This window comes from Meles meles, chromosome 20 (assembly GCF_922984935.1).
Source record: "Meles meles chromosome 20, mMelMel3.1 paternal haplotype, whole genome shotgun sequence".
Classification (NCBI taxonomy): Eukaryota; Metazoa; Chordata; class Mammalia; order Carnivora; family Mustelidae; genus Meles; species Meles meles.
In genome coordinates this window covers 9425494-9492560 of record NC_060085.1, presented here as the reverse complement: position 1 = coordinate 9492560, position 67067 = coordinate 9425494, and the positions used below count along the sequence as shown (strand labels likewise).

Genomic DNA, 67067 nt, shown 5'->3' with positions numbered 1-67067 from the left:
GAAGGGGGCAGACCCCCCGGTACTGAGATGTGCCAGCCGCTGTCTCACTATTGATTCCTGGATCCTCAAACCACTCGGGAGGGAGAGAATTCTTGCCACTTCCTTTTACGGTGGGGAAACTGAGGCTCCATGAGATTATGGAGTTTGCCCAGAGACACAGGAGATCAAACCGATTCGGGGATACCACAGCTGCTGCCCTGGAGCGTAACTGGGTAATAATGCCAGCTGCCTTGTGCACCCCTGGTTGCATCCTGCAACGTCGCCTCCATTTTACCGATGCGCAAACTGAGGCAACAAGCCCGTCAGTCACAGACCAACAGTGAGAAGCTGGGTCGGAATTCGAACTGAACCCGAGAGCTGGGGCCTTGCTCCGCCGCTTCCCCATGGGCCGCGGGCACCCACTTGGGGGCTGGGACGCCCCCGCCGCCGGGCCCCTGCAGCCGCGGGGGCCGGCAGAAGCCAGGCCGCCCGCCAGGCTGCCGGGCGCGATGCCCGGCCGCATCACGCCGCGGTGAGTCACCGCGCGCGCCGGCCCCGCCCCCCGCGCTAACAAACAGCAAGTTGCCGGGCAACCGCCGCCGGGGGCCCGCCCCGTCCGCACGCGGGAAGCGGGTTCGAGCCTCCTCCTGGAAGCCTCTTCCTGGAAGCCGGGTGGAAGACGTGTGGGGCTCAGGGACCTGTGGCCTTACCGAGATTAAGGACTCCGATCAGGCCTGCAGTCCTGGTGGGCGCACACAGGAGGGCTCAGGAGACTGCTGTGGTTCCGGGGGGGTCGGGGGACAGAGGGTGCGTCGCCCAGGGCCGGTGCGCGGTCAGGGGATGGTACCGTGCACTTGCGGTGGGGTGAGAGGAGCCCTGAAGAGCTGGGCGGGAACTGTGGCCAAGGGGTCGAAACCATTTTTGTAGAGGGACTTAGGGTGCCTGCCTGGGGTTAGGGGATCAGGAGGACTGTAGTGGGAGATTTTGGCTTCTCCTCATCCTCTCCGCACCCCCTCCCCTCTAAAGGAGTTAACACTTAATGAATACATTGTGTTCCAGGCTGGTCTGCACACGGGTGTACCTATGTATATTACCTAACTTAATGCTCACAATTGCCCTCTTACAGTTCACAGGTATTAGGTATTATTCCCACTTTACAGATGGGGAAACTAAGGCTCAGAGGCAAAATTCTTTGCCAGAGGATGCGGAGCTCCAAGTTTGAATCCAAGCAGGGAGTCGTGGGCTCCCATGCCTCTCTCAGCCAGGTGCATGCGCGAGCCATCCGGGCCGTGGTCCTACCTGGGGGAACTGGAGCAGAGGTATGAGGCCAAGTCCACCCCGAAGTTTAGGTGGGACATGCAAGGGTGTGGTGGAGCCTGTCAACAAGACAGTTGAATGTCTTGCCCTCCAGATGCTGTACCAGGCTCCCTTCCGGACTGCCAGGCTCTCTGAGGGCAGGGAGAAAGTTTCCAGAAGCCAGTTATCACTCCACTCTGGTTCCCCAGGACCGCACCAAGCTGCCCACTGGACCCTTAATGGGTGGGGAACAGAGCAGGCACCAGCACTAGAGCAGGTGGGGTGCACATGTGCTTCTCCCGACCCCCTCACCTTCACTGGGAAGTGACCATCTGTCTAGAAAGGGATCACCTCTGCGTCATTTAAGAGAGAGATATATATATATACATACATATATGTATATACATATATGTATATACATATATGTATGTATATATATATACATATATATACACACATTTTTTTATTTTTATTTTTTTTTACTCAAACGATTGAATAAATTGCTCACATGGTTAAGCGGAGTACAGAAGAGTATACAGGGTTCCTGGAGAGGCTAAAGTCAGAGGGTCATTGAGGGAGGTAAGGAAGGCTTCCAGGAGGAGGTAATGCCCTAGGATCTCCAGGAAGCTCCGGAGGGGGCAGGTGAGTGTGACTGGCTGGGGAGAAGTGGGGATCTGATAAGCAGGGCCTGTTAGTCAGAAGAGGTGGGGATCACGGAGGAACTTTCTGTTGGGGATGGTAGAGGGAAAATGTGATTCGATGAAGGGGGAAGGGGTAAGGCCAGAAGCAAGGAGACCGGGGAGGTGTCTGTTGGGAGTGTTTTCAGGCCAGAGATGTTGGTGGTTGCCAGATTCAGCAAATAAAAATACAGGAGACCCAGTTAAATTTGATTTTCAGGTGTAGAACAAGTAAACCACTTTTTAAGTATAAATAGTCCCAAGTATTGCGTGGGACTAAAAAATGATTGTTTATCTGAAAATCCAAATTTAAGAGGGTGTCTTGTGTTTTATCTGGTGGGAGTACTCCAAGGTCTCAAGACCCCTATTCTCTGCCTTCCCGGGGATGGGGAAAAGATAATAGCTAACAATATTGCGCAAACGCACTTTGAGGGGAACACTATCGTCCCATTTTACAGATGGGTAAACTGAGGCCCAGAGAGCTTTTTGGTAACCCCTCTGTATAATGAGTGACCCTGGCCTGGAAGCGAGGCTTGTTGGTTGCAGTCCACCAGCAGGTTAAAACTGGCACACCCCCTCCTCCACGGGGTGGGGGACGGGGCCCGGACACTAAGGATCCCTCGGTTTCTCGTGGCCCGAAGGCAACAGAATCCTCGGTCTTCTCCCGCAGCCTGGGATCTGTGCCACCCGCCGCCCCTTGCGCCCCTCCTCCCAGGACACCGAGGCAGTGGGAAGGACGGGAGGCGGCCTCTGGGGGGCTCCTCTCTCCGGCTGCGGCTCGGCCTCGCCCTCCTCCAGGCCGGCAGGATCCGCCGTCTGCGCCCGCCGGCAGGGGGAGGGGGAGGGTTATTTTTACCTCCCTCCAGGCAGCCGGGGCGACAGGAAGTGAGCGCGCGGCCCGCCAGATGTGGGGAGCCAGGCAGCTGGGAGCAGCCACAGCTGGACTGGCGGCCGGCCGGGGTCGGGGCGCGGGAGGGGGGGCGTGGGGAGGCGGGGTGTGCGGAGGGCGGATCCCAGGCGTCGGGTCCCCCTTTGTTCCCCGCCGTCCTGGCCTCGCGTCTGAGGGACCCCCTCACCCCCATTCCCCCCTTCTCCGGGTGGTAGCCTCGCTGTCCCCAATGTGCCCCGGTGCCCTCGGTGTTCTAGGGTCCCGGGCGGGAGAGGCGGGGGAAACTGCTCCCCGCCGCGGGGACCCCCGGGTCCCAGCGGAGTGAGGGGTGGGAGGGGGAGACGGCCCCTTGTCGGCCCCGCCTGCCACCGCCATTGTTTACCCGTCGGCTGCCTCCTAGGAAACTTAACCCGCCCGCGGTAATTTTATTTGGGAACTTCGGCCAGTTGCCATAGCAACCCCCAGTGACGTCAGAGGGGCTGGGGCCCGAAATCCCCGGGAAAGGGGGGGGGGATGGGATTACGGGGGAGACCCTCAGGAGGGCCCCTCTTTAACCCTGCGCCTGCCAGGCCCCAGTCCGAGGGAAAAGACAGCCAGATGGGACACCTCTTAGGCGCCCCATTCTGGCGCGGCGCCAAGTGAGGGTGGCAGGCCAGGCCCTGATGTCATCTGGTGCTGGGTGGGTGGTGAGTCAGTACTCCGGTGGGGGGCTGGGCCAGGCCTGGGGGCTATTCCTGTCTGACTCACCCCTCCAGTGCCCGGGAGCAACACCCAGACCCTGCCCTAGGGATTTCAGGCGCCAGGCTGGGGGGAGGGGGTCCCCACAGGTCTCTGGGGCCTCTGCTACTCTGAACTCTAGGTGGGTAGGCCAGGGCTTTCCCTGGTGCTCCCACACGGGTGGGGGGCGCGGAATGGAAGGGTGAGCGGCGGTGAATCGGGGCCGCCTCATACTGTCCTTCTCCGGAGCCCCAGTGGGGGGACAGGTGGTGGGATCCCTGCTCACTCCTGTCACCAGGGCGATGGGAGGCAGGGGCCCTGACTGGCAAGGAGGAGCGCGCGCGCAAGCCAGGGGGGCTGGGCTGGGAGGAGCCACGCTAACCACAGTGACGTGGGACTTCCTCGGCAGGGCCTGTTTGATGTCTCTGTGTGCGGCGTTGCCATGGGGCCCGGCAGGCAGCCCTGCGTGTGAGCTGGGGTGACCTACGGGGCGGCTGGGTCTATCAGGGTCCCTTGACCCAGCGCCCCCATCCCAGGCTTACAGGAGTGCCTAGACCGGTCTGGCTCCGCGCACACACTTATCCAACTTTCACCCCACCCCAGGCCCTGGGCCCAGAGGGTTCTCATCTCCTCTCGGAGCCTTTTGACAACTGCAAACTGTACATTTTCGAGATGAAGAAACTGAGGTTCAGAGAGGTGCGATCACTTGGCCAAAGATATTCAGCTACAAAGTTGGGGAGCAAGCATTTGAAAGTCAGTTCTTCTTCCACTCTGCTTGCCTCCTGTCTCCAGCACACTGGCATCCTCATTGTCTCTCAAATCCCCCAGCATGTTCCTGCCTCAGGGCCTTTGCACTGGCCTGGATGGTCCCTCCACTTTGGACTCTTCCTCCAGATGTCTGCAAGGCACCTCCTTCACCTCCTATAAGTCTTTGTTCAAATGTCACCTCCTCCTCATGCAGCCTGTCCTGACCTGGTCCCCACTGGCTCCGTCCTCATCTCCTTTGCCCCCTTCTGTCCTCCCTTTAGCACCTAGCACCCAACACACAGTATATCTTTACGCCTATCGGTTTCTGTGTGTGTGTATTTCCCCTACAGATGTCAGCGCCATGACGGCAAAGATTTTTTTCTGGCTTGTTCTCTGCTGTGTCCCCAGTGCCCAGAACAGTGCCTGGCACCCAGCAGGCACTCAATGAATGTTTGAAGAATCAACAAATGGGCGTGTGTGTGATCCCTGTCCCACTTGACCACTTAACCTGGCCTCACCCGGGCCCTGTCCCCCTACCCCTCCCTGTCATGACAAAAGATCAGCTGGCTAGTTTGGAGAGCTCCTATCCCTCTTGGCTGCTGTCCCTGGGTAAATTGGCCAGCCCAGGATCAGGGCATGTGGGGCAAACGTCGGGGGATCCAGAGGGAGGCTGGTGGCACTGGGAGGTCCCTCCAAGCTTGTGCTGAGGGATGCTTAGGGAGCTATGGTGGTCTGAGCCATGGGCAGGTAATGGCTTATACAAGGCCATGGCACAGATATCCCTGGAGGACAGCATGGAGGAGGCATTTCTCCTAAATGTATGCCCAACCGGATTACTAACGGAAGAAGGATGGCTCTGGATGGGAGGCTTTGTCTTGGGGTCTGAAGGAAGCATTCTGGAGGGGCAGCGTGGAGGGGGTGCCCTGTTGTAATTTGGTCACTTTCTATTTAGGCAATGAGAAGCCTGTGTGTGTCTCCACAGGGAGACCCTGGACCCTGGGAACTCCATTCCTCTGCAGCTGCTCAGGAGGCCATGTGGCAAGTGCCCCACCCCTCTCTGGGCCCCACCCTGAGTCGGGGAATTCTGTGCCACCCCAAATCTTCCCCCAGGGCCCCACAGGCTGCTCTGCCCCCTCCTGCCCCAACCTGCCAGATCCTGCAGCTTGGGCCAGCCTGCCCCTTGGGCCCCACAGAGAAGAAAGACCCAGGAACCCCCCAGGCTGGGTCCCATGGGATGGTAGCTGGGTGTGGCTTCTACCCGCCTCTCCCCATTCCCACTAAGATCCAAGGTGGGAGCTTGCTGAGCTGAACGGAGGAAATGGAGGACTCTGGAGGAGTTCTGGGGTGCAAGGTGACCCAGAGGCATACAACCAGCCCCTCTGATCCCCTGCCTGGGCCTGCTGCTGGGTTCCCCACTCCCTGGCACTCCTCTCACTGCCCAGGAGGAGGGTGAAGAATCTGACCCCCAGCCCCAATTACATGACTTCAGAAATGTTGGGAGTGGGTGTCAAAAAACACTCCCCCAAAGCAATGCCCACACACGTCGCCGAAGGGTCCTTTGGCTCCAGAACCCAACCCGCTGTGGTGGTGGCGGCGGCGGTGGTCCGGCGGCCGTCGGCTCCTGTCCCATCTTGTAGAGGGCAAAGTGGCAGTCAGGCATGCTCAAGGAGGCTGTCTTGGCGGCAGAGGGCACCCCGCCCCTCCTTTGCTTAGTTTTGTTCCTGGCCCCCCACCTGGGCACAAGGCCAAGCCCCAAGGCAGGGCCCCGTCCTGGGGAACAATGCAGCCGTGTTTCTCCGGGTGGAGGGGAGGTCGGTGGAGGATGTGGTGGGACAGACGCAGGCAGGGAAGGAGGGAGGGATCCAGAGAGGGACTTTATCCCAAGGATACTCCAGGAGCTGGGGAGTTTCCCAGAGCCCCTGGGTAGGTGGGGGGCGGGGATGCTGGGAGGCCAAAGTGGGTGGGGGGGGGGCCTTGATCCTGGGACCACCTGAACTCCGGGCAGAATCTTCAATGGCAGCAGAGGAGGGTTGGGTGGGATAAAAGGAGGGACTTCCTGCGGTTGAAGAAGGCACCGTGGACGAACTGGAGGAAGTGTGGGTTGGTGTTTGGCAGGAACCCAGAATACCCAGGCCCACTGGCAGGAACCCAGGATACCCAGGCCCATGCCCATCCAGGGAAGGGTACAAAGTAGCAGAATGTAATGGGTCAGGCGCCTTGCCTCCCACCCTCCATGTCCCTTGTCCCTGCCCATGGCCTCCTGGGTTTCTCTTCCTGCAGGGGCAGGACTTTGCCAAGAGGGGTTTGGGGGTGCGAGGGGGGATTAGGACCCCTGCTTCTGTCCTCCCTCCCGCAGGGAGAGCCTTGCTTAAAATATGGGGCTGCTTCCAGAGTCCAAGACCGGGAGGGGGAAGCTGGGCTGCGTTTGGGGCCCCAGGTAAGAGTTGGGACAAGGAGGGAGAAAGTTGGGGCTGAGTTGGGGGACCCGAGAGAGAAAGTGGGGGCGGACCGGCTCCGGGGGCACATGACGGCGGCGCCCGCCCCGCCCCGCGCCCGCCCCCTGTCCGGCCGGGGGGAGGAGACGGGAAGGTTTTAAAAGCGATTCGGCCCCGCGGCGGGCCGGCCAGTGAGTGGGATGGAGCGCGGCCGGCGACCGACCCCGGCCCGTCTCGGCCCGCCGCCCGCCCACGTCTCTGCAGCCGGGCCACGGGCGCGGCCGGAGCCCCGAGTGCCGGCTCCCCTCCCCCGCGGGTGAGTCGGGGAGGGAACCGGGAGGGAGGCGGCGGCGCCGCGGCGGCGGCAACTTTTCCGCGCCGGACTCGTGGGCGGAGTGGGGGTGCGCCCGGCGGGTCCCCAGCCTTTCGCGAGGGGGAGGGCGCCGCCCCGCCGCCGGTGGCTGGGGGGCAGCGGGGATCGTGCATCTGGCGGCGGCGGCGGCGGCAGAGTCCTGGGGCGCCCCCTACGGAGCGGGGGAAGGGCGGCCCAACCTTTACCCGCTCCGCGGGAGCCCAGTGGGGACCCCTAGCCACTCCCCCCCACGGGAGACCCGTGAGACCCATGAGAGCGTGGTGGGGAGGGCGGGTCCCCCAGAGACTGGGGCAGGTCAAGGTGGGCAGGGAGTCAGCGGCAGGGTGGGAAGGGGGAGGGCATATGCCCGGTTTGGGGTTAGAAGGGATGGATATATGGTGCCTGGGCTCCTGGGGGGCCTATCAGGCCTTTGGTGGGATGGGATGGAGGAGTGTGTAGGGGTCTCCCAGAGTTCCATGGATGGCGGGTCACAGTCAAGTTCTCGACATGTCAGCCAATGAGTGGAGCGGAGGCCTTCCGTTGAGGAGATGGGGTGGGGGCCCAGCATTGTAGCCCCAGCTTGGTGGAGACTGGGGGACCCCTCCCCTCCCTCCCAGCTCCTCCTGGCCCAGGGTTTGGGAGAGTCCTGGAGGGCTGACTCCCCGACCCTGTGTAGCCGCAGTCCTCATGTCCTTGGGCTGCGGGAGGGTGGAAGGGCCTGAACTAAAACCTGAACCTTGCATTCTAGCCCCTCACTGACCTCTGACCCCAGCACTGGATTTGACTGCCACCAAAGCCCCCGGCCCTACACTGACTTGCCTATCCAGCCCAGCCGGGCCGAGCCAGACCCTGTGGCCTCCTGAATGCCTTGAAGGTGCAGCTGGCCCTCTGTCACCTGCCCCCTCCCGCCTCAGCCCTAACCAGCTGCCCGCTCGTGGCGACGGGTGGTATGTGAGGGTAGGGCTGGGGTGGGTGCGGGACCCCTGGCACGAAGGGTGTCCTCTGGCAGCCGGAGCTGGAGGGCAGTACCCAACAGGTGCCCCGGCTTAGAGGCGAGGTGCTATGGGACACACCCTGTCCGCTCGCCCACGCACCCTGCCCAGGCCAGCCCGTGTGCATGTGTTCACATGCCTCCGTCCTGGGAAGGCACGGGCCCTGGGGCCTGCTGCCAGCTCTGTCCTAGCTCCCAGAAGGGCACCCATTGGCCTCTGCCCTTGCAGGATGTCCTCTGGGAGCTCCTTCAAGACCCCAACTGGCCAGCCTTGTCTGTGGGCCTCAGAGTGGGCCCAGAGCCGCCGGCCTGGCCCAGGGCTGGCACGCGGAGCACATGCGTGACAGGGCGTGTCCAGGGGGTCGGGCCTATCTATGCTAGCCCAGCCTCCAAGTCGCCGCAGACCCTTGCTCACTGGAGAGTGACAGCGGCAGCGGATGCTCCAGGGGTCCTCCTGGGGACCCACGTACGCACCCTTGCCTGCTGCTAAGAGGAGGCCAGATGTTCTGTGCAGGCTGCCACTGCTGGGCAGATCCCTGTCCCATCTGCAGTCCTAGGGTGACTGGCCCTAGGCTCAGGGTGGGGACAGGGGCTCAGGGTGCCCGGCTTGCTATGGGCCCAGGTGGTGGTGCTTGGATAGACCTTAAGGTGTTTTTCAGAGTGTGCCCTTCACCTTGGGAAGCCAAGTGGAGGGAGGTCTATTTGCGGTGAACCCTGGGAGGGTCTTAAGAAAACACCTTTCCTACCCCTCACGGCACCGGCTGGCCAGCCCCTTCCCATTTAGATACATTTTCTGCCTGGAGCCGTCCTGACTTTTCCTTAGATTTACTGCCTGACCTTGGGCCTGACTCAGAATTCCTGTGGGCCTCGGTTTCTCCATCTGTAAGTGGGGAGCGTTGGAAAGCAAGCAGAGAGAAGCGCGCTTCCCCTCCCTGTGGCAGGCCCTTGCCTTCAGATCCTTTGTGGGGTGCTCTGGCCCCCTTCCCTCCTGCCTTCGGGTGTCCTGGATGGACAAAGAGGTGTGTCTAGAGAAGGCTGGTCACCTGGGAAGGACAGACGCGGAGGGCAGTGGGCGTGGGCGTGTGGGAATCCTTGGGCAGAGAAGGACGCCGCCATGCTGGGCATGGCTGAGTCACGCTCCAGCGGCGCCTTGCCCCGGGGTGCTGGAGCTGGCGCCACCCTGGGTGTGGTCACCGAGCTGTGGCCCTGGGCAGAGAAGGACTGGGTGGTCTGGGATGGGGGGCCTGAGCGGCGAGCAGCCAGGAAGCTGACTTCTGAGCCTCTAAGACCCTTGGCCTTCCCCTGGCCTGGGTCTGGCATCACCATCCAAAACTGTGGTCACCACACCCTTAGAATGCTTTGAGGATCCTGGGGGCCCTGAGCCTTGGGCCTGGGAATTTTGGGGGTGCTGAGGAAGGAGGACGAGGCCCAGAAGCCACTGATTTGCCTTGAGGCCCGTAGTCCCCCGAAACGTAGCCTGGGGCTGGGACGTGGACCTGTGAGGACAAGGCAAGGGGTGAACATGGCAGAAGGGTGTGCCCCTCAGTTAAGGGCTCTCACTGTGGACATTAGGGGGCCCCTGGGAATTCTGTGACTGACCCTGGGGGGATTAAAGTTGAAGGCAGGGGTTGGAGTTTGGCGTGGTGGGGCTGGGCGCAGTGGGGCCTGGGATATGACTTGCATGGCTCCCCTATTTATAACAAGTGATTCAGTGCTCACTTACTCACCCCTTCCTGGGACTGCCCCCTCCCCCCAGCCCTGGGTGGGCAGCAGGGGCCCACCCACTTGCCACTGTCCTGCCCTCCTCCACCAGGTGCCAGCCTCCCAGGGCTGCCCATCGGGCCGGTCGTCATGGTCGCTGTGCTGAGACCGGGGTAATGGATGGGGGGCTGGTGGTCAGGCGGCACTTGGCTGGGCAGCCCAGGTTGGCGGCTGGCTCTGAGCCCGGCCCAGGGAGCCTCTGCGGAGAGTCTAGGCCCATTAGGCAAAGCGTTAGTGACAGGCTGGGAGGGCGGGCGGTGGCGGGCAGGGCGGGGCCTGTAGCCCTTGGTATTTTCCGATCCCAGCTGCTCCGAGAGGGTGGAAAGTATTTGGGGACCAGGCTTGGGGGCGGCGGTGGTGGCGCCCCCGGCGGAAGCTGCCCCTGATTCATTCTTGGAGCACGGGGTTGGGGGGCTGGGAGCAGGCCTGCCTGCTCTCCTCCTGCCTCCACGCCCTGTCTGCGGCCCGTCCTCTGGCACACACACGTACGTGCATACATGCGTACGTCCGTCGGTGTGGCCTGGGGCCTGCTTTGCTCCTTCGGCCCAGGGGCCCATCTTCTCCCCACGCCTCTAGCTGCCAAGAACTTGGCCTTGCTGGGACACTGTCTCCCATGAGCCCAAGAGGCACACCATGGGTAATGGGGGTCCTGGGCACCTGCGTGGCCGTGCCCCATCCATGAGAGACCCAGGCCTTTTGTGCCTTTGGGAATGGGGAGTGGCCTTGGCCCCGGCCCGGGGCTCCGTGCAGGGGAAACCCCACAGGAAACGGGCCTGGCCAAATGGCCGCCCTTCCCGTTCTCGTCCCTGGGACATGAATGTGCTGTCTCACTTCCGGAGGCGGCCCAGGGAGGCCGGCCGCCCTGCAGGGCCTTGTCTGTTCCCGGTTGGTGCCCCCAGACCCTGAGGGGACAGGGTTGGGCAGGGGCCTGCTAGGAAAGCGGGTGGCTGAGGTCTGTTTGTGCGTGTATGGGATGGGTCCGGGAACAGAGCGGGACATCTCTGTCCACCTGTCTCCCAGCGGCGAGCGCCTGGTGCCCAGCTCTGGGCACCAGGGTCCCACCCGTATCCGGAGTCCTCGTGTCCACCATCTTTTCTGTTTCTGCCTGATGATGACAGCACAGCCCCATCCTAATTACACGTGTCGCTTCTGAGATCCTGACCACGACATCATCCCTGCTTTGCGGACGGGGAAGGGCAGGCCCAGAGAGTGAATTTCTAGGAGTCATCTAGCTACAGAGCTACAGGGCTGGGCTTCAGATCTGCCCAGACTGGCTCCAGAGTTGGCGGTGTCCTAGCCACAGGGCTCTTGCCATTAAGGAGATCTCCATTTACTGAACATAAGGCGGCTTCACGGGCTTGTGACTGTGTAGCTCAGAGGGTCTCCCCTGCTCAGAATTGACCTGAGGCTTGGATTAATGCTTTCCTGTCAGCGTTTTGACATTCTTAACTTGTGAAGAAGGAGCCCCACGATTTCATTTTGCACTGATTACTGAAATTTCTGGAAGGTGGTCCTGGTGCTGGGCACTTGCTGAATACATACACACTCTTGGTGAAACCTCCCTGTGCTATGCAGTTGGGGCCTTTGGCTTTGTTTTACAGATGGGGAAACTGAGGTTTGGAAGGCATTTGGGAAACTGCTAAGTGGGTACTTGCACTTTGAGCCTGGGTCTGGTGCGCTTGGGGATGTGTGTGCCCAAGGCGAGAGCTGGACACCCACTGCCGGCATCTGCTCCGGTGGGGTGTGGGCTGAGGCCTGGCCACTGAGGAGACGGGGCCACGGGGTGGGGGGCAGGCCCTGGTGGTTTCCTCCTGCCCTTCAGGCTTCTAGGAAGTGGCGCCAGCTGGGGTGAGATCACTTCCTCACCCGCCTGCCTGCCACCCCCTCGACTTCCTCTCCTCATGGCCCCATTTAGCCCGCCCAGGGCTTGCTGGTGGTGGTGGGGGGGGGGGGGCGGGAAAAGGGGGGGGAAACCTGGCTCTGGGAGTCCCTGCAGCCTCCTTGGGATCCTCCAGGATCCCTTTGGGCCTTTCTCCCTCTGGGACTGCGGGCAGGGCTGCGGCGGGGGTACCCGGCCTCGTGGTACAGTTTTCCCTTCGGCTTCTGCTGCATGCGGGGAGAAGGGCTTCCCTCAGTGGGCAGCAGCAGATGGGGCCCTGGAGGACAGACGTCTTCAAATCTCATTACCTCCTCTGCTCTCTCTCTCTCCCCCCCAGGTGTCAGTCGCTGGCCCCACCCGGTGCCCCCCCACCCCTGTGCCACGGCCGGCTGGGGTTCCTGGGGATGGGATTTGCTGCCTGTCTCAAATCACATTGCCAGGGATTTCCAACCGACCCTGAGCCCTGCCTCTGGGGCTGCCACCACCGCCGCCACTATTGAGGACCCTGCCCAGGGACGGGACTGGGGCTGGGTGGCAGAGAGGCTCCTGCTGTCCATGTCTGGCCTGGGGAGCAGGGCTTAGCTGCTTGTGAGCAGAGTCCACAGCAAGTCGTGTTCACAGTGGCTAAGTTCCGCCCCCCGGGACCCCGCCTCCTCTGGCTCTGCCTCTGCGCCTGCCTGTCCCGCTGGCTGTCGGGGCCTCCCTGGGCTCTGCCTCCCGTGCCTACTGAGCTGAAACACAGTTGATTTGTGCAGACTGGCTCAGTTCAGCAGGAACAGGAGTCAAGCCCCCTTGGAGTCTGTGGCGCCTGCCTTCCTTGGGTGGACTGACGCCTGTGGGGGTGTCGTGGGGGAAGACCCAGACCTGTGTCTGGGGGAGGGACTTGGGGAGGGAGGTAGCCTGGAATGGGCTAGGTGGACCCAGCTGTCTGTTGGCCCCTCCCCCAACTCTCTACTTGGGGAGGGCCTCCCCCCCTGCACAATCATACTACAGCTGGGCTGCACTCCTGGGGAGGTTGGCCCTTCCAAGAATAAAGGAAAAGCTGTGTCTGCACCCGGCCCCACCCCCCCAACAACACTCCCAGCCTGGAGCCTTTCTCTCCCAAGCCTGGTGGGGCATGGGCCAGGCCTGTACCTTCCCGGCAGCCAGTTACTCAAGAGGAAGCTGCCTTGGGCCCCCAGACCGTTAAATGCCAACTCCAGCTTCCGGAACCATGCAGGCCTGACCTGAGTGTGCCTGGCCCCTTCTCACAGAACCCTGCAGCTTCCAAACTTGGAGGGAGGAGCCGTGACGCCCTCTTGGCACGAGGGGAGGGGAGCAAGGTGCCTCTGAATCCAGAAAGGACATAACCGGGACTTTTCAGTCCTTTGGTGGTGCCAGGGTGTCTGAGTGGAGGAGACTGTCCGGAATCCGATGGGATGGGGCTCTTTTTGGAGTGAGACTGGGGAACCAGAGAGAGGCCCCCTAAGGTGTCAGTCCTGGCCCGGGGTTCATGTCCCACCCAGGGTAGGGGCAGGGTCTGTGTTGTGTGTGGTTCCTGTTGTCCAACTAAATAAAAGCTGCCCCCTGCCTCATTCCTGAAGGTCTGATAGTTTGTGTTTAGGGCTTACTCCTTCCTCCCATCCCTGCAGTTTTGGCTTTTTGGGTGGGGAGGGTTGGAATTTGGGTGGGGAGGGTTGGTGGCCCCCCGCACCCTGAGCTCCTGACCTCCCAGATCTCCATTCCTTTCCCAGCTGTTCCGAGGAAGGCCACAATTTAGTCACATGGGCAAAGAAGGCTGGAAAGGTGACCTTGAGGGGTGTCCTGGGATTAGGGGGTGACCCTGAGGGAAACCCTGCAGCGGAAAGACTTTCAGAGCTGATGCGATGATAGGCAGCACTGTTCTGGGAAGGACCTAGGTGGGGTCATCATGAGGAGTGCCCCAAGCCCAGGGCTTTGACCTGAATGTGCCTGGCCCCAGTGGAGGGGGGATCGAACCCAATCTTTGGTGGCAGCCAGCGGTGACTCTGAGGGAAACACTGGGCATTCAAAGATAACTGGGACCAGAGGATCTTGAGCTAGTGATATTTGGGGGTGGCCGAGACATAAGGGACAACTCAGGAAGATCTGGGGTGCTGGTATCTGGGAATGCCGGCAGGGCACCTGGGCTTGAGACGTGCATGTGTCACGAAGAAATCCCCAGGCCCAAGAGGGACATTTTCGGATGACTTTGAGAGCTGAGGGGCACAGTAAGAGAGGGAGCCAAGTCCGAGGACGGCATCTGCCCACAGTTGAGACAAGTGTGAAGGAAATGCCGAGCACTCCGGGGCTGCCGCCTCTACCCGAGCAGGCCTCCAGGCGGCGCAGAGGAGCACGCCGGCCAGCTGGAGTCCGCGAGCACAAACCTGCGGGAACGGCGGGGAGGGGCGGGAGAGGAATCCGTCTCCAATTGGCCCTCTTGGGCGGAGGGCGTCGCCACGAGCCAATCGCTGTACCCAGCACTGTCGATACCCCGCCCACGACTGCACGCGCGGCCTTGTCGCCCTCTAGCGGTCAGCCTCGCCTAGCACCGCTCTGTGCCCCGCCCCTCCGGGAAGCTTGTCCTCGCCTGCCCCAGCCCTGACAGTGACCCAAACACACTTTGTTCATCCATCTGTCACTCTACGAAGACAGGTAGGTCGGAAAGGAGGTCCTGCTTCTCACGGAGCCAGGGAAGAAAGGCAACCAAGGGCATTCTTTGCGGTCTACCAGACCACACCGCTCCCTCTAGGTGGGAACTGGAAAGCCTCCTCCGCAGCGTAGGAATCCAGGGCCGCACCCGGGCCGCGCCCCTCACTGACCACGCCCACCCTCCTACCGCGCCAACGCTGGAGCCCGCCCACCATGCCCAGGATTCCCATCTTTGTGCGTTGGGGAGGTGGGTGGGAGAAGGGCGTGTGTGTCTTCCCCACCCAGGTGCACCCAACACCTGACGCGGCCCCCGTGCTCAGCCGCTTGAGAGACAAGTGACCCCAGGAGCAGTGTCTGGAGCCAGGGCACCCTCTAGTGGCCATTCCCAGCACTGCAAGGGCCGTGAAGCTTGAGGTGGCCAGGGTCAGTGGCAGCCGGCATAGTACCAAATCAAGCTACGCCTCTTCCTAAAATGGGTACCCTTTCCTTAACTTTGAAACCCCCATTTTCTCGTCTATAAAATGAAAGGATATTCCTCCCGACTCATAGGGCCGTTGGGACAGGCGTTGTCACAGGTGACCAGTATAAAGCACTCCTCTTGGGGGTTCGCCCTGATAGTATCTACATTCCAGCCCCTGGGTGAAACCAGCAGTCTGCCCTCCTTCCACCCCTCGCTTGAAGCTGTGCCCCGAGCAAGCAAGGCTGGAGATTTCCTGTGGAGGGATCAGGGAGCCCTGGCCTGGCCCGGGGGGTGGGGGGGGGGGGGGACCACACGCCTCCGTCTCAAAAGCAGTGTTCAGTATTTAGAAAAAAAAAAGAAAAAGGAAATACAATATGCGGTTCAATAAATAGAAAAAAGTTACAAAATGACATGATTTTGTCCTTAATTACAAGAGGAGAAGACAGAGGGGGTGACTGGGGTGGGACATTCTCCCTCCTCCTCCCTGGGCCAAGGTGGGGCAAGGGAGACCCAAGAGAGACAGCAGCAGAGATTCAGAGCCACAAACAGAAAGGCGAAATAGAGGGAAATATGGAAAGGGAGAGTAAGATGAAGGGGTGGAGCAGGGACATGGAGGAGGAGAAAGGCAGAGCCAGAGCCAGAAAATGCCAAGATGCCAACCTCTCTCCTTTCCAGATCTGGAGGGTGGCGTGGGGGGCGGGGGGTGTCCCTGGCTCTCTTGGGCTTGTCTCCAAACACCAGGTTTGGAGGACAGCATGAGCCTGGCTCAGTTCCTGAGTTGTATGTCCAGTGACTAGCAGGTAGGGGGAGGGACAGTAGTGACCCCTCGAGCCCAACCTGGGACCCTGGCATCCTCGGGAATGGGAGTCCTGGCTGGACGGGGGGTGAGGTATGTGGCTGAGGCCCGAGGCCTCTTTAAATCCTTCAGTGGGGATGAGCCATCGGTCCCAGCTGGGCAGCCTGGCGAGGGCACAGGGCTGCGGAATGGGGCCCCTGAGGCAGTGAGGGGAGGGTATAAAAGGAGATTTAGACACCCTAACACAAGTCCCCTGGGCACCCAGAGTGGAGTGTGGGGAGGGTCTGCAACGTTCACTGTTAGAGCCAGTTTCTGGAAAGTCCTGCCTTGCAGCCCCCAACCCCACCCCCAGTCCAAGCCAGACCTGCAAGTTTGGGGAGGGAGAGCTTGCCTATTGCTTTTGGGGTGCCCAAGGTGGGGTCAAACCAGCTGCCCAAGCACACACCCCCTTCCAGGCCTCTGGGTGGTGGTATGGCTTCTGATCCTTGCGTCTCGAACACTCACTTGAAGACTCCTAGGCACGCATGTGGCAGGACGTCACCTCCCCCTACCCCCCCCACCCCCGCCATGTCCTCCCTCCAGCAGGGCCTGGGGGGATGGCAGGCAAGACCACCTGGCTCCAGCCAGGCTTCTTCCCTGACTTAATACTGAAATGCCACATGGGCCTCCAGTGCTGAGGCCCCTGATGGAGAGCCGGTGCCACAGAAGCAGGGGCCGAAGGGGTCCCCACCACCGCCCGCTGCCCCTCAGCCAAAGCGCTCCCGCACCAAGAGCATGAGCTTCTTCTTGCCCTTGTAGGTCTGTTTGAGGTTCTCCAAGAATTGGGCGAACTGCAGGTGCCCGTCAGGCGCCAGCAAGAAGGTCTCACGGGCCTGGCCCAGGAACTCGATGAAGTCGCCGTAGTGCCGTGGGCTGATGTGCGTGAGGCGGGAGTGGCTGGTGGCGATGTAGGCGGCCACCGCGGCATCTAGGAGCTGGCAGAGCGGCGCCCGGTCGGCGCCCAGTGGCTTGGCGGCTCGGCGGGCCCCCAGCGGCCCCAGGCCTGGTGCCGAGAGGGTCCAGCGGCGCAGGATGTCGGAGAGCATGGGGGCGCAGTGGATGCTGCGGATGATTAGGGGGACGATGGCGGAGAGCTCGTGCCGGCCCAGAGAGTGGCTAAGGGAGCAGGCCCAGAGCACATCATTGACGGCGGGGTGGCTGTCCTGGTTGAAGGCGATGCTGAGCTGTGCCAGGGCCAGCGTGGCCAGCTTGTAGGCCCGCAGCGGCAGGCCGCGGTGCTCCATGTAGCGGGCCACGGTGAAGAGGTGGGCGTGGCCCAGGCCGCCAGCCGCGGCGTCCAGCACAATCTGGTAGGCAGCCTCGAAGGCCGCGTGGTTCTTCTCGCACAGCGTGAGCGCGGGCAGGGCGCAGTTCTGTGGGTCCTTCATGGCGCACTGCAGGGCCAGGGTGCGCGCACAGGCCCAGAGCTCCTCCCTCCGGGGTGCGTCCAGCTGCAGCCGCGACAGCGTGGCGTGCGTGGTGCCCGTCACTGCCACGATGGTGGCAGCCTCCACCGGTGTGAATAAGGAATACCAGTTCTGCATGATATTCATCAGGGCTTGCGGGCCTGGGGGATGCAAGAGGGCAAAGCTGGCCAGGAAGGACAGGGACCGCTCCCCCATGCGCACGGGTTTGCCCTCCCGCGGCCATCCCCACCAGCCAGAGCTGAAGACACGATCCCTCTGGTTCTGCCCCTGAGCTTGACAGAAACAGCCTTTCTGAAGGAAGCAGGAAACTACCTTTCCAAAGAAGCAGGGGGCAGCCAGACTGGGCAGGCAGAGCACGTGTGGGGCTATGCTCCAGGCTCCTGTCCCTTCTCCAAGCCGCTTCAGCTTGGCCGGCTCCCAGGCCTTTGTCTAGCTCCATCCCCAGTCCGCGTGCCCAGCAGTGCAGCCCTGGGCTGGGGCTGGGGCCAGGGAAAAGGCTCTGCTTCTCCCTCCACAGGGACAAAGGCGGCAGGTTTGCTTGGAAACTCACCGATCTCTGTGGCACAGCTGACCAGCCACCGCACCATCTCCCGGCGCCGCCAGGTCATGGTGTTCAAGGTCATCCGCATCACCTGCAGCACAGGAGGGGAGAGAGAAGGGGATCACCCCAAACCTCGCGCTGGCCTACGGAGGGGATCAGGGATCCTGAGGGGGCTGACTCGGCGGTGAGCCACGTGATCTGGGCAAGCGACCTCACCTCCTGGGCCTTCAGTTTCCTCTTCTGTAAAATGGGCATTCAAAACCTCTACCTTGGGCGGGGCGCTCTTCTTGGAATTCAGTGCAAATTTTCAGGTAAAGATTTTGCACAGGGGCGCCTGGGTGGCTCAGTTGGTTGAGCGGCGGCCTTCAACTCAGGTCATGGTCTCTGAGTCTTGGGATCGAGCCCCGCGTTGGGCTCCCTGCTCAGCGGGACATCTGTTTCTCCCTCTCCTTCTCCCTCTGCCCCTCCCGCTCAGGCTGGCTTTCTCTAATAAGCACATCTTTAAAAAATAAATAAATAAATAATAAAGTATATATAAAAAAAAAAAAGATCTTGCACAATGTTGTGGCTTGAAGGCGCAGCCCCTGCCAGTCGTTACAGCCCCTGCCAGTCGTTACTGTTACTGCTGTCATTGCCGGTGCTACCCTGAGGCCCCGTGGCGCCGACCCCAGACAGCAGTCCAACCTGTCCCTTCTCTCTGGAAAGTTCCCTGCTTCATGTCAGCAGACTCCCCTCTGTGGCCCCCAACAAAGCACTTGCCCTACAGGCCCCGACTTTCTTCGGTTCTACCCCCAGTAAGCGCCCTCCTTGTTTGCCTCCCTCCAGGTCCTGTCTGGTGGACTCTGCCTTCTGGAAACTCCTAAGGAGTGGGTCCCCTCCCTCGTCACCTCCCCATGCCCCCTCCAATAGTTCCACTCCCCCACAGGAGATTGTTGGGGATTAATTCTGCCTTCTGCAGGCCCGCTGCTGGCCCGTTCTCCCTGGGAAAGTATCCCACCCCCACCCCATCCTGCAAGCCTGCCCCAAACTGTTCTTCATTCTTACTTTACCTTGGCCACAGTCTGAGGCCCCGCCCCTCCAGGTCCCACGCCCTGCAAGTGACTCCTCACCTACAAGCAGCACCCATGCCGGCCTCTGACTTGCCCCAGCAGGACAGTCCTTGCCCGGCCCCTGGGGATGGCCCCAGCTCGCAGGTCCTGCCTCAAGGACTTTCAACCACAGACCTCATCCGCCTTCAGGACCCTCCCCAGGCCCCACCCCTCAGCAGCAACCTTTCCTTCTAGGCTGGTCCCCCACAGGCCCGGCCCCCACCATGGTCCCTAACAGTGGGTAGAGCAGCCCCAGGCCCCATACCAAGGCCAGCACCCTAGGTCCAGCTTCTTCTTGTGGCCCACCCACTCCCAGGCAGGGGTCCTCCTCCTCAGCCATGCCCCCAGGAGGGGCTGCTCCTCTTCCGACTCTGCCCCAGGGAGTCCCCCACTGGTGACCCCTGTCCCTCATTCCTGGGACCTGTTCAGGCCTGTCCTCGGGCAGCATACCCCCGGGGACCCTCACCTGCAGGCCCAGTTCCAGCGCAATGCCCAGCAGCGTGGTGTCGGGAGGCGCACTGGCTGGGGTGGCCGTTTTGCAGGCGTCCTGTGCCAACTTGAAGAGCAGGGCCGGCGAGTGGATGTTCTGCTGGATGGAGCCCAGTACGGCATGCAGCCACTTGGGGTCTCCTGGGTGGATGGAGGGAGGAGGGCAGGGTTGGGCCACGGGACACCACTCCTGGCTGCTGCCCAACCTGTTCGCCCACCTGTTCGCCCAGGTGCACCCATGTGAGGAGGCAGAGGCAGCTGGCAATGGCTCTGGGAAGATCCAGACCACTCTCGGCACTCCCTCTCTTCTCTCCGCTCCCCACCACCCAGCGGGAGCAAGCCAGCTAGGGACCCATAATGGTCAAGGGCAGTGATTCTGGACCCAGAACACCAGGGTTCAATCCCCGCCTTGCCATTCACTAGCTATGTGACGCCCAGCAAGTCACTTGACTTCTCTGTGCCTCGGCTGCCCCATCTGTAAAATGGGTTATATTAATGCAATGATACCTGCCTCCCAGGGCCACGGTGAGCCCGTACCTGAAAGGCTTTTACGGGACAACTGTGAGCTTTTATTGCTATTATCGATGGCCCAGAAGCTACAGTTCCATCACTTCGCTCCAGCCACGTGGGCTTCCTCTGTTCCTCAAACATACTAGGCAGGTCCAGCCTTAGGGCCTTTGAACTGGCTGTTCCCTCTGCCTGGAATGATCCCTCAGCCTGGACAGAGCACTTTCCAGATTCCTGGGGAAGCCTTCATCCCCAGCATAAAGGCATGAGTGTCCTCCTGAGAAGAGGAAGAAATCAGGAGCACTCTCTTTCTCTGCCTTGTGAAGACACAGGCAGGAGGGTGGCCCATGTGCAAGCCAGGAACACAGTCCTCCCTGGGAACCCACCATGCCGCACCCTGATCTTGGACTCCCAGCCCCCCCCCCCCCGTTGCTGAAGCCACCTGGTGTCCAGTGCACAAGGTGATGGGGACACCAGATGCAAGCAAGAGCTCCGCCCTCTCGGCTTAAGCACTGGCCTGCTTTCCCCACCCCCCAGGGCCCTGGTTCCGTTCTTGCTCATTGTGTGACGTCACTAAGTCACTAAGTCACTAAGTCTTTGACCTTGCTTAAGGTCTGTCTGCGCCCCCCACCACGGAACGCCGCAGGCCCTGGAACAGTTGTTCACGCCTCAGCACCTGGGACAGTGCCTGGTCCGTCTAGAAAGTGCTCAAGGAAAACTGAGAATTTGATGAAAGGATAAAAAGTAGAGGGAAGAGATGAGGGAAAGGAGGAAAGAGAAGGCAGAGGAGGATGGCGGGGGGTGGGGGTGGGACAGGGGGCAGCCTCCGTCCTCACCCTTGGCAGCTGTCAGCATGGCAGAGGCCAGCTCGCACTGGCGCGTTTCCAGGTGACCAAGGATGAACCAGCGGGGAAAGCGGTTGCTCATGATGGAGTCCAGCGGGCTGGGGTGCGGTTCTCCAGCAGGGAACGCTGTCTCCAGTACAGGCAGCCTGGTGGGGCAGAGGGGGAGAAGCAAGCCCACGGTGAAAGGAGGCTAGGGCCTCCTGCCTCTACTGGAGCCTCCCTGCTTGGGCCAGCAAAGCCACAGGTACGCGGGATGATGGAGGACGTGGGTGCCAGATGCTCACTGGAGTACTGTTGGTGCCCATCACTTGGGATTGATTATATAAACAATGCTCTAGTCATACAGCAAGGGCTGACAAAAATGTGAGACCATGTCCTGATGCAGCCCTCCAGTAGTCCTTCGGTCACCCCCCTTCCTTTTCTCACTCTGCTCCAGCCACTGTTCCCCTCAATGCCCCTCAAATACAACCAAGCACAGTCCTACCTCAGGACCTTTGCCTATGCTGTTCCCTCTGTCAGGACCACTCTTCCCCAGACATCCTTGCAGCTTCTCCCTCACCTCCTTCAAGTCTCTCTCTCTTTTTTTTTTAAAGATTTTATTTATTTATTTGTCAGGGCAGGCGGGGGTGTATGTGTGTGCACAAGCAGGGGGAGTGGCCAACAGAGGGAGAAGCAGACTCCCTGCCAAGCAAGGGGCCTGATGCGAGACTCCATCCCAGGACCCTGGGATCATGACCTGAGCTGAAGGCAGATGCTGAACAAACTGAGCCACCAGGGCACCCCTCACCTCCCTCAAGTCTTTACTCAAATATTTTTCAGTGGGTTCTTCCTTGAGACCCCTACATGTGAAATTCCCACTCTCAACTTCTCCCAGGCCTTCTTTGCTGTGGGTCACCACCTGGCACACAACATAGTTTACCTATTAATTAATTTAACTTTTTAAAAAAATAACGTATCATTCCATCTCCCTCACTGAAACGTCAGCTCCGTGAGGGCAGGCATTTCTGACAATTCCCTTCACTGCTGCATCTCCAGCAGCCAGAACAATGCCCAGTACGCAGCAGGCGGATGGACAGCAACTATTTTTGGAATGACTACACGCCCACTAGGGGTATACTGCTAGACAGCCCACTCTCTATGCATGTATTTTGTATTTAGAAACTTCTTCAGGGACACCTGGGTGGCTCAGTCGGTTAAGCATCTGCCTTCAGCTCAGGTCATGATCCCAGGGTCCTGGGATTGAATCCCAAGTCGGGCTCTCTACTCAGTAGGGAGTCTGCTTCTCCCTCTGCCTCTGCCCTGGTCATGCTCTCTTAAAAAAATGAAAACCATTCTGATCTCATGGGTTTAACACGTAGCAGGCCACATCTGGCCCAGGGACTGTCACGTGCTATTTCCTGGCTTAGACATCACAGCTCTTCACAGATTATTTTTTCCAAATATTCTGGAAAGATGCATGCTAAATTGCTAATAATCATCTCTAGATGATGGGCAGAGACAGGGACAGAATTCACCTTATTTGCTGGGCATAATGTACTACCCATCGGGCCTTTAAAAATTCTGCTGCTGGGCGCCTGGGTGGCTCAGTGGGTTAAGCCGCTGCCTTCGGCTCAGGTCATGATCTCAGGGTCCTGGGATCGAGTCCCGCATCGGGCTCTCTGCTCAGCAGGGAGCCTGCTTCCCTCTCTCTCTCTCTCTCTGCCTGCCTCTCTGCCTACTTGTGATCTCTCCCTGTCAAATAAATAAATAAAATATTAAAAAAAAAAAATTCTGCTGCTGCGGGCGCCTGGGTGGCTCAGTGGGTTAAGCCTCTGCCTTCGGCTCAGGTCATGATCTCAGGGTCCTGGGATGGAGCCCCACATCGGGCTCTCTGCTCGGCGGGGAGCCTGCTTCCTCCTCTCTCTCTGCCTGCCTCTCTGCCTACTTGTGATCTCTGTCAAATAAATAAATAAAATCTTAAAAAAAAAATAAAAATTCTGCTTCTGTGGTCAGTTGGTACACGTGAGAAATGATAAGGTTATTCCCAGCAACACTTTCTGGGAAATACGTCAACTGTCTATCTACTCTAAATCGATTCTTTTATGACACATCCTTACAGCAGCCCTTACCAAACCTTTAAGATGCCAAGTTCAGTGAAAATAAGGAGCAAGGAACAGACACGGGGCGCATCATGGATGTAAAAGACCAGCCTTCAATTTCCAGATTATAGGTTTGCAGAAATCTTGATTCTTGTGGGATAGATAAGAAGAAAAGTGTTGACACGGTTTGTCTCCAGAGGGATTTGGGTAAGTGGGCACAATGTTTGGAGAAGAACTCTGAATTCCCTGTGGATTGCTCTCAAATTTGAAATAAAAATACACATGTATACTTAATACCAGGAAAAAAAAAAAAAAAAAAAAAGCACAGGGCAACCGGGGACACCAGCCTAAGGGAGACGGAATTAACGAGCTTGTGAGTTTCTGGCGGGACGATGGGGGCTCTGAGGGCGACCCTCCAATCCTGCCCAGTCTCCTGGGCCGAGTCCCCAGCGGCCCGTTCTCACCTCATGGCCCTCAGAGCGAGGCGGTAGGCCAGGTCGGGGTCGTGGGGCAGCAGCGCCGTGAACAGGTAGCGGGCACAGGTGTGCATGGGCACGCTCTCCCGGAACAGCACCTCTCCGAAGCCGCTGAAGGGACCCCCTGCAGGGGCATCCTGAGCTCAGACCCCAGGCAAAGGCTCATCTCCACGCCATCCCCAGGTCTCCTCACCTCCCAGGCTCTGAGGAGGGGAGGGGCTTGCCCAGGAGAGAGCCGCTGGGGCTAGGGGTTGGCGGGGTGCGGGAGGTAGTGCTGGGCTGAGACAGAAGAGCCGGGCAAAATCTGAAGAGGAGACCCGGGAACCCCGTGGCGGGGGGGGGGGGGGGGGGGGGGGGGGGGGGGGGCAGGACGCAGAAACAAGGCAGGGCCAGAAGGTGGAGGTGGGGCTACACCTGCTCCGGGGGTGGGGCCTCACAAGGACCAGGCCCCTTGAGGCCAGTGGAGGGGGGGCAAGGGGCGGGGCCTCCTCCCAGCCCGGCACTTTCCAGGAAGCAGAGCTAAGGGCTGGTTTTCACCTTTTAGGTACCGCCAGGGTAGCAGCGAACTCTGAGGGCCAGGAGACGGGGCCTCCTAATCCAGCAGCTGCGGGGGCTACTGGAGAACAGGGGACAGAGCCCCTCCCCTCCCCTCCCCGTCTGGGGGCGGGGCCTCACCTTCCAGCAGCAGCCCCGCCTGCTTGCGCAGCACCTGCACCAGCCGCTCGTCCAGCTCCACCTCCTCCAGCAGGGCCAGCAGCTGCTCCTCGCTGCGCACCACCTTGTCTTGGGCGTACAGTCCCTCCGGCAGGGCCCGCTGCTGCCCCAGGCCCAGCAGTGCCACCTCAAGGGCCAGCGCCAAGTAAGACTCCCCGGGGCTCCCGGGCACCGGCACATGCTGGTAGGCCGCCTTCCGCTTCTCGGGGCCCGCGTCTGTGGGAAATGGGTACCAGGGCTGCTGGAGGCGAGTGGCCCCCTTCTGGGGACCTCAGGGGCTCTTCAAATTCAAACATGGAGACTGGGGGGGGAGGTTGGGCTTATGGGGGGGGGGGGATCCAGCAGATCCCAGCACTGACCAGACACCTTCTACCAGCAGATAGGTGGGTCTGCGGTGGCCTCGCTTTCAGGAGAAGCGAAGTCTGTTGGCTCCTGGCACTGGCCAGGGCATGTGGCCAAGTGTAGAGACCTGACCAAGGATAAGAGTGTGGCCCCACTTTCTTGGGGTACTGGACTGGGGAGGGGGAGGGGGAAATGTCCCATTTCTTCCCAGGGGCCCCAGTGTGGGTACCTGGGTAAAGGGCGAGGGTCTCCTCCTCCAGGCGGCAGGCTTCCAGGAGCGCCCTGCAGAGGCAGCCGATGGGGTCCAGGGGGTGGCCCACCCATCCTTCCGTGTTGGTGACGCAGGTGTTACCTTTCTGCAGCAGCTCTGCAGGCAGTACGAGGGGCTCAATGCCTGCCCTCCACAAGTCTAGGTAGGGGGCCTTCTCTCCTTGAACCCCCAGCCTAGCCTCCCAGTGCTCGCCCACGACCTGGCCCACCCGTGAGCTCTGTAGCAGCCCTCACCTCCACAGCCTTGGCCTCCTGTCCCACAGCCAGGCCCCAGCCTGGCAGGGACACGTGGGTGAAACTGGGCGCTTTCACAAACATCCACCGTCTTTTCCCTAGCTCCCACCTCTCTTGAGCCTAGCTGGCTTTCAGGCCCCCATGTGGCCGTCTGCCCCATCCGAAAGCCCCATTCTCCAATCTCCTCCCATAAGCCTAGCTCTCTGCCTCTGGCTTCCTGCCCCTGCTGTTCCTTCTACCTAGAACACTGTTCCTCCCTCCCCTTCTCCTGGAAAATACCTATACATCTGTAAGATCTCAGCATAGTTCTCACCTGCTCTGTGAGGCTTTCCCTGTGCCTCTGGGCAGGGGCAGGACTCTTCTGGGGTCACAGCTCCCCCAGAGTTCCATGACACCTGGGGCTCAGTTTCCTGATAACTTTCCTGATAACAGACCTATCACCCAGACAACAAAACTGGTGGCCTCTCTCCTGCCTCCCCATAGCTCATCAACAAACATGTTCTTTTTTTTAGCCCACACAGCGCTTTTTTTTTTTCTCCCAATGCGAATTTGAATTTGTTTCCCATGTTTAAAAATCAGTAAACTGCACATCACATAATGCAGATTTCTGGCCTGTCCTGAAAAATTGGATGATCTGGCCACACTGAGTCCCCGTTCCTGAAAGACTTGTAACTGGCACAGGCTCCATAGCACAGAGGCTGGAAGCTTAGAAACTACAAGTCCCAGGCTCCTTTGGGTCCAGTGGAGGCAAGGACAGGAGGAAGCCCTGATTCTCCTGTACCCGCCTTGAGCAGGTGTGCAGCTGTCCACACGGCAGAGACAGGAGGCTTTGCCAGCAGGTTCTGAGTGCTCTCTTGGGAACGGCCCCCAGAGGGGGCTGCAGGCTGCTGCGCTCACAGTCAGCAGTTTGCTGCAATCCGTGAGCTTCTGAAGTTCAGGTTCTTGAGCAAGGGCATCCCTGACTTTCAATCCCGCAACCCTTGTGGTACTTTTGTGAGCCCTCAATCTCCTGTATTAAATTCTTTTTGCTCAAGATTCCTCCAGGTGGCCTGGCTTTCCCAGGTGGTGAGACCCTGAGCGAAACCCACAGACGTCAGGGGTGCCATGGCACCCAGCAGTCGGCGCTGTGTCTACGGCCCCGGGGGAGTAGGGCGGTCGCGGCACCCACCTTTTTTCTGCTGCTTGTAGCTCTCGAGTTGATGCCGCCGCTGCAGCCGGAGCGTGTTGACGATGGCACCTGCCAGCCGCAGGGCCTGGCGGGGGTATCCGTGGGCACGCAGGGTGTCCACTCGGGCACAGGCCGTGGGGAAGGGCTCGCCCAGCCACAGTGGGCGGCCCTGGGGGTCAAAGGTTGGCTTTTCACTGCCCACGGTGCCTGTGAGGCTGGGGCCATAGGAGTCGCTGGCCAGGATCCTCTGCAGGTGGGCGTCGCTCCAGTGCAGCGTCCCCGCCTGGAGGGCGCGGCCAAAGACGGTGTGGCGGGAACCCGCGGCCACCACCTCCTCCTCTTCCTCCTCCTCCTCCGGACCTGCGGGAGGGGCACCCACGTGGCCTGGTAAGGGGGCCCTGGCATTCGGGCTGAGGCCAGCTTGGTACGGGATTCTGGGCACAGCGATCGGGGGGTGTGTCGTCTCCCCAAATCCTTTATTTTTTAATTAATTAAATTTTTAGAGTTCATTCACCTCTTTGACAGAGAGGGAGGGAGAGCACAAGCAGGGGGAGCGGCAGGCAGAGGGAGAGGGAGAAGCAGCTTCCCCACCGAGCAGGGAGTCTGACACGGGCCTCCATCTCAGGATCCCGGAATCATGACCCAAGCCGAAGGCAGATGCCGAACCGACTGAGCCACCCAGGCGCCCCTCCCCAAATCCTTTAAACAGCCCTTTGAACGTGTGTGTTGTATGTTGTGTGTGTGTCTGTGTATGCGTGCGTGTGCGGGGGAAACTATTAAATCCCTGCATGCCAATGGACAATGGAGGTTGACAGACTGTCCATGTCTGCCCACCCTGCCCCTCCCCTCCCCAGACTCCATTCCTGTTTTCCTCCCCCCACCCCATCCCTCACTCCTCTCCCCCCTCCCTCCAGCTCTGCCTCTCTCTTCTCAGTTTCTTTTTCCTTTTTGCTCAGTCACCCCTGCCCCCCAACTCCCTGGACAGGAGGAGGCCAAGTCAGGAGACCAGCCCAGAACTACCAGCGTCTTAAGCATTTCACTTCATGTGCCTCCGGCTTCCCGCCACCCCTGCCTGGGCCCTCACTCCGTCCTGGTGGGGAGGACAGACAAGGGCTGGGGGCCCCTCTCCTACCTGGGGTGAGGGCCACGCTGGGCTGCAGGCTGGGCCCGTCAAAGGAGTAGTTGCCCTCTTCCAGTGGGCACACGTCCAGCTTGTCCCACTTGCCAAGCAGCTGAAGCCAGCTCACCCGTTCCTCTGGTTTGCAGTGGGGGCTCAGGACAACACACACCCACAGGGCCCCTAGGGACAGAGGGCAGCTGGTGAACGTGGGCATGAGGGAGGCTCAACATTCATGCCAACAGTAGCCTACTGTGTGCTGGGCACTGGTCTCTGCTTAGCCCTCATCTCGAGCCTCTGAGACTGCAACTGATAATCTCTTCCCATTACAGCACAGAGAGGTAGAAGCAGTTGCTCAACGTCACACAGCTGGGAAGTGGGAAGTCAGGATTTGAACCCAGCCCATCAGACTCCTCTTGCTGTTTTTTTGTTTTGTTTTGTTTTTTTTGCCTACAGCACTTACCACCATGTATCGCAGGGGTCAGCAGACCGCTGCCCATGGATTAAAGTGAACCCGCCACCTGGTTTTGAATGGCCTGCAAGCTAAGATTTACTTTTCCATTTCTAAATGGTGGGGGGAAATACATCAGAGGAATATTTTGTGACTTGTGAAAATTATATATGTCTGTGAGTAAAACTGTATGGGGTTGCTACCATGCCCGTCTGGTGGCGAGTCTGTGGCTGCCCTTCCATGGCAAATGGGCAGGATCGAGAAGCCGTGACAGAGACCAGTGGCCTACAAAGTCGAAGTGACTGGCTGTTGGCCCTTACAGAAAAGGACTAATGCCCGGAGCCTGGGTGGCTCAGTCAGCTAAAGGTCTGCATTAGGCTCAGGTCATGATCCCCGGGGTCCTGGGATCAAGCCCCATGTCGGGCTTCCTGCTCAGTGGGGAGCCTGCTTCTCCCTCTCCCCACTGCTTGGGCCTCTCGCTATCTCTTTCTCAAATAAAATCTTTTTTATTATTGTTTTAAGATTTATTTGAGAGAGAGAGAGAGAGCATAAGCAGGGGGAGAGGCCAGGCAAAGGGAGAAGCAGGCTCCCCACTAAGCAGAGAGCCCAATGTGGGGCATGATCCCAGTCCCAGGACCCCAGGATCATGACCCAAGCTGAAGGCAGATGCTCAACCAACTGAGCCACTCAGGCGCCCCTAAATGAAATCTTAAAAAAAAAAGAGGAAAAGGACTAATGCGTCTATAGTCTTGTCTGTCTCCCCAACAGGTGTAAGCTTCAGGAGTGCAGGGGTTCAGCCCCTAGTTTCCCGCGCAGCCACGCACCCGTACAGTGCCTCCCCCATCACAGGTGCTAGTGAACACGGAAGGGATTCAGGGGCCGCACCTAATGGCAGGGTGAGCCTGACCTGACAGCCAGAGCCCGCTGGGGCGCCGAAGCCCCGCTTGCACCCTGGGCCTCCCCCAACCAGGCTTTACCCAGCTCGTCCCACAGCTGCCGGCATTTGTCGGTCATGCCCGCGCCCTGCTGCCGCCACAGGGCCAGGCGCGGGTCCTGCAGGAACTGCTCCGTCATGAGGATCAGCATGCGCGCCCCGTTGGAGTCTCGCATCCGCAGCATCTCCCGCACCTGTGCCAGGAGGAGGGCAGGGACTGGCGGTGAGGAGGGGGCGGGGCGCAGGGGCCAGAGCCTTTGGCCCCCTGCCCGCCCACCCACCGGCTGGACCGCACGGCACCTTGCAGAACATGGAGCGCAGCTGCTGGCTGGCGCCGTAGTAGCCGCCGTTGGACAGCAGCTGCTTCACCTGCTCCTGGATCTGCTCCTCGTCCAGGTGCCAGCAGTTGGCATCCTCGATGCCTGCACCGGCGGTGGGGTCTGGGGCACCTGCGGGGAGGGCGGGAAAGTGAGGCTGGGGTTTCCAATCTCCCTCCACGCCCTCTGCCCACCCCCACCAATCCACCTTGATCCCAACCAAAGCCCCTCCCACCTGACCCCGCGGCCGCCGTTAGTCACCTGCCATCCTACTTAGCAGCCTATCCCCTCACCCCATCTGCTTTTCCACACCAGCAGGTCACCCCAATATCCCATCACCCACCTGTGGCCATCCTCAGTTATCCATGCCCTCATCCATCCCCCCACCCTCCATCCTCCCCCAGGCTCTCGTCTCTCCAAACCCTCCCCAGAGCTCACAACACCTCCAGGTCTATCCCCCACCCATCCCCCACCCGACACGCACCAACGTCCACACATACTCTTCATGCCCTCCACCCACTCACACTCAGGCGGCTCCTGTGCTCTTGGGGCACCCCCACCTTGGGGCTGAAGCTCCCCCTTCCCGGGGCCAGGTCAGATCCTGGATCTGCCGCTTAGTAGGTGTGTGACCTTGACTTCAGGCCGTGGTGCTCTCCCTACCCCCACTCAAGGATCCAGGGGACCTGAGAATTCCAAGATGGAAGCTGCCCCCCTTGGGTTCCCTGGGTGCCCTTACCATGCACCAGGTTGATCTCGGAGCCCAGCAGGAGGATCTCGTCAGCCAGGCGCTGGGCGGTGGGCAGCACCTCGGTGTGGTGGGCGCTGATGAGGTACTGCACGAACTTCTGCAGCTGGTCTCTGTTCATCTGGGACAGTGTCTCAGAGATGGGCAGCCGCAGCTCCACCTGGCGCGCATGTCGAATGCGGTACAGAGACAGCGCCACCACGTGTGCGCAGTAGAAGAGGTCACGGTTGTCACAGCCGCAGCTCACCGACGTGATCTTGCAGCGGTCAAAGCTGATGGAGACGTGGTAGAGGCGCTCGGGCTCTCCGGGGCCCCCCAGCTCCCGGATGTTTCCGCTCAGATGGAACCCTAAGACCAAAGCCAGGCTAGCCGCCGCTGGGTCACCCCCGGATAGAGGTGCTCGACCACGGCACACAGTCAGACGCAGGTGCCAGTCCCATGGAGTAACCTAGCGCAAGCCACTTAACCTCTCTGTCCAATGGGAATGGGTAGTGACCTCTTCTTCATGCGTTTGGAAGAGGATTCAATGAGCTAATATTTGGTAAGTGCTTAGAACCCTGTAGGCATACAGTAAGTCCTCAATAAATGCTTGCTCCTGTTCTAATTCTGAAGAACATTATAGTGATGATGCTGAAGGTGGTTTTCTCAGCCCTTGGGTTACTGCGGATACAGCCTGGGCTCCAAGAGCCCCGTAACTTCCTAGGAAGATGCCCAAGGCCTGTGACACTTGGTGGTGAGGGGCTGATGTGGCAGCCGAGGGGGCCAGGCTACCCCATCACCCCCTGCCCCTCCCTGGCCCCTGGGGAGCCCAGATGCCAGGCTTATCCAACTGGTTGGGCAGCTCAGGCCTCAGCTGGCCCTGGCTGCGTCACGCAGAGAGACAGCGGCTTCCTCATACCGGCCGAAAATGGCCAAGCCTGTGGCGGGCTGGGCCATGTCCAGGCAAGGGGGGCCCCAGGCTGACAGGGTTCAGGGAGGGTCATCTTAGCCAAGCCCCTGCCTCCAGCTAGGAGGCGAAGTGTTCCAGGGCTTACTCGCTTTTGGGCTCAACCTCTACTTGCCCCCTTCTGAGCCCCACTCCCTGAGGTCTGGAATCTTCTTTCACCTCTAGTTCCAAACTTCTGCCCCCTACCCTCCCTCACTGGACCCCACTGCCTGAGGTCTAAGACCACCCCTCACAGCTGATCTTAAACTTCTACTCAAGGCTCCCACCTAAGCCTCATTGCCTTAGATGTAAGACCATCCCTAAACATCTGATCCCAATTTCTAGTTGTCTAGTCCTTCGGAGGTCTAGACTACTTCTCACCTCCGGCTTGAAACCTCGGCCCCACAGCATCACTGGGTCCCTCCACCTGAGGCCTGAAACCTGGTCTCACTTCTGGTTTGCACATGGCCCCTTGGCATTGCCCCAGACCAGCCCTTCTCCCTGTGTCCCCAAGTCTTCTCCCGCCCGCCAGCCAAGCTGTCTGAGGACCACCTTTGCCTTTAGCTCAGAATCCCGGATCCAACCCCCACAGTGGTCCTCCACCTAGGATCTGGAAATAGCCTCAGTCCTCCATCCTTAGCTGGTCCCTGCTGCCTAAATTCTGGGACCTCCCCTCCGCCCTGCTTTCTGGTTCACTATCCTTCCCCCCAGCCCCGTCTAAGTCCCCTACCTGGGATCTAGGCAGATCTCTGACCCTAAGCTCAGAATATCTTGTAAAACCCTCTCTGGACATCAAAGCCAGTGGTCTGGAATGTCCCCTTGCCTCGGCCCAGGCCCCTCTCCCTCCCTGCCTGTGCTGGACCCCCTGGCCTCCCTGGCAGGAGTGGGGGCGAGCACTCACCCACTTGCAGCACGCGGTCTACGGCCCCACTCTGCAGCAGGTGCAGCCCACGGGTGAAGGGCACGCGGGCATCGTGCTCGCCCTCTGGGGGCTGGTAGCCCAGGGACGAGTACATACAGATCTCCCGTTCGCTGCGTGGGAATGACCAGAACACAATGCGCTTCTGGACCGGCTCTGGCACCCGGGAGAACCGCTCCTCCACCTGCAGGAAGGGCAGTGGGTTAGAAACCCAGCTTGAATCCTGGCTTTACCACCTATGAGCAGTGTGACTCTGGGCAAGTCACTTGGCCTCTCTGAGCTTGTTTTCTGAAGTGCGAAGTGGGGATGTTAACAGCACCCACCTCCTGAGTATTGCGCAGGAATAACACCTGGCCTGTACTTAGTGTTCTAGGACTTTCTGCTACTCCCCCCACCCCATGTCAGATCCCAGGTCCTGATGTAATATAGTCTCCTCTCCCAGGCTTTGAAGGGTCAGGAGAAAGGGAGACAACAGTGATAAGAATAGTGATCAAGGGGCGCCTGGGTGGCTCAGTTCGTTAAGTGTCTGCCTTCGGCTCAGGTCATGATCCCAGAGTCTTAGGATCGAGTCCCGCATTGGGCTCCCAGCTCCATGGGGAGTCTGCTTCTCTTTCTGACCTTCTCCCCTCTCATGCTCTCTCTCTCAAATAAATAAATAAAATTTAAAAAAAAAAAAAAGAATAGTGATCAGGCGGGGCGCCTGGGTGGCTCAGTGGGTTAAAGCCTCTGCCTTTGCTCGGGTCATGATCCCAGGGTCCTGGGATCGAGCCCCACGTCGGGCTCTCTGCCTGGGATTGAGCCCCACGTCGGGCTCTCTGCTTGGCAGGGAGCCTGCTTCCCCCCACCTCTCTGCCTACTTGTGATCTTTGTCTGTCAAATAAATAAATAAAATTAAAAAAATTAAAAAAAAATAGTGGTCAGGCCTCCATATTCTCAGCCTACACTATGCTAAATGCTTTGTGTATGTGATTCCCCATAATTTTCATGGCAACATCTCAGAAATACTAGTTCTCATCCCATTTTGCAGCCTGGACACTCGGAGGCTCAGAAGTGGGGTGAATGCACTTGCTCGGTCTTGCATCTGGCGAGCTTCGAGTCCCAAGATAGGCTCTGTTCTCAGCTTCTAAGGGCCTGCAGGAAGGGAGGGGTGTCCTTACCACCCCTGTGGGCTTTGGGCAGCAAATCAAGCTGGTTGAACCAATGTTCCAATCTGGGCTTGCTACTCCCTGGCTGAGTGACCTTAGGCAAGTTTCTCAACCTCTCTGTGCTCCAATTTCTTCAAAGTGGGAGGGAGAACAACAACTCCAAAGGGCTGCAGAGGATTCCAGGAGCTTCTGAGGGGCAAGAGCTTTCCTAGCACCAGGCCTGGTCAGGGCAGGCACATGGGAACCACCAGAGATGGTTTCAGGATTATGCTGGGTATCTCATGCACGATAAAGGGGCAGCGACCTCCCAGAGCTCCCAGTCCTGGGTTTCTGGGGGAAGTGGGAGGACCAGTGACTGGCTCAGGCCTCGGGGACAGTTGGCAGATGACTAAGGAGGGATTTTCCAGGCCATGAATCAGAGCCTGCCCCATCCACATTTGGCTCAGACTCATCAGTCCCGGCAGACTTCCTAACTCTGGACAGGCCAGGGAGCAAAGAACACCCCCCAAAGCCCAATAGAGGACAGAGCCTATGGGACTGCAGAGGGCTTGCTCAGAGCCCAGCCACATCTCCACTCTTCAGAGGCCCATTCTGAGGCTGGAAAAGGAGACTCTAACCGCCCCAGTCCTGGGTCATCGTGGCAGAACCCCAGAAACTAACAGAGGTCCAGGTGCACCTGTACAGGTACTATGACCCAGGCCTTGCCCTTGCTGCTGACCTATGGAAGGACTAGAATGGCTGGGGGACAGAGGGAGGGTGAGCACTGGGGAAACAGGGAAATGTGGGAGGGTACCCTGAAATTGGAGGGGCTGGGCAGCCCCAGGTGGGAGGTGGTCCCAGAAGTACTGAGGGAGGGAAGAAGGACTCCAGGGAAGGATCTGGAGGAGGAGGGGGGTTCCCCAGGGGACAAGGGCTCTGGAGCACAGATCGGGGACAGAAAGGAGTATCTTGGTGCTGGGGTCTGTAGAAATGGGGGAGTTCTTTACTGGAGGTGTGGGGCAGAGATCTGGAGTCTCCAGGGGATGAGATGGGACTGTCCTCCAAGTGGGGGTGGCTTGTAGGATTTGGAAAGAGGAGTGAAGATTGAATGGGGTGTCCTGAGAGCTGAGGTTGAAGTGGAAAAAGGTGGTATGCAGGGTTGTGCGAGGACCCAGGGGAGGAGGGGAAGGAAGTGTCCTGAGCTAGGATCTAGGGCTCTGAGGGCATCCCTGTGTCCTGTGGGCTGGAAGGCTGCGATGGCAGGAGGAATGGGGGTGGGTCACAGGGCTTGAAGGAGTGAAATGGGAGGATGAGAGGGTGTTTCCGGGCGGACTTAAGGACCCTGGAGAGGATCTCTGGGGGTGTCTCGTATGCGGGCAGGTCCGGAGGCTGGGGTTGGGCAGGGGAGGAGAAGGCAAGTCGGAGAAGGGGTTGGGGTTGCGTCCCTCCCCCCACCCCTCGTCACCTGCTCGAAGGCCCAGGTCTCGGCTACTCGCTTGGCACTGAGGTCCAGCAGCGCCTCGGGCCGGCCCCGGCCGCGCACGGCCCCGGCCCCGGCATCGCGCTCCTCGGGTCCCGCGGGGCAGCCCCGGCTCCGTTTGGCCGCGGGGGGGTCCATCGACCGGGCCGGGGCCGGGGCGGGGCCTGTTGGGGGGTCAGTCCGATGCCCGCTTTGCGTCGCCGGCTCCCGCGCCCTCTACCCGCCTTCCAGTTCGTCTTCAGCGCTCGGCCGCCCCGGGACCCCAGCCGCACCCACCCCCGCCCCGCGCCGGGCCGGCCGGGTGATGCGGCCCCTTTAAGACTCTTCACAACAATGAAGCTGCCTCAGTCGCCGCTTTATCCTCCGCCGTCGTCCCGCCCCCGCCGCCCGTCCCCATTGGCCCCCCCCTCGGCCTCCGTGGCTCTCCTCCGCTATTGGCTGCACCGCCAGACTCGTCCTCAAGTTCTCGCTGTTCATTCGTTAGACGTGCTGCTTGTCCTTTCGAGGAAGCCCAATCAGAGCGCTCATAAGGCTGTGCTGTCAATCATGGGGCGCCGGCGGCCAATCACAGTGGGAGGACCCCCCGCGGCTTCGGCCTCATGCGGAGTTTCGGGGCGGGCCTTCGGTTCATTCACAACATTCCTCTCCCGCCCCCCTTCGGCTGGACAGCGCGCCCCGGGCAGCTGGGGCTGCGCCCACACACGGCTTTGTTTACTGAGGGTCGCTTCCGGGCTCCGCAAGGGGACAATCAACACGACTCGGCCGGGGAGCGAGACTGAGCGGCGGGATTCCAAGGCAGCAGCTCAGCCCCTCCTCCCTGTGGGCTGTGCGAGGCGAGAAACTCTCTCAGCCTCTCTGGGCGCGGAGTCAAGTTTTGATATTTGTGGGGTTGGGGTGGGTGGGTGGAGGGGATCACAGGCCCTTCGGCTGAGCTCTCGGGGGCCACAGGCCTGTTCTCTAGAAATAGAGCCCAGCCCATGCCCCAAGCTAAGAACCCTCATCCATTCTGTGCCCTGAATATTACGTTGAGTCATATGAAATTGCTGATTTTCGACCTGCTAAGACGGCAGTTTCAAAAGGTTCAACTAATACTTGTCACATCCGATCGTCCAGGCCACCCTCTCTTGCCGGAAGCCGCCCGTGGTCTTGATCGCCAGCCCCGCCCCGCGGCCCACGCCATCCTTCCTCTACCCCTGTCCTTAGAAAACCCTACATTTCCCATTCGCCATACTTTTCTCCGCAATCGCTACATTTCTTTACCTAGTTCAGCACTTGCTTGATTTCCGTCTCTTCCCTCTCCACCGAGACCCCCAGTGGCAGGAATAAGTGTAGTTGGTGCATTGCTACACCGCCAGGACCCGAACAGCACCGGGCATACAGCAGTGACTCCTTGTGAACTTACCTACTGAACCAACTCATACTCCTCTCCATTCCGCTGAAACGTCTACAAAGCGGAACAACCCAGGTTGGTCCCTAAGTGTGGCCTGATCGCTGCCCCCAGTCCCCACCGCCCATGGAAACTCTGGCTTTTTCCTTCCAGGAATTTACAGCCGCACTTTCTGGCTGGTCCCCTGTTCCCGGAAACTCCTTCCAACCTGTGCTGTCCAGGAGGGTCACCACTGACCACAGGTGGCCTCTAAGTCCTTGAAATGGGGCTGGGCCGAATTGGGTTATGCTATAAATGGAATTTTCAAGGACTAAGTAGGAAAAAAAAAAAAAAAAGTAAAATAGGTCATTAAGCATTTTTGATATGGAAAACAATTTTTATATTGATTACATGTCAAAAAGATAATATTTTAGGTAAGTTTGGGTAAATAAAATACATTATTTAAATTAATTCCACCTGTTTCCTTTTATGTTTTACATTTTATGTGGTATCAGGATATTTAAAGCTGTATATGTGACTTGCATTGTAACTTCTATTGGACAGTGGCAGTCTTGAGGCACAGCCTGCCACACAGCCTGCCACAGTGACAGCGACAGAAAGGACGCGAATAATGGCAATGGCGTCCGACTGGTTAGGTGGTGCTCTCACTGCTCCCTGGTGTTACTGCGATTTAGCTTTCTACCAGTGCTGCAAAGTGGAGAGCACGGGCTCTATTCATCAGATGAGGAAACTGAGGCTTGGAGGGGGAAGTGCTTGCCTGAAGTCACCCGGACCGGGAAGCCCTAGACTTACTGCCCTGTGCCTTTCTTAGAAAGGATTGCCGGCAAAGATGGACTGATGTGGAAGGCGTCACTGGGGTGTGGGGAGAGGTAGGGAGAACTTCAGCAAAGCCCCATATCAGCTCCTCCCCTCGCAAACAGGACCCCAGGGCTGCCCTTACCAGCACTCCTCTTCAGCATTGGTGTGTGGCTGTATCAGCTAAGCCTGGGTGCCGGTGCCTGAGAATGCTTCAGTGGGTGTCTTGAGATGTTCAATCAGAGAAGTCACTGGAGGCCGCTCTGGTATGTTGTCTACTCTAGGAGGAACCAGGACTGGGCTTTCACTGAGTGAGGATGTTTAATGTCCAATAATAGATGCTAACATTGTCAACATCCCTATCTCCAGGATGAAAAAAACATACCCAGAAATGTCAGGTGACATGCCGGAGGCCCCCAGCAGGGGAAAGATAGGGCCAGCATTCAAGCCCTGTGGGTGGGCTGGTTCTGTCACATTGGCTAGGAATCAAACGCACAGAGTTTGGGAAGCCCCAACATTCTGTTCCATTTTCCTGATTTTACGGATGAGGGGAATGAGGCCCAGAGGTCAGAAAGTTGCCCAAGGCCACACAGTGATCTCCGGAGAATATATGAGGTCAGAAAGGACCCTGGGAGTCTCTCTCAGCCAGATCTCCTCCTAGCAATACTTTTAGTTAGGAGAGATTGGGAGCAGGGTTCCAGCCATCCACATGTCCTGCCTTCTCCATGCAGCCAGGGAGCTTGGGCTGCAGGGAGATGGAAACCACATTTATCCCGCCGGGCCTCTGTGAGCTCACTGTCTAGGCATCCACAGCTCCGGATCCCAAACCCACATGTCCTTGAGACGCATGGGAAATGGGGTGGCCCTGGAGACTCAGTTGGAGGGGGAACAGCTCCCCCCCCCCCGGCAGCTTTGTGGCCATCCCACCCTAACTTTCCAGGGTTCCTGTCTTTGGCCAGCCCCCCGCACAACCCCTGCCCTTGCTGACTCAGGCAGGAAACCAGCCCGGGCAGTTTCGCTTCCTGGTTCTGATGCAGCCCCTCTGGCCTGCCCAACTGGCAAGATTTACTTCTTTCGTTTCTTTTCTTCCCTTCTGGAACACAGGTTCATGGGCTAAGCGTCAGGGCCTCGTTGGGAGAAGTGAGCATTCAGGTGGAGGGGGATGGCAGAAGCAGGAGAGGAAAGGCTGAAAAAGCCACATCTAGTGACTTCTCTGGCCTTGTGGAGAGGGCCAGGGTGACAGGCAAGAGAGGACAGGCTGAGTGGCTAGTCTTGCTCTCCACTCTCTGGACAAAGGCCCCCTCAGGCTCCAGAATTCTCCACACTGAGCAAGGGGTGTTAGGATCCCCATTTTACAGATGGGCAAACAGAAGCTGGGAGAGGTGACAGGACTTGCTGAAGATCACACAGCCAGGAAGGGGCTGAAACTGGCACTGAACTCAAGGTATAGGTATTTTCCCGAGTCTGGGGCTCTTGGTTTCAGCACCAGCACTGGGCTTCTGTGGACAGGTGGAAGGAACAAGCACAGAGGGAAAAGTCATGCAGGGCAGTGAGGCTATTTGGGGAGGCCGAGGGGGTGGGGCGAAGGGGGAACAAGTGGGTTGACATTCCAGACCTCATGCCTGTTGCGCCTCAATGCCCTTCCTCGCCCCTGGGGTCCTCCTCGAAAGGGCTGGTGTCAGAGGGACAAAGGGAGGTGGTTTACAGGAGTCCCTGGCCCACCTGGGCACCTCAGGCCTCAGTGGGGTTGGCCTGGTTTCCAGGTACCTCCTGGTGGCCCAGGGAGGCACCAGAAGACAGTTGGAGCTCACCGTGTCCCAGTGCTCGCTCTTCTGAGAGTCCAGATAAAGGTTAACAAATAGTTTCCAGAAGAGGGAATAATCATGATTCTCATAGGCACGTAAAGATGGACACGGGTTAACATTTTTATTGAACTCACGTGGGAACCAGGCAGATGTTATACGGCTCAAAGACAGTCTGGAGAGCAGGCACTTCACATTATCAGACTATTTGTGCAAATAAACGTGCAGATGGGGGCAAATTGTTTTTTTCTGTAGTGGAGGAAGGTTGTCAACGAAACCTCTGCTGGCCAGGATGGAATTTGCATGTCTACAGATAAGTGGTTTTATATTGCTATCAGTTGCTTACAATTTACAGAACTGAGAGTTCAAAGACAATGCTATGAATCAGATAACCCGGAAGGGCGTGTTGTATAGGGATGATGCACTGAATAATCAGAACTGATTCATTGAAATGCAAAATTTTCCTCTCAAAAAAAGGGAAATAATTCACGACTTCCTTCATTCAATGAACACCTATTCATTAAGCACCTCCTGCACCATCCTAGGTGTTGGGGACACAGCAGTGAACAAAGACCCAGAGAAAAGCCTAGAGCCCTGCGGAGTGACCACTGCTGGGGGTGGAGGTGTGGAGGGCAGAGGGTCTCTGAGGGGACGTCCGGGAGGGGGAGGGAACCACAGCAGGAGGCAAGACAGAGAAGAGGTGGGGGTTTGCAGGGGGCAGCCTTGGCTGGCTTTCCCAGTTTTCTGTTCTCCCCACTAGGATGCCAGTTCTCAGCTCTCCCTTGCTGAGGTTGGCACGGAACAGGTGTACAATCAATGCCCAGTGGGCAGAGGGGGTCCATCTCAAAAGGCAGAAGCCACTCACTGCCTGCTTAGGGGAGACGCTGCTGTGCTGTGGGCAGATGGCACAGGCATTGGGGTTGCCTAAGTGGGGTTAAAGGAAGGGTGTGAGGGTGTGCAGGGCACACGCCTGAACACAGCCCTGCCCTCCAGTCCTGCAGCAACCTTTCCCCCAAGCCCACCCCCGCTGAAACCTGCGCATTGGATCTGGGGAAACTGCAGGACAGTCTTTCCATCAGTTTGGGCGCAGCTGCTGGAAGTTCTGGTATTTCAAAATGTAAATCCATATTTTTTGTGTGAAATTGCTCACTGTATGTATAAAACCAATCTTTTTTTTTTTTTTTTTAATTTGACAGATCACAAGCAGGCAGAGAGAGAGGGGGGAGCAGGTTCCCTGCTGAGCAGAGAGCTCGATGTGGGGCCATTCCCAGGACCCTGAGATCATGACCTGAGTGGAAGGCAGAGGCTCAGTGGGGAGCCTGCTTCTCCCTCTCTTACTCTGTCAAATAAATAAATAAAAATATTAAAAAAAAAACCCACAAAAAACAACCCAAAACTTGACTCCAGCACCCATTAGCAATCCCATCAATCATGGACCACCGCCCCCCCTCCCCCCGTCAGGGTCTGCTCTCTGTTGATTTGCCTGGACACTTCACAACAACAGAATCCTACAGCCAATGGCCTTTTGTGGCTGACTTTTCATTCAGCACATCTGTGGGGGGCATCCATGTTGTAGCACGTCGGAGCTTCCTACCTCTTTACTGCGAAAGCAGAGTCCCGGTGCAGATTCGCATGCTACCTGCCCTCTGCATTGTTGAGGGCTCCCTGGGTTGCTCCTAGTTTTAGGTGACCGTGACCGACACTGCTGTGAACCAGCTGTTGGCCAAGTCCCTGCTCGCAACCCTTCCAGGCATGTGCCTTGGAGTGGAACAGCGGGGCAGGCAGTAATTCTAGGCTAAGCGCTTTCCACAGCGGTTATCCCCGACCTTGTAGAAAAATGTTGGTAGTTCAGAAGTTTTGGACCACCACCGTGTGGGACCAGAAAAGCCATCTGCGGTGGGTTCGCTGGCTGGGGGCCAGTCACTCCCAGGCACCGCCACCTCCCGCAAGGCAGTGGCTCAGTGTCACCCTGACTGTGGCCTAATTCCTGAGCTGTGACCCACTCCTCACACCCCAGCAGGGGTTGGGGCAGGAAGGCGGTCATATTCCAGTCCGGTAGACCACCACCAAGGAATGATGGAGGGGCCTAAGAGAATTCTGCCTAGGACAGAATCTTGGTCTGGAAGAGACAGCAGCTGGTCGGCGGGGAGCGGGGACCCTGCTGGTGGCTGTGCAAATCTTTGCTTTGTACTGTTGAAGACACGACCTAACCGGGGCATCACAAGGGCTGAGGTGGCATGGAAAACCCTCGAACAGTGCCTGGACCACTGGTGGTACTACGTGAACACAAGCTATTAGGGCTTTCAAGATCAAGGTGGCCCCGAGTGGTTCCCAGGTACATTCATGTTAGACTGGCACTGAGACCCTACCAGGTGGTGTCAGCATCTGTCCGACGGATGGGAGAGTGGCTCCCTAAGACGCCTGGCTTATCTCAGGTAGAGGTGGTGACGCAGGCCAAGGGAGGAGGTTGGCGGGGTCACCCAGGGCGGGAGGGGCGAAGGTGCAGAAGCCCACTGGTCCCTCCCTGGGCACATGGCTGGTCTCTGATGGGACTCACCTAACTGGGGCATCTGGTCTCCAGCCCCAGCACTGGCCCACTCCCAGGAGCACGGGAACGCAGGAGGAATCACAGGTTTATTGCTCTGGGTTAAACCAGTGGAGATAAAACCGGAGGAGGGGGACACAGGAAGTTGGTGAACATTTCCTTTCCTTCTGGAGTCCCTGGCACCCCGGGAAGCTGACCAGTCCACTCCAGATCTGCTGGTCACCTGCTCACGGACTAGACCCCAAATGAAATTTGAGGTACATGTGACCCAAGGCTCCGGGGAACCCGGCTCCTCCTTGTGGTGCCACCTGTGGGGTCACCTGCATAGGGCTGAGCACGGAGGCTGTGGCGAAGGCCTCCACTGGGCTGGTGTCCTTAGGAAGGCGTCTTGGCGGAGGTGGAAGAGGCTGCCTCCTTCTTGGCAGGGGCCTTCACCAGAGCCAGCCTCTTGGGCAGGCTGCTGCTGGCTTTCATTACCACGTCGTGTTCAATCTTCTTCCGGATCCCGACCTCCAGGTCCTGGCGGGGGGCAACCACAGGGCACTGAGACTGGGACCTGAGGTGGAGGGAGGGAGGGGAGTGCCTAACCTGCCACGCTCTCTCTGCTGAGAGTGCACAGGGGGCTGGATGAGCAACTCCCCCCCAAAAACAGTATCCGAGGGTCTGGGGTTTAGGTCCTGCTTCTGCTCTGCACTCTTTGGGGGTATTACATAGAAAAAATCCTGTTCTTGTGTTTGGACCTCAGCTTCTAACCTCCGCTCAGCCCCATTTTACAGATGGAGAAACAGGTTCCTGCAGTGAGGAGGCACTTGCCCAGGCCTCCCCAAACAGGTGAGGGATGGGAGATTGGAACATGCCCAGAGCCTTCGGTCTCAGCTTCCAGGCAGCAGTCCCTGCCGGCCCATGTCATCTCTGCCTGGCAGATGGTGAACTGGGGCTCTGAGACACAAAGATGTGAACAAGCAAAGGCACAGGGGTTTGGGTCCAAAAGTGGTAGTTTGATCATATCTCCCAAACGTCCCTGTCCTGCCTATGAGTTCCCATGACTACTGACCATCATGACTGTCACATAACTGGGAGCAGGGCACACAACAGCAAACAAACAAGACAGAAAAATCTCTGCCTTCTGGAAACTGGCACTCAGCATGTGTGAGACGACATAAATGCCCATGGTTCACTAGGTTAAAGGGAAGGTAAGCGCTGCTAGCCAAGAAAGAACACGGGATAACGACTAAGGGGTGCGTTTTACAGGGGACAGCTGCTCAGAAGCACTGCCTGCAGTCAGACTAGATGGAGAAAGGGAGCCGTGTGGATTTCTGGGAGAAGAATCTGGGCAGAGGAAACAGCTGGTGCCAAAGTGCTGAGGTCGTAAGAACTGTTAAGGGACCAGTGAGCAAGGGGAAGAGTGGGAGGGGGGCGGGGAGGTGACAAGGGCAGATCATGCAGGGCCTTGTGAGCCATGGAGAGGATTTGGGCTTTTCCTGAGGTGGGAGACATTGAAGGCTCTGAGAAGCCCTCAAGGGGCACCTGGGTGGCGCAGTTGGTTGAGAAGAGGACCAGACTTGGGTGCTCACTGGCGCCCTCTGGCAGCTGTGGGAGGAGGCAGGGGCTCCGGGAGGATGTCACCACATCCGTCCAGGTGGTAGTTGATGGGGTGGGACCAGGTAGGCGGTAAATGGGTGGATTCTAGATTAATACCGAAAACAAAAAGGATGAGACTGTACCCAGAGGTCAGAGAAGGAGAAAATCATGATCTCGAAGGACAGAATCTTCCTGAATCAAGGCTGTGGGAGGGTCTGTCGGGGAAGGAGAGGAATCAGGAGCTTCGTTTTGAAAATGCTAAGTTTGAGATGCCTGTGACACAGCCTGCCTCTCGCAGCCAAATGGAGGTAAGCAGATCGCTGGGTACTCAGGTCTCAGAAAACCGAGGCTCTGGGAGAAACTTAAGAATTTGCTCAAGATTACATATTAGGTAGCGTGGAGTACAATTTGAACTCAAATCTGACTCCAGTAAAACCAGTTTCAAATCTCCTTAAACTTCTTCATGAACTCAACCCTACCCACCTATGTAAAGAAGCTGCATTTAAACACAACCACAAAAATGACAATCAACGCAGGTAACCGTTCACTTGTGTCCTGTGCTGTTCTCGGCGTTTTATAAGTGCCCCATGGCATTAAATCCTTACAACTGTGGGAGAAAGGTGTTATTACTATGACCATTTTACAGGTTAAGAGACTCAGGGTGAAGAAATACTAGCTGTTGGGGCGCCTGGGTGGCTCAGTCATGATCCCGGGGTCCTGGGATCCAACCGCACATCAGGCTCCCTGCTCAGCGGGAGGCCTGCTTCTCCCTCTCTCCCCCTGCTTGTGTTCTTCCCTCTTTCGCTGTCTGTCAAATAAATCAAATCTTAAAAACAAAAACAATACTAGCTGTTAATAGGGCTTCCACCACACGCAGCACTGCCTTTCTGCAAAGCTGGGGTTTTCTACTTTGCCACGCCACCTCCCGTCCGGACTTCTTTTAAACAACGATAACAGCGACAGCAGCTAACGTGCGTTTAGACTTTCTGGGGGCTTTGCTCCTCTGAGGCTCGCTGAATGTGTTATGTCATGTTCCTGTACCCATGACACAGGGGTCAAAACTGAGACTCGGAGATCTGAGTTCTCCAGGCTCCTCCACCGGGTGCAGGTACGCGCCTCCAGGCTCCTTCCGTGGCCGCTCGCGCACCCCCACTCACCTTCTTGAGCTTTTGCTGCTGCACGATGCGCGCTTTCTTCGGGGCGATCACACGACCTGGGAAGAGACGCAGTCGCGTAAGGCTGGGGAGTCCTAGGCCCTCCTCTCCTCCCAGACCCCTGACAGCTCCTCACCACCCTTCCTCGGGCCCCGGTTCCGCTCGGAGGCCGCTGCCGCTGCTTTGCTTTTCGCCGGCTTCCGGGCCTGGAACTTGCGCTGTCCCTGCGCCATGATATAGGACGCGCCGGAAAAGGCGGGGCTGTACGCAATCGCAGCCGGAAGGCGCAAGGCACGATGGGATACAATGGGGACGCGGGCCGCAAAGGCTCACGGGACACAACGTGGCAAAGCATTAAAGGGATAGGCGCTCCTGGGAGCCGATAACGCAAACCTTCGCAAAAACTTCCAAGTCAAGGTTATAATATTAAGATAACATTTACGAAGAGCTCGTTTGTTTTGTAAAGCGTCGTTTTATGCCCTTCGTACACAAAATTTAGTCTAGGACTAGGGTGAGGCAACTGAGGCAGTCACGGGTGCGTACTTTAAGGGTGCCTAAAATTCAGTAATTGATATAGTAGTCTCAACATTTAAAAATAAAATTTTAGGGGACGCCTGGGTGGCTCAGTGGGTTAAGCCGCTGCCTTCGGCTCAGGTCATGATCTCAGGGTCCTGGGATCCAGCCCCACATTGGGCTCTCTGCTCAGCAGGGGGCCTGCTTCCCTCTCTCTCTCTCTGCCTGCCTCTGCCTACTTGTGATCTCTTTCTGTCAACTAAATAAATAATTTAAAATAAAATAAAATAAAATAAAAATTTAGGGGATGCCTGGGTGGCTCAGTCAGTTAAGCAGCTGCCTTTGACTCAGGTCATGATCGCAGGGTCCTGAGATGGAGTCCCGCATCCGGTTCCTTGCTTGGCGGGGAGCCTACGTCTCTCTGCCTCTGCCTGCCACTCTGCCTGCTTGTGCACACACTCTCTCTCACAAATAAATAAAATAAAATCTAAAGAAAAAAAAAAAGAAAGAAAGAAAAAGAAAATTTTAGGAGCGCCTGGATGGCTCAGGTCATGATCGGGATGGCGCCCCATGTCTGGCTCCCTACTCAGCGGGGAACCTGCTTCTCCCTCTCCCACTCTGCCTATGTTCCCTCTCTGTGTATCTCTATCAAATAAATTTTAAAAATCTTTAAAATAATAAAATCTTTGGGGTGCCCGGGTGGCTCAGTGGGTTAAAGCCTATGCCTTCTGCTCAGGTCATGATCTCAGCGTCCTGGGGTGGAGCCCCATATCGGGCTCTCTGCTCAGCAGGGAGCCTGCTTCTCCCTCTCTCTCTGCCTGCCTCTCTGCCTACTTGTGATCTGTTTGTCAAATAAGTAAAATCTTTAAAAAAATAGATAAAAATTAAAAAATTAAAAAAAATCTTCAAGAAAAATACAATTTTAGGGATGCCTGGCTGCCTCAGTGGAGCACGTGACTCTTGATCTTGGGGTTGTCAGTTCGAGCCACAATTTTGGGTGTAGAGATTACTTAAAAAAAAAAAATAGCATTAAAAAAAATAGAATCGGAGGTACCCGAGTGGCTAGTTGGTTAAGAATACAACTCTTTGATTTCAGCTCAGGTCATGATCTCAGGGTCTGAGGTCTAGACCCCCAAGCCGACCATGGATTCTGCTGGGGGTTCTCTCCCCCTCTCTCTGTCCCCACCCCCACTTGTGTTTTCACTCTTCTTCTCTAGAAAAAATAAAATCAAAAATATTCCATGAAGCTATTATTTATCTTGATTACTGGGCTTTTTGGTGTCCCCTTTAAAATTCCGTACCCCAAGCACTGCCCTAGTTCTGGCCCTGAAGCAACCTAAGAAGGCAGTGCAGTACTGTCCCCATTTTATAAATGAGAATACCAAGGCATGGAGAGGTGAAGTGAGCTGGCCATGATCACACTGTAGAGAAAGAGGCTGAGGCGGGTTTTGAACTTGGACAGGCTGGATCCAGTTAGAGAGCTCTTCAGAGTCATGCAAAGGCCGTGTGTGCTCTCCCTGCTCTAGGAAGAAGGGTGGTTGTGGGAAGAAGGTCAGTTTAGGGGCCAGCCATTCAATAAGTTTATTATAAAACTCAAGGGAATGGGGACAGGATATGGAGAGTGAGGTTGGTTACATCTGGGGTCCGTCTAGGGTCCCTCCCTCAGGAAACGATGGTGCTTAGGGCCGCCCGGAGCTCCTCAGGAGCGAAGACCCCCAGCTCTGTGATGATGCCACCAGTGATGAGCTCATGGGGGGTGACATCGAAGGCAGGATTCCAAACCCCAATGCCTGCAGGAGAAAGGGGAGGCAAGAAGGCAGGTATGTGGCTGTGTGAGAAGTTCTCAAGCTCTTGTCACCTGTCTCCTCCATGCTGGTTCATGAGTTGGGGAATCCTTGAGAATCTGGGATGGCTCACTCTCTAACTGCACGAAGGCATTACATGGGGCTTTAGCCCCTACTATCTAGTTTAGACCCTGCTCCCCACCATTCCTGGGCTGTCACTGTCCAAGAAGGCTTAGAATGCTTAGAGACATCTACCCCACTTTTGCCGGCTCTAAGGATCTTTGTAAGACGCTCTAAGAACCCACCTCAGAGCCTTTGCACAGGCAGTCCCCTTTGCCTCCAGTAGGGACCTTCATGTCTTTGCTCAAATGTCCCCTTCCCGGAGAGGACTTCTCCAATCACTGTCTAAATCTCCCCGCATGGACACTTCCCATGCCTGTCCTTGCCTTGTTCATTTCTCCTGCGCTCACACCCACTTCTAACATACACGGTGGTTTTGTTATTTATCTTGTTTGTCTAACCCTAACCTAACCCTAACGCCTACTGGATTGTCAACTCTGCAAGTGCAGAGGCATTTCCATCTTTTTCACTCCCGTATCCCCAGCACCCTAGCACAGCTCCGAGCATCGGCCAGGTACTCAAAAATATTTGCTGAGTGAGTACCAACCTTCTACACAAGAGGCTGCAAACTGGTGGCCTGTTTTCTCTGTTCACAGTGATTTTGGCCAGTGCTCATATGCCTCCAGGAGAGCAGGGGCACCAAAAACAAAATGAAGAAAAAAAATTTATAGAATATATCTATTTTTTTTTAAAGATTTTATTTATTCATTTGACAGGCAGAGATCACAAGTAGGCAGAGAGGCAGGCAGAGAGAGAGGTAGAAGCAGGCTCCCCACTGAGCAGAGAGCCCAATGCGGGGCTCGATCCCAGGACCCTGGGACCATGACCCGAGCCGAAGGCAGAGGCTTTAAACCACTGAGCCACCCAGGTGCCCCATAGAATTAATATATCTATTTTTAAAACGCTGTTAAAGAAGTTGGAGCACAGGGGTGCCTGGGTGGCTCAGTGGGTTAAGGCCTCTGCCTTCAGCTCGGGTCATGGTCCCAGGGTCCTGGGATCGAGCCCCACATCGGGCTCTCTGCTCGGCGGGGAGCCTGCTTCCTCCCTCTCTCTCTGCCTGGCTCTCTGCCTACTTGTGATCTGTCTGTGAAAAAAAAAAAAAGAAAAAAAAAAGAAGTTGGAGCACAAAACAACAGAATGTTAGGACTTCTGTCCGCTTGGTTGTATACTGTGATTTTTACCGTGGCTCCATATTTGGGAGTCGGGTGGCAACCCCACAGTATTTTCAGTGCTTGAGGATCTTTTTTTTTTTTTAGTGCTTGAGGATCTTAACTGGTCCTTTTTATAAAAGTATTTTCGGTCAAGGGGCGCCTGGGTGGCTCAGCGGGTTAAGCCTCTGCCTTCAGCTCAGGTCATGATCCCAAGGTCCTGGGATCGAGCCCCACGTGGGGTTCTCTGCTCTGCAGGGAGCCTGCTTCCCCCTCTCTCTCTGCCTGCCTCTCTGCCTGCTTGTGATCTCTGTCTGTCAAATAAATAAATTCTTTAAAAAAAAAAAAAGTATTTTCGGTCAAAATTATTACTATCTAATGAGTGCTAAGCAAGGGTCAAGCACTGTCCTCCACGTCACGTGGATGAACTCACTGACAGCCCCGGGCTTTGTGAGCTGGGTGGTGGTAAGAGCTCATCTTACAGATGTGAACACCGAGGCCCTGGGGGATGACAGAAGTCAGGCATCTTGCGCGTGGCAGGCGGGTGGCATGGGGAAGCTGAGAACATCAGTGTCTCTCCGTAGGCACTAGGTGAGACAGTATTCTTACTTCTTCTTCAAGGGAGGAAGCCCAGATGGACAACAGCAGGACAACTTGCCCTCAGTCTCCTAACTCACTATTTTTACACTCTGACCTTGAATCTGACCTTCAAGATGTTTCTGTTCTAAGAAATGGCTGGAAGGAGAGCCTTATGCCCCAGAAGGCTGATTCTACCCTAGATCCACCAGCCCCTGTGAAGGGGCTACAGTGCCTAAGGGGAGGTGCCCAGGTGCTGTGGTGACCCCCTATAAGGGGACAGCTTACCGGGGGCTGCAATCCTGACCCCGTTGACATCAGTCAGCTCCTGCCCCGGGCGCTCCTCGATGACGATCTCCCTGCCCGACTCCAGATGGAGGTCACACGAGGAGCTGGGGGCAGCCACGTAGAAGGGGATGCCGTGGTGCTTGGCAGCGATGGCCAGCTGGTAGGTGCCCACCTTGTTGGCCGTGTCACCGTTGGCAACCACGCGGTCGGCTCCCACGACGACAGCTAGGGAGCAAGATGCCGGGGGTCATAACCTGGCCCGGGACGCCTGGAGCCCTGCCCACTGGCACCGCGCCTACTGACCTGACACGCCCCGGTGGGCCATGGCAGCTGCTGCCATGCTGTCGGCAATGAGGGTGGCGGGGATCTGCTCGTACACCAGCTCGAAGGCAGTCAGCCGGGCTCCCTGGTTGTAGGGCCGGGTCTCCGTGCAGAAGGCATGATCCAGACGGCCCAGGGTGTGCAGTGAGCGGATCACACCTGTGGGGCCCGGCCCACCAGGACATCAGGATGAGACGGAAAGTGACACACGGGCGTGGTGGCTCATTGTTTAGAAGCACAGCACAGGGGCACCTGGGATCAGGTTGTGCTCTCAGGGTCGTGGGATCGAGCCCTGTGTTGATTCTCTCTCCCTCTGCCTCCCTGCTGTCTCTCTCTCAGAATAAATAAATAAAACATCGGCACGTTTCGCCAAAGGCTCACCAGGCACAGTCCCATCCCCAGGCCCTTGCAGTAGCTGTTCCCTTTGCCAAGTACGTGGGTGCTTAGAGAACATCTTGGTGAGGCCTTCCCTGATACCTCGCTCTCCCACAGCAACCCCCACACCTCTGACCCCTTCCCGGCTTTCTCTTTAGTACTCATTACCCTTGCACATAGCGCACATATTTACTGACTGGTTGTGTTTGCTTCTCCTGCTTTCCTGTTCCTCGGGGCAGAGATTTTGTCTACTGTGTCCACTGGTGGGTCCCCAGTACCCAGAATTGTGCCTGGCACACAGTAGGTGCTTACTAAGTGCTGAATGAATAGAGGGATGCATGTCTGCAGGAATGGTGGGGCACCCTGGTTCTTAATTGATGTCTGTTGAGTGAATATATCATTGTTCTGCCATCAAGGCCTCAGTCCCCAGGCACAAAGGCAGGGCGGGCCCCATCCCTTCTCAGCCCTTGCATCCTCCCATTCTCTAGGCACACAGCTTGGGCTGGACTGACTGATCCTAGAAAGGCAAATGACCCCATCAAAGCCCCTGAGATATGAGGAGCCTTTTCTGCACTGTCAATATAAAGACCCTTGGCTTTTCATGATCTGAATCCCAGCAGCTTCCCTGCTGACCTGTGAAGCATGAGAATGATGCCCTAGAGGGCAGAATTTAGGAACAGGGACAGATGGATCCTGATGCCACTATTTGACCCCTGGATCCAGCCATACCTGAAGCTAAGGCCCTAAGCACCTGTATACAAGAGTAAATTCACATCTTTTTGCTGGGTAAAGTGGTTAGGGTTTCTTTCTCTAGCATCCAAAAAGGGCCCGTCCCCACTCCCACGGACGCCCACTCACCCAGAGCTGTGCCATAGCCAGCAGTGGCCAGTGCGCCAGTGTTACAGTGGGTCAGCACTGTCACCTTGCCACCCCCAGGAGCTGCCCGCTCCAGGAGATGGCGGGCTCCTAGGTCCCCGATGCTCCGATTGTCCTTGAGGTCTTTCTCCAGCATGTCCTCGGCACAGCGGATCACTCTGGGGCCGACAAGGGGCTCTCAGCACCAGCCCCCAGGCCTTGGGGCCTAGGCGAGCCCCTCCTCCCTGGCCAATGCTACTGTGCAAGAGCCCTCTTGCTTAAACCGTCTCCAGGCTATGGGGCCCACACTCTTCTGCCATTGTCACCTGTCACACCATCTGCCCACCACACAACACGTTTATCTCACGTGTGTGGGACAGCACAGCAATGAACAGGACAAAAATCTCTGCCCCCGTGGAGCTCACAGTAGGGTAGGGAAATCTGGTGGTGAACAGTTAATGAAGTGAAGGAGAAGGCAGGAGAATCAGGGGACAGAGCAGGGGCGGTGAGCTGTGTTACATGAGGGGTTGGGGAAGACAGAAATCAGAAACCTGATGGAGTTGGCTCTGTGGATAGCCAGACCGTAGAGACAGCACGTGCAAAGGCCCTGAGACAGGAGTAAGCTTGGTGGGGGGAACAAGAAGGTAATCACTTAGCTTGAGCAAAGTGGAAAAACAAAAGGGCAGGGAAGAGATCGGAGCGAAAACCAAAATTCCTCAAAAGCAGAAATCAGGAGAATGAAATGGCTCTGAAAAGGGCCTTTAAGGCAGAAGGGGCTGGGCATGTTCTGGGGAGGCAGAGGCAAGGGACTGAGAGCAACGATCTTGGGACCCAGCCACCTGGGGTGGACTCTTGGTCCTGCTTGTGTGGATTGATGTGTCATGCCTCAGTTTCCCTATATGTAGCATGGCAGGCGGGTGGCATGGGGAAGCTGAGAACATCAGTGTCTCTCCGTAGGCACTAGGTCCCTATATGTAGAACGGATCGGTCTCGAAGAAATGAGTTAATAGCCTCTACGCAGATCAGCGCCTGCCACAGGGTCCCCTACCTCTCCCGGACCGCCTCCTCCGTGGCGCCCTCACGTTCAGCCTCCAGGGCTGCGGTCTCGACCAGGTGGCGGGCAGCGCGGGCCATGTTGACGGCGGTGGGCCGGGCGGTGACCAGGAAGCTCAGCGCGTCGCGCACGAAAGCCACCAGCGCGGCGAGTCCCGGTCCCCCCGCGCCCGCCTGCAGCTCCACGGCGAGGCTGAGGCAGCCCACGAGCGCGATGGCCGGGGCGCCGCGCACCTGGAGGGGGGGATCCTAGCGTCAAGCGGGGTCGCCACCTCCCTCCCCGGCCCCGCAGCTTCGCCGCATGGCCCCACCTTCATGGCGCGGATGGCCTCCCAGGCCTGGCGCACCGAGCCCACGGCCTCGTAGCGGCTGTGTTGGGGAAGGAGCAGCTGGTCGAGGATCTCCAGTGAGCCCCGAGAGTAGCGAATCGCTTCCAGGGACATGGTACCACCACCTAGCTCACGGCCGCTCAAGAATCAGTGGTGGCGACCCGCGCACGCGAGACAGGCCTGGAAAGGGGGAGGGCGGGGGCGAGACAAGCCTGGAAAGGGGGAGGGCGGGGGCGGGGCCAACGCCCCGCCCCCAAAGAGGCGCAAGCGCACAGCAAATGCACAGGACCCTCCGTCCACGTGACTAATACCTCCCTACTTTCCCGGTGGGTCTGGAGAGTCGCGTCCCGAAAACCACTGATGGCTCTCCTTATGGGACAACTCCTGGATTTTGGGCCGTGTTCAGCCAGCCAGAATCATAGCATGATCCCCCAAGTCACCCTTAGGCACCTGACTTTGGCCACAGCGAGTGCTGAAAGAGAAAGGCCCGAACTGGGGGATTCCAAGGACTAAGGGGTCTTACTGTTGCCCTGAAACCGCCCATCCCAGCAGGGAGCAAAGGCTGGTGGGCGGGGACAGCCACTGGGGCCACCATCTCCCCTGAGGAACAAGGCCAATAAGAAGCTGGCCAGAACCTCAGCCCGGAGAGGGCAGTGCGTCTGGTATCCCACTGTATCTCCAGGGCCCAGGTTAGTGGCCAGCACACTGCAAATAGCCCATCAATATTTGTTAAATGATCTTTCTTTTCCACGGTTTAGGAGGAGGTGGCAGGCTGGCTGGCTGGCCTGCTGTTTCTGTGCCGCTTCCTGCTCAGTTTACCAGATACCTTCAAAAGATGCATTATGGGGCACCCAGGTGGCTCAGTTGGTTAAGCAACTGCATTCGGCTCGGGTCATGATCCTGGAGTCCTGGGATTGAGTCCCACATTGGGCTCCCAGCTCCATGGGGAGTCTGCTTCTCCCCCAGACCTCCCCTCTCATGCTCTCATATAAACAAATAAAATCTTAAAAAAAAAAAAGACGCATCATGGTAGGGAAGTGAGGGAGGTCTTTCATGACCTTCCAAGGCATCCCCACAGGCTGGGGAATAACAGAAACCCCACATCTGCATACTCCAGGCCCAGCTGCTTCAGGCTCCGCCTGTGTCCCCAGCCCTGGCCTTCCCTGTGTGGTTCCCACAGCCTGGTTCCCTTTCCACCCTTCACCAGCCTGTGCTGCCTCCTCTGGGAAGTCTGCCCTCACTGCACACCAGCTGGAGCCACCACCTTGAGTCGTGCCAGGTCGGGGTCATGGCTGAGGCCACAGTTGTGGCCGCAGCATCACACTGGCTGGTCAGAGATCCCGAAGCTCAGTTGGCTGGGGGTGGTGGACAGCCCGTGGGCCCAGCTAGGAACCTGAGGCAGGGACAAAGAAGCAGGTCTTTAATGTTGGGATGTCCTCCCACAAGGCACAAACGCCCTCTCCAGGACCAAATAAATAACTCCACCGCTGCGGGAAGGCGAGGTCTGGGGAGGAGCAGCATCAGAGCGCTCCAGGGGCTGGTGGACAAGCAGGGCTGCAGTCCCACGGGCCTCCTGCGCAAGTCGTAGCCTCTGGAGCGGGTCTGGTCCCCAGAACCGATCACTCGCTCTCTGAGTCGGAGTAATCAGCCACAAGAGAGGAGCTGAGGGTGCACAGGTGTGGCGTGTCCTCCTGAGAGGAGCCTGGTGGGGACTGGGGCCTGTCCTGACTTTTCCCCTCCTGCTCCCGAGGCCCCCTGCTCTTGGGGGTCTCGGCCATCTCCGGAGAGCAGTCTTGGGGGGATGTGGGCCCATCCTGGGTGTTCCCCTCTGGCACCCATGGCTCCCCAGACTTGGGGGTCTCCGTTGTGTGCTGGGGGCTCTCTGAGACCTCCCGGGACCGCCGCCGCACGATGCCCAGGTCCCCTACAGTGATGGGGGAGCAGGCTGGTGCTGATCTGCGGTTCTGGGCCAGCTTCTTCAGGACACTGCCGGCTTTGCTGCTGCTGGGGGCGGGTCCTGGGGCGGAGGGGAACCAGGAGCGGCTGATGATCTCTGTCCGCTTGAGTTTCTGCTTGTCCTCGTAGGCTGGGGGTTGGGAGGGAAGAGAGGGAAGGATGTCCAAAGCTGCCCTCTGCCCTGGCCTGCCACGGTCCACTCGTGGCTGAGGACCCCCATCTCTGCCCGCCCAGTCCCCCAGGGCCGCTGGCTCCCCACGCACAGTCCAGGGTGTGGAACTTGAGCAGGGCGGCCAGCCTGCGATCGTCCTCTGTCTCGGGCACCAGTGGGATGGCCAGGCTCGCCTTCGCCTGCAGCGCCTGGTCCCTCTCTTCCTCCTCCTGCATGGCTTTTTTCTTTTCCTGTGTGGTGGGGGACAGGGTTGGGGAAAGGTGTCAAAGATCTGCCTCTTCCTTGCCCGCTGATGTGGGCTATGTCCCTCTACTCAGCTTCCTCTGCTTCAAGCTCGTTAGAGGAAAGGGCCTCCCACAGGCCCGGGACATAGAAGTCACCCAACAAGCGCGAGCTGTGAGCATCATTAACACACGTACTGTTCAGTCCTCTGCTCATTCATTCCATGAATATTTACAGAATGGCCAGCTTGTACCAGGCCTTGTTCTAGGCACTCCCTAGTGAGTGCAACAGTGAGCAGACACAAACCCTTGCCCTCAGGGGGCTGACATTCTAGTGGGTGAGAGACACAAGGTGGCGAGGATAAAAAGAACACCGGGAAGGGGGTAGGGAGCGAGGGGTTCAACTGTAAATGTGGTGCAGGAGGGAGGGAAGGGTCAGGCAAGGTCTCCCCGAAAAGGTCACATTTGAGAAAAACATGTGAATGAAGGAGCCATATGCATATCTCGTGGAAAAGTGTTCCAAGGTAGAGGGAACAGCCTGTGCCAAGGCCCAGAAGCAGAAGTGTGCTTGGAGGAACAGTGAGGAGGCCAGTGTGGTTGGAACAAAGTGAGTGAGGGGAAGATGGGATAGTGGGGAGGGGAGAAGAGATCATTCAGGCTATGGGCTATGGGGAGGACTTTGGCTTCTATTTCAAGTGGGAGCCTTGGAGAGTTCTAAGCAGAGAGATGAGTATTCACAGGTGCCTCCTGGTGGCCATGTGGGGAACAAATACTGTATGTGTGTTGGTGGGGGGGGTGTGGGGGGGGGAGGCCGGGGGCGGGGGTGGGTGGGAGGGGTGGTCGGGAGCCTAGAGACTGGGGCAGAGAGACTGTGCTGGTCCACGCTGGAGATGATGGGGCTGTGGGAGTGGTCAGACCCTGAAAAATTTGCCAACAAGAGACAGAGGTAAGGGGGAGTCAAGGTCAACTCCAGGTTTCAGGGCCTGAATCCCTGGAAGGACAGAGATGTCTCTATTGCTGAGAAGGGGAAGATGTGGGTGGGTGGCTCAGGGACAGATGGGGGCTTGCTGGGGTGTTATGTCTGAGGGTCCTTAGACACCTCATGGGGAGACGCCCCGAAGGCAGGGGACACATAGCTCAGGGCACAGGCCCGGCGGGAAGCACATGTTTTCAGTAACAAATAATTAGTAAGAAAACTAGCAGTTTTAGTCCTAATAATGACCACAGAATGATAAGGAAAGGAAGCAGGAAGGAACAAGAGCTGGAGCCCCATGGAGGTTATTGGGGAAGCTCCTGCCTGCCTGGGGGGCACAAGGCAGCCCATGGAGGGAGGGAAGAGGGAAGGTTCTCGCATCCTGCAGGATTCTCCAGTGCCCCGCTGGACGCCCAAGAGGGTGAAAAATCCATTCATGGAACCATCGGACCCTGAGCCCTGACTCCCTGTGATGGGGCTCCACCCAGTATCTTTCGTACAACTTCAGAAGTCACTGTGGTCACTGACAGCAGGGCCCTGGGGTGTCCTGGAGGCAGGACGGTGTCCTGGTCATTTGCCCCTGCACCCTCAGCGACTCACCACGCCAGGACAGGGGTCTTGGCCAAACATTCGTGTACTGAAATATGCATGATTACATTTCATTGTAGGTGACTTTCCCTTAAAAAAATTTTTTTTTAACCACGAGACACTGAAGAGAGGACTCTGGCAATTATGCGGGAATGGGTTGACGATCTGTGGACTTTGTGCAGGGACAGCTGAGTGGACCCATGAAATATGTGTTATGAGCTGAGCCGTAGGTGAGCGCCTGGCAAGCCGGGGCTCCTCATGGGTGCCCGGAGGTGGGGATGTGGTCAGATGGGGAAACTGAGGCTCAGAGGGCTAAATGACCCACCTGTAGCTAAGATGTGGAGCGAAGGCTGTCCCTGCGTTCTCCCCCTTCCAATGTCAGTGCCCCCCCACCCAGGGTCCCCCCACCCCTGCTCACCCGGAATCTCTTCCGCAGCATGCTGTTGAGTGCGAAGTCATCCTTCCAGGCGTTCTGGGCCTCCTGGATGTGGCTCAGGGTGGGGAGGGCTTTCTTGAGTGTGCTCCGGTCAGCCTCGCCATGCTCCAGGCGGAACATGGCGTCTGTCTCCAGCTTCTGCTTCTTCTCGTGCTCTGCAGCAGCCAGAAGGCAGCAGGGCCTTGAGGCTCCTGCTCAGGCTCCGGGCTGGCCTCAGGGCCCACCCCTTGCGCTCGCTCACCTGTCGTCAGGACCTGCTCATTGTCCGCCATGTCCCAGCGTTCCTCCTTGCGCTGGGCGCCGCTCACAATCACGTAGTCGCAGTTGGCGGGGTCTGTCTGCATCTCGATGTAGTTGACGCAGAGGTGGCATTTCATCCGGAACCTGGGTGGCAGAGGGCGGAAGTCAGGACATGCAGCAGCCCCAGGTCACCTGTCACCCCTGCCAGCTTCCTTCTGTCACGTGTCACGTAACAAGTGTTTACTGAGCACCTACCCACCGAACTCCGCATCTGGGGTTAGAGCCGTGCGTCAGACAGACTGACGGTCTGTCTGGCGTCTGCTCATTTGTTCACTCATGTATCCAACACACCCTCCCGAGTTAGGCTGCTCTGTGGCACGCTGAGTGGCAGCTGCTGGGGACACAGCAGTGAGGGACGCCAGCCTGCTCTTGGAGGGACTGACCTTTCAGCAGAGGCCACATACGCAGCAAATGCATGAGCAACCAGTGTCCGGTGGTGAGCGCTGCTCTGGAAAAGGCCTGAGAGGCAGTGTTGGGGCAGAAACCCAAGAGGAGGGAGTCTTGTAGATGACTGGGGAAGAGCGTTCCAGGCTGAAGGCATCCAGGTGGGGGCCTTCCTGGGGTGTGTGAGGGACCTCAAGGGGGAGAGTGGGACAAGATGAGGGTAGGGAGGGGATCGGGCAGAGCATACAAGGCCTTGTGGGCCATGGGGAGGAATCAGGCTTTTGCTCTGTGGAAGGTGGGAACCATGGAGGGTTCTAGGCAGAGGGATGTGCCCTGACTGACAGACCGGGGCAGTTTCTAGGAAAGGACTGCAGGGAATGGCCATCGCGGAATGGCTGCCCTCTGACTCAGATTCCTCTGGAGCCCCCTCGCCCTGCAGCTATCTGATGTGTCCCTCAGAGACGCCCACCAGGCTGCCTGTACCTGTAGATTGGGGTCGTGTAGTAATTGCCAACCTTCTTCTTTTCGGCATTGTAGCGAACCCCTGGGAGGAGAGGGAGAGAATGAAGGCTCAGCATTTTTCCCTGGGTTGAGGGGGGGGGCAGAAAGGGGTGGAACTCCTCCAGACACACCTCTGGAGGACTTTAAAATTCAAGGTGGGAAAGAGTCATGTCCAGGCTCCACGACAGGTGCTCAAGCTGCAGAGGAGGGTGGGTGGTAGCAGGAGGGCCCGGGTTCAAATCCCGATTCCACCGCATTCCAGCCAGGCAACCTCAGGTGGGCTACTTTGGCTCTCTGGGCCTCAGTTTCCCCATCTGTTCACCAGGGACGACTACAATGCCTATGGCACAGTGCTGCTGTGAGAACCCCAGGAGCTAACAGTACACACGGATCACTTAGCACAGGGCCTGGGATGCGGCAAGTGCTCAAGAAGCGTTGGCTTTTATTATTAACGTCTGTGTTTTTTTGTTTTTTTCACTAATTAGATGATATATACTCCTGATCTGTTTAACCTTGCTCATGCGGTGAAAACAGCTTCAACTATAAAAACAGAGCTTAGGCTGGTGGGTGGTGTGGCCTGAGTTCTCCCCTCCTGGTGGCGGCTTCGGTTCACGGCCCTGAGGGTGACCTGCCTCTGGCATCAGGTTACATCCTGTTTCTGTCCCCTGAGCACCTGGTGGCCTTCACTGCAGATGCCCCTGGGCTGGGTCTCATCAGGGGGACCTACTGGCAAGGGGGGGTGTCACTCATCCTCCTCGGCAGTGGGATGGCCCAGCCCCTCCTTCTGCTCTTCTGTGGCCCCTGTGAGACGGGCTGTACCCTCGTGCCAAGAGCCACCACCACGCTTGCTTACAAAGCAAGCTGCTGCCCTGGGCCAGGTACTGCGTGAGGAGCTGAGGGTCCCTGTGTCACAGAGCTGGGAACGGAAGCCAGGCGAGTCAAATTACCGCCCCGTGATCTCGGAGCTGCTCCTGGGACCACGGAACCATGCCTGTCTGTCTGCCCGTCCATCTGTGGTATGGACAGGGTCCAGACCTTAAAGATCTCGGGCAGTATGAGTTCAAGAGCCCTCACGTGTGCTGTGTGCTACACACTTTGTCTGCCACATACATGGGGCGCTCATACCACCTGAATTTATGGCTGGGTAAACTGAGGCCCACAGAGACTAAGTCACCCGCTGAGGGTCCCCCAGCTAGGAAGTGGCAGAGCCAGGTCTCGTCACTACTCTGCAGCGAGGCTCCCACAACCTGCTCGTCACTGGGATGCCTCTCTCCTCTTGGATTCCTGATCAGGGGCCCCCGGTGCAGATGGGCTCTCATGGGCAGGGAAGGGGCTCGCTGCCTGCAGGGCAGGACGGTTAGGGGTGGGGTGAGGAGTGGGAGGGCAGGTGAAGCTCACCCATGCCGATGTGGTTCTTGCAGCCGTCACACCAGATGTTATAGGGCATCTCAAACCTATCCAAATAGAAAACAGCTGATCGGCGCCTGTCCACTTGGGCCCTGCTTGGGTGTGCGTGCCCGTGCCTCCCGCCACAGCCTCGAGGCAGAGGGCATGTGCGTGGGGAGGACAGAGAGTGGAGGGCCTCCCTCCAGGCAGGCCGGTCCCATCATTCTGCTCTCCGGCTGGCTCAGCCCGCCCGGGTGAGTCCCCGCCGCTGCGGCCCTATCTTCACGCCTCGCCCTGTGAGTGAACCCAACTGGAGGGGAGCAGTGGCCCAACCAGAGTTGAGCAGAGTCGCTGCATGGTCCCTGGATTTTTCTGTGGTTTTGTCTGCAACACGTGATCTGGCGTCCATGTGCAGGAGTGACAGAACTCGTGCTTCAAAATACCACGAAGTGATGATGACGAGGTGAAGTCAAGAAGCCCGAGGCGGCTGAGCGGGGTGGGCTCTGGAGCTGGAGGCGCGGGGAGGGATGTTTCGAGGTGACCTTCAGCTTGGTGCCTCCCAAGGCCATGCTGGCACTTGGATCTTGATTCTTTTTCTGTTGACATTCCTGCCTCTCATGACTGTCGCTGGATCCTTGGCTCAGGCCCAAGGTGCACCACAGAGACTAAGGTCAGTGTCCATGACGCAGAGAAGGGCTCGTCCTTCTAAGGCAACACAGGCTGGCTTCTGTTTCCTGTCGCCGCTGACCTACCGGGGCGTGGGCCACAAGACCAAAGGAGAGCCCTGAGGGAAGGGCCACTGTCCTGGCTCGACCCGGCCATGGCTGGGATTATTTATCCTCCCCCTACCTGCACCCTTTGAGATGTGACTCTGCAATGCTTCCTGTCAAGAGGTGGGATGAATGGTCCCCACCCCGCAACATGACTGGCTTTGGGCAATCGATGAGACAGAAGGGACAGTGTGCCCGCTCTGGGGCTTGGCCTCAAGAGTCCTTGTGTACCTGTGCTCGCTCCCTTCTGGAACCTGGGCGCTGCCATGTGAACCAGCCCAGGGCAGCTGACTGGAGGAGGAGACACAAATGGGGCAGAGCCTAGTCGTGCTGGCCCAGCCAGTCCGTAGGCAGGTGACCCCCGAACCGGTGAGAGAGCCCAGCCCGCGTCAGCCCAGCCAGGGAAGGCGAGCAGAGGCAGCCAGCTGAGCTGCAGAACCGCGAGCAACATGATACATGCTTATCATTTGATGATGTGGCAACAGCGGACTGACAGGGCGACTTCCTGCTTCCTGGAATTGAGACCCCGTGACACGGGGCAAAATCAAGGGCACTGAATTCTCCTAGAGCCTGATGCCGGGTGGTACAAAGCACAGGGGTCCCCAGGTGGGGCCGGGGCCTTACCTGATGATGAGGATGCCTTGTGACAGCTTCCGAGCCCGCTCCCGCAGCGGGTGGCTGTTGTGGTATCGGTTGAGGGAGCCATGCTGTGTGGAGAGGACAAGGGGGCGGGTCAGCACCGCCACGCGGGCTCTCCCAGGCTGAGAGAGGCCGCCTGCTCATGTCCTGCAGCGGGTGCTCAGGGCAAACCGTGGCGGCACTGAAGGCTTGGGGAAGCAAGCAGTGCTGGATCAGGAATACAGGAGATTGACTCTTTGCTCTTCTGTTTAGGAGATGAAAGACCTGCGTAACCCTGGGGAGTGATGTAGCCTTTTGCCTGCCAACCTCTGTTTCCCCCAACTGTCGATCGGGGCGGTGACTGTACTGGCCTCTGGTGCTGCGGGGACAATGAGGTGAGGGGACAGCACTGGTCAGGGCCTATGCGCCACTTCACGTGCCTCATCTTGGGTTTTTTGTTTGTTTGTTTTTAAAAAGGTTACTTTAAGATTTTATTTTTAAGTCATCTCTATGCCCAATATGGGGCTCAAACTAACAGCTCCGAGATCAAGAGTCACAGCTCTGCCTACTGAGCCAGGGATCCTGTGACGTTGGGTTATTTATTTCCTCCTTTTGACATATGGGGAAACTGGCACAGTGAGGCCAGTTACGTGCCCTGGATCACGTAGCTGGGACAATTCGTTCCCAGGCCCTTACAGAGTGCCTACTATGTGGGACCACAGCTGTGAATGAGACGGATGAACATCTCTGCCCTCAGCAGACGTTCTAGAAGGGGGAAACAGACAATATCCAAATGAATGGATAGCACATCAGGGAGCTCTAAGGGCTACAAAGAGAAATAAAGTACTAGGTGATGCACAGAAAACGAGACTGTGGTCAGGGAGGCCCTCTGTGGGGAGAGACCTGAAGGAAGGGAGGGAGCCTGTGGACAGAAGAGATTCCAAGCAGACTGAACAGCTGAGGGAACGAAGAGGAAGCCAGAGGAGCTGGAGCTGGGAGAGCAAGGGGATGTGACAAAGAGCATCAGACCTCCTGACCTACGCTGGAAACACACCAAGCTGGGTGGACCCAGCATAAAAGGTCACTGACGTCACAGCCACATTTACCACTGGGAACGAAGGCTTCCCTGAGCCCCAGATGACACATGCATGGCAGCGAGCCCTCAGAGGCCACCCACACTCTGCAGCCGTGGCTCTGACTCCAGGAGCGGAGGACATGCCATGCGTCCCCTGCTCTATGGAGTCTCTTTGCTCGTGTGGACAAGGGGAAGGGAATCCGCCCTTACCTTTTCAGGATTGAAATCCGGAGGGTAGTATTTGTTTACACCTTTCCTTTCACCCTGGGAAGCAGAAGAGAGACGGGACTCAGAGAGGGTGTCTGGAGGAGATCCTGTCGCGCAGCCTCAAGAGGTGGTGCCCGGATGAGGGAGACTAAGGGACATCCTAGAGAAGCCCTGGGCTCTGAGGGTCTCCACGGAGACTGTGACTTGGGGACTAGCGAACCACTGCTGTCACCATGGAAAATTCCACAAGAATCAGACTCTCCTAAAGCAAGGGTGCTCAGTGTTTTGGGGACCATGACTGACAGTCAGACGTATTTAACACTGCCACTGTGCACACACACGTAACACAGTGAAGCCCAGGGCAGGTTTTGTGAAAGAATGCTAACCCCCACTGTGAGGGTCTTGCTTTCTCAATGCTGGCAGCTGCCCCATAAACTGACCTTGTCACCCACCAAAGGAGTAGGTCTTAAACGGGGCTGGACATTCTATCCTCCTGAGGAGTTTCTAAAATACTGATGCCTGGCCCCCAGCCCCCAAAGTTCTCCTGACAGGGGCTGCTTTGAGGTGTGACGCCCAGACAGGGGGCTTTTAAAAAAGCATCCTGCAAAACAGGTGTTTGGACAAATCCTTGTGCACACATGCTCACGGCAGCACTAATCACAAGAGCCAAACGGTGGAAACAAGTCAAACGTTCATTGGGGGATGAACGGATACACAGAATATGGCTGATCCAGACAGAGGAACATTACTCAGCAGTAATACAGAATGAACTTCTGATTCCTGCTACGATGTGGAAGAACTCAAAAACACTATGTTCAGTGAAAGAAGCCACACATGAAAGGCCACATATTGTATGATTCCACTTACATGGACTGTCCCAAACAGACGAGTCCATGTAGACAGGAAGTGGGTTGGTGGCTGCCAGGGGCTGGGGGAGGGGGTCTGGGGAGTGACTGCTCATGGGGACAGGATTTCCTTTTTGGGGGAGATGGAAATGCTCTGGAACTAGATAATGAAATACTAAATGCCACTAAATCGTACACTCTAAAACAGTTCATGAATTTCACCTCAAAAAAACAAAAACCAAAAAACAAAAGAAAAGAAAAGAGAAGAAAGCTTCCTGGGTGATTTTAGTGCATGGCAAAGTTTGAGAACCACTGTACAAAAAAGATCACGATCCGGAGTTTGGAAATACCACCTTATAGCTTGGGGAGGGGGAGGGAAAGGGCCATTTTGGGGGCCCGACAAAGACCAGAAGTGAAACCCAACAAGCACAAGGCTGTCCACTCACCATCTTGGCAACTGCCTACCGGTCCTCAACCTCAGCACGGCTTATCTGAAAAGACGACGAGACACGGATTGTGCAGGGTCAACCCCCTCCCAGTTCTGCCCTCCCAGGAAGCCTGGTGGAGGGGCCAAGTCTTCCTGCCGAAGATGCTGTGGCCTGTGTGTGGCGGCAGCAGCTTAGACGATCCTCCAAAGAGCGGTGTTTGTCTGTTTAGAAAGATAGTGTCCTCTTCACTCTCCATCCAACATATATTTCACACTTGACACCTTCTGCAGCCCCCATCATGGCTTACCCGAACCGCAGCTGCCTCCTCCCTGGTCTCCTGGCTCTGCCCTTGACTGCCACAGTCTGTTTTGCCCACAGGGACCAGAAAGAGATCTTAAAATCTAAATCTGAAATATTGTTCTTCTGCTTAAACCCCTCCAGTGATCACCATTGGTTTGAGAATCAAGTCCAAACCCTTCCCATACCCTTTGGGGCCCCTGCCTGGCTCTCCAAGCATGCCTCTTACCCCTCTCCCTCCCTCTGTTGCAGTCACACTGGCTCCCTGGCTGCCTTCGAAGGCTCAGCAGGTGCAGGCCAACTGGCTTGAATGCTTTTGCACAGGCTGTCTGTTCTCTGTCACAGATCTCAGCTCAAACACCATCTCTGGCGGAGGCCTCATCTGACTACCTGATCTAAAGTCACTTCTTCCCTGGGGTTCCTATCACCGGGCCCTGTCTATACAGTCTGTCTCCTCTGCCAGGTTGCACTGTGTGTATCTCCAGCACCTGGGACAGTGCCCAGCCCCTGCTAAATGCTGACAGCGCGAACCACTCACAGTTGATTGAAGTTTCCTAAGAATTAGTGCAGGTGACATACGACAGATGGAAGGTTCCTTGCGCTGGGGGTGGGTGACCACCCTCCTCCTGTATATTTGCAGGAGAGACTTTTAGGTAAAATAAAACAAAGTTCTACTTGACACCAAAGAGAAATGCTACGAGGGACTGAAGCGTATTCTAGAATGCAGATTGGTAAATTTTCTCTATCAAGGACCAGAGAGTAAATATTTCTGGCTCTGTGGACCCAAGTGCCTCTGTCCCAGTGACTCAACTCTGCCGTCATAGCTGGAAAGCGGCTGTGGACAATATGTAAATGGGTGCTGGCTGCCTTTCATCAAAACTCTATTTATGAAGACTGAATTTTGAATTTCACATGGTTGTCACCTGTCACAAAATATTATACTTCCTTTTGATTTTTCCCAACTACTTATGAAGTCAAAACCATGCTTAGCTGTCAGGCTGTACAAAATCAGGCCGTGGCCTGGTTTTGGCCTGTGGGTGTAGTTATTTGGCTCCCTGTGCTAGAGTCAGGAAATATCTAATTGTTTCTGTCACTTAGCTGTGCACCCTCTACCAGTTACCGCATACCAGGCGCTCTATCAAGCCTGATATCTCTGCCTTGTTTTGTCTGTATTATGTCACTATTATCTGCAGTTGACGAATGAGGACATGGGGGCTTAAGTAACTTGCCCAGGCTCAGAGGCGAAGCTGGGGTGCAAAGTTCCAGATGTTCCACCATGACCCTGAACATCTCACCTCAGATCCTCCATCTGTAAAGTGTGTCCTTGGACCAGATTGTCCCAAGGTCATTTCTAACCTAAAAATGCTTTTGTCAACCAAACAGAAAAGTGCCCACTCGGGCTTTGGGGCACAGTTCCCTGGGCCTGCATCCCAGCTCCACTTCTTCCTAACTGGGTCACTTCAGCCAGTGTCTGAGGGTCTCTGAACTTATACTTCCTCATTTGTAAAGTCTATGATGGTGACAGGGGTTTCTGGGGTTGGATGAAGTAAGACACTGGGAAGTGTCTGCAGGGTACCCCATTTTTAGGAGCTGGGGCTCTTACAGGGGTTTTACCACCCCAGTGACTGGCACAGGTGGGGCTACAGGATGAATGTATAGAAATTTCTAGTCCTTGGTGTCAGTAGTAATCATAAACCCCACTGGCTTAGGGCACAGTGCTTGGGCTTGGATCCAGACTCTGCTCGCTAGCATTCTGACTTCTGGCAAAGCATTCCTCTCTGAGCCTCAGTTCTCTCATCTATAAAGAGGGCTTACAAAAGAGTCAACCTGATAAGGTTGCTGTCAAAACTCAGTGAGTTGAAGTACTTAGTCCAGCGCCAGATGCGGAGTTAAATGTTGGTACATTCGATGATTTCTCATGCCAAACCGTTTTACAAGCATCAAAATCTTCACCATAACCCAGTGAGGTAGGGGCTCACTGGTCCCATTTTCCAGGTAAGAAAACCTAAGGGCCCTTCAGGCATAATACGGCCCGGGGCTGGGGCTGAGGTCGCGGCCGGGGCCCCGGGGATTTCAGTAGGGGGTCGCGGCTGGGACATGGGCCGCGGACATGAGTCTCCGGAGATGGGCCCACAACCGCAGAGCCCCACAGCCCCCAGGGCGCTCGTCCCCCATCGGACGACTTCGAGGTCGCGGGAAGCAACGACCAGACCCCGAGCCTTCGCCGGGCCCGACCGCCCCTCCGCCTTCGCGTACTTACCTGCCCTCCTCCTGACGTCACGCCGTGCCAGTGCCCGGAAGTGAGTGCCGGGCGCGCAAGGGGGCGTGGCGCACTCCCCGCGTTACGTGGACGCTGGCGCGAGGCGGGGCTAAGCCTCACCTCCGCTCTGATTTGACTGGCTGAATGCCAAAAGGAGTGGACCAATCCAAGCTTTCCCTTTCCAACTGTGGGGCGTCGCGGTGTTTCTCAGGCCCCGCCCACTCTGCCTGGCCCAATGCGAAGCTCGGTTTCCCAGGAGCGCAGTCGAGCTAGGCGAGCGGTAGTGGGTAGTTGGGTCTCTTGCGGCCCGCGGGCCAAATCAAACCTGCTCCTTGCTCTTGGACGGCTAGAGATCCAAGAATTATTTTTCCATTTTATATTGGGAGAGAGGGAACACAAATCGGGGGAAAGGAGAGGGACAAGCAGATTCTGTGCTGCGCGCAGAGCCCCAAGCGGTGCTGGATCTCACTACCCTGAGATCGGTACTGAAAGCAATAGTCCTCCAGGCGTAACTGACTGAACCACCCAGATGCCCTTAGTTTTCCATTTTTAAATGGTTGTGGAAAAAAAAATCAAAAGTTACTTTTTGTGATTTGTGAAAATATTACGAAGTTCACATTTTAGTGCCCATAAATAAAATACTACTGGAAGACAGCCCTGCCCATTCATTTACCCAGTTGTCCATGGCTGCTTTCCTATTACAAGAGCAGAGTTGAATAGTTGCAATAGAGAGCGTGTCACCTACACAGCCTCAAAAATTTACTCTCTGGCGCTTTGCTGAGGAAGTGGGTAGGCCCTTGCCTTGGAGTCTTCAGACCATCCTGGAAGCGCCTTCTGCACAGAGGAGTGGCTTTTGAGTATACTTTCATGCCTAGTAGGGCCCAACAGAATCTGTTTCTTCATTTGGTCATTCAGCAGCCGTTTACTAGGTGCCATGTATGAGATTCAGAGAGGCAATGACACACTCTTTCCTCTGATGAGGCAGACACTTTAAATGGCAATTTACCAAGGCAGTGTGAGAAATGCTGACAACGCTATTACCACTGCTACTACATTGTTTGCTGCTAGGCTCTGTTGTAAAGCCCACCCAAGCCAGCTCTTACATGATGATGGTGCAGCCTATTAAGTGTTTATAAGGCTCCAGGCATCTTTCATCACACTCACCCCTCACTTACAGCTATCATCTCGGGTAATGCTGCGCCTAGAAGATGGATACTTTATCTTTCATATTTTACAGATGAGGGGGCAGGCCCAGAACAGTTAGGTAACTAGCTCAAAGCCACACAGCTAGTGAGGGGTGGAGGATTTTCTTTTTAAAAGATTTTATTTATTTGACACAGAGAGAGGGAGAGAGAGAGATCGCAAGTAGGCAGAGAGGCAGGCAGAGAGAGGGGGAATCAGGCTCCCCACTGAGCAGAGAGCCCGATGAGGGGCTTGATGTCAGGACACTGAGATCACGACCTGAGCCAAAGGCAGAGGCTTAACCCATTGAGCCACCCAAGTGCCCTGAGGGGCGGAGGATTTGATCTCCATCTGCTGATGCTACACTTTGTTCCTTTAATTTCTGAGCTATGCTGCTTTGGGTTGTATGCCCTAAACCTAAGGGCCATGGGAACTCGGAAGAATCTTTAACAAGAGTGGAGTGTTTGGGAGTGGACAGGCGTGAGAGGAGACTCCTGGGAAGGGTGACTCCTGAGCTGGATGAAAAGGAATGAATCAGAGAAGGGGCAATGGGGCAGAGTAATGTTCACAGATCCTGATGGACAAGATGGAGCTGCAGAGCTATGTTTAATCCCAGAAATCTTGCCTACCACACCTGGATTTTTTAAAAAAGATTTTACTTTATTTATTTGTCAGAGAGAGAGCATACAAGCAGGGAGAGTAGGAGGAAGAGGGAGAAGCAGGGTCTCCGCTGAGCAAGGAACCCAACATGGGTCTCGATCCCAGGGTCCTGGGATCGTGACCTGAACCAAAGGCAGATGCTTAACTGACTGAACCACCCAGGCATCCCCCCCATCTGCATTTTCCTTTAATCCTTGTCCTGAACCTGAATGAAGAAATAGTGTTGGAAAAGCCATAAAATTCCACCTTGTACCATTTAGAGGAGGGGAGATATGAGAATCTTTGGCTGTCAAGGGACAAGTGGAACCTCTTTTATCATTCACACACAAGGCAGGTGATGAAACCCAAACATCAGCCTGAGATACGAAGAGACTGTTCTATAAAGATGTCAAACTCGGGCCAAGGGATGTCCTGTAGGGCCAAGGGAAGGGCAGGGTAATCAGCCAGTCTGGGAAAGCGGCAGGAAGGGAGCTGAATTCAAACTCTGGGGACCTCAACTCTGTTTGCTCAAACATAAAGTGGAAAATCTTGGCTCTGCTCATGGGAATGAATGCAATGAATGACATAAATGTATTTGTAAAACATTTTGAGTAAGAAACGAGAATGCTGTGGGCTGGGAAGGGCATTCCAGGATCATGGTGCAGCTTTTGGGGAAAGGGGCAGAGTGATTAAGGAGGAGGCAGGATCTATGCTTCAGGAAGTTCTTGACATAAAGCTGAAGCCCATATCCCTGCTATTGGCACAAACAGGTCCTATTTCTAAGGTCAAGCGCCTCTTAGTTTGGGGATCTGGGGCAAGTCATTAACTACTGTATGGCTCAATTTCATTAGCCAAAGATGGAAATACTGACCCTTCATTTGTTGGAGAGGTTTCACGGGATAATGTTGGGAAGGCACTTAGCATGATGCCTGGTCCTTCTTCTAGATTCTGTGTATGTTGAATTGGCTTAGCAAATAGGCTCTCCCTCTGACTTTCGCATTGTGTAAATTAAAAAAATTTTTAAAAAATTTGTATTTATTTCTTTGAGAGAGAGAGAGAGCACAAACAGGGGAAGGGGCAGAAGGAGAAGGAGAGTCCCCACTGAGCAGAGAGCCTGACGTAGTTCTGGATCCCAAGAGCCCAGGATCATGAACTGAGCTGAAAGCAGACGCTTAACCGACTGAGCCAACCAGGCGCCCCTTACATTGTATAAATTAACTGATGTTTATCAAAGTTTAAATGAGAAAACCAGTACTTTAAAAAAAGATTTTATTTATTTATTTGACAGACAGAGATCGCAAGTAGGCAGAGAGGCAGGCAGAGAGAGAGAGAAGGAAGCAGGCTC

General features: G+C 57.0%; 4 protein-coding genes across 10 annotated transcripts; all 4 read right to left on the bottom strand.

Annotated features, from left to right (window-relative positions):
* Window positions 1–15153: 15153 nt before the first annotated feature.
* Window positions 15154–34205, bottom strand: ZSWIM4 (zinc finger SWIM-type containing 4). Its single transcript, XM_045991961.1, has 14 exons — window positions 33844–34205; window positions 31237–31438; window positions 29402–29758; window positions 28649–28797; window positions 28392–28542; window positions 26979–27146; window positions 25847–26206; window positions 24404–24541; window positions 23794–24048; window positions 23107–23242; window positions 20556–20710; window positions 19190–19353; window positions 17645–17726; window positions 15154–17234 (listed from the first exon to the last, which is right to left on the bottom strand). The coding sequence occupies exons 1-14, from the start codon at window positions 33994–33996 to the stop codon at window positions 16375–16377; spliced, it is 3330 nt and encodes a 1109-aa protein (XP_045847917.1). The 5' UTR covers window positions 33997–34205; the 3' UTR covers window positions 15154–16374.
* Window positions 34206–40459: 6254 nt separating this feature from the next.
* On the bottom strand, window positions 40460–43401 carry C20H19orf53 (chromosome 20 C19orf53 homolog). The gene is made up of 3 exons (XM_045990700.1): window positions 43259–43401; window positions 43126–43181; window positions 40460–40906 (listed from the first exon to the last, which is right to left on the bottom strand). The coding sequence occupies exons 1-3, from the start codon at window positions 43353–43355 to the stop codon at window positions 40763–40765; spliced, it is 297 nt and encodes a 98-aa protein (XP_045846656.1). The 5' UTR covers window positions 43356–43401; the 3' UTR covers window positions 40460–40762.
* On the bottom strand, window positions 40821–50714 carry MRI1 (methylthioribose-1-phosphate isomerase 1). Of its 4 annotated transcripts, XR_006816441.1 has the most exons (9): window positions 50467–50712; window positions 50151–50389; window positions 49106–49281; window positions 47855–48031; window positions 47552–47776; window positions 45296–45425; window positions 45018–45157; window positions 43126–43181; window positions 40821–40906 (listed from the first exon to the last, which is right to left on the bottom strand). XR_006816441.1 is itself a non-coding variant. In XM_045990699.1 (7 exons), exons 1-6 carry the CDS (start codon window positions 50596–50598, stop codon window positions 46130–46132), a joined length of 978 nt encoding a protein of 325 aa, XP_045846655.1. In that variant the 5' UTR covers window positions 50599–50714; the 3' UTR covers window positions 45192–45425; window positions 46087–46129. The 4 variants fall into 4 exon arrangements, 2 of the variants coding, with proteins under 2 accessions (XP_045846655.1, XP_045846654.1); XR_006816442.1 differs by lacking the exon at window positions 40821–40906 and having other exon boundaries at window positions 43125–43181; window positions 45018–45152; XM_045990699.1 differs by lacking the exons at window positions 40821–40906; window positions 43126–43181; window positions 45018–45157 and adding an exon at window positions 46087–46158 and having other exon boundaries at window positions 45192–45425; window positions 50467–50714.
* Window positions 50715–51889: 1175 nt separating this feature from the next.
* Window positions 51890–63969, bottom strand: YJU2B (YJU2 splicing factor homolog B). 4 transcript variants are annotated; one of them, XM_045990696.1, is made up of 10 exons: window positions 63902–63969; window positions 61363–61565; window positions 60075–60128; window positions 58796–58878; window positions 57414–57469; window positions 55998–56058; window positions 55072–55214; window positions 54813–54985; window positions 52704–52842; window positions 51890–52570 (listed from the first exon to the last, which is right to left on the bottom strand). In XM_045990696.1, exons 2-10 carry the CDS (start codon window positions 61363–61365, stop codon window positions 52104–52106), a joined length of 1179 nt encoding a protein of 392 aa, XP_045846652.1. In that variant the 5' UTR covers window positions 61366–61565; window positions 63902–63969; the 3' UTR covers window positions 51890–52103. The 4 variants fall into 4 exon arrangements, with proteins under 4 accessions (XP_045846652.1, XP_045846651.1, XP_045846650.1 ...); XM_045990695.1 differs by lacking the exon at window positions 63902–63969 and adding an exon at window positions 63469–63870; XM_045990694.1 differs by lacking the exon at window positions 63902–63969 and adding an exon at window positions 61652–61821.
* Window positions 63970–67067: the final 3098 nt, after the last annotated feature.

Excerpts from the sequence above, each read along its gene's own strand:
- ZSWIM4 (XM_045991961.1), bottom strand. The coding sequence starts at position 33,996 with ATGGACCCCCCCGCGGCCAAACGGAGCCGGGGCTGCCCCGCGGGACCC. Across the intron at positions 24,542-25,846 it reads CTACAAGCAGCAGAAAAAAG|AGCTGCTGCAGAAAGGTAAC; the intron begins GTGGGTGCCGCG and ends TACTGCCTGCAG. Across the intron at positions 24,049-24,403 it reads GACCCTCGCCCTTTACCCAG|ACGCGGGCCCCGAGAAGCGG; the intron begins GTACCCACACTG and ends CATTTCCCACAG.
- C20H19orf53 (XM_045990700.1), bottom strand. The coding sequence starts at position 43,355 with ATGGCGCAGGGACAGCGCAAGTTCCAGGCCCGGAAGCCGGCGAAAAGC. Across the intron at positions 43,182-43,258 it reads CCGGGGCCCGAGGAAGGGTG|GTCGTGTGATCGCCCCGAAG; the intron begins GTGAGGAGCTGT and ends GTCTCTTCCCAG. Across the intron at positions 40,907-43,125 it reads AGCAGCAAAAGCTCAAGAAG|GACCTGGAGGTCGGGATCCG; the intron begins GTGAGTGGGGGT and ends GCCCCCCGCCAG.
- MRI1 (XM_045990698.1), bottom strand. The coding sequence starts at position 50,598 with ATGTCCCTGGAAGCGATTCGCTACTCTCGGGGCTCACTGGAGATCCTC. Across the intron at positions 48,032-49,105 it reads TGGCTATGGCACAGCTCTGG|GTGTGATCCGCTCACTGCAC; the intron begins GTGAGTGGGCGT and ends CGGGCCCCACAG. Across the intron at positions 45,426-47,551 it reads GGTCAGGATTGCAGCCCCCG|GCATTGGGGTTTGGAATCCT; the intron begins GTAAGCTGTCCC and ends TTTCTCCTGCAG.
- YJU2B (XM_045990696.1), bottom strand. Across the intron at positions 58,879-60,074 it reads CGGATTTCAATCCTGAAAAG|CATGGCTCCCTCAACCGATA; the intron begins GTAAGGGCGGAT and ends CTCTCCACACAG. Across the intron at positions 55,215-55,997 it reads TACACGACCCCAATCTACAG|GTTCCGGATGAAATGCCACC; the intron begins GTACAGGCAGCC and ends TCTGCCACCCAG.